The sequence below is a fragment of the Leucopleurus acutus genome (genome assembly GCF_964270905.1).
Source record: "Leucopleurus acutus genome assembly, chromosome: 3".
Lineage (NCBI taxonomy): Eukaryota > Metazoa > Chordata > Mammalia > Artiodactyla > Delphinidae > Leucopleurus > Leucopleurus acutus.
In genome coordinates, this window is record NC_139145.1 from 160,907,976 (window position 1) to 160,980,064 (window position 72,089).

Genomic DNA, 72,089 nt, shown 5'->3' on the forward strand with positions numbered 1-72,089 from the left:
AAATCTAGAATTAAGTACGATTATGGGCTGAATCGTGTCCCCCTAAAATTCATGTCTTGAAGTCCCAACTCCCAGTACCTCAGAATACAGCCATATTGGAGATAAGATCTTTAAAGAGGTGCTTATGCTAAAATGAGGTCTTTAGGTTGGTCCCTAATCCAATACAATTAATGTCCTTTCAAGAAGAGGAAGAGACATCAGGAATGTACACATGCAGAGAGAGGCCATGTGAGGACACAGTGAAGGGGGCCATCTACAAGCTAAAGAGACCGGCTTCAGGAGAAACCAAACCTGCTGATATCTTGATCTTGGACTTCTAGCCTCCAGAACTCTGAGAAAATAAATTGCTGCTGTTTAAGCCACCCTGTGGTATTTTGTTATGGCAACCCTAGCAAACTAATACAAATACCTAAGTTGACAGCCTTGTCATAAAATATATGGTTTGGATTGTTGTCAACTAAATAAAAAATGTGCTCTTTATTATGCATTTTCCCAATTCTTTACTTGCATCACTCTCCATGAATTTATATTTTACATTGTTAAATATAGTTGTAATTCAGAGACATGCACACCAGGGGGCAAACCTGCTCTGAATTTCTATTTCTTACTTGTAAAGGATGGACTCTGTTCTAAATCCAAATGACCATAAATGCTTATGTTTGTATGTTCTACCAAACAAAGCATAGGCAGAAGCTTAGATTGCTGGACAAAAATGTGGACATGTCATTCAAGAATGAGATTCTCCCTCAAATGAATCTTCTCATTCTACTTCATGTCAGACATAAGAGAATCCTTGGTCTCTTTGTTCTCTCAAGGATCCATTTACTCTATGTGATTTAAAGTCAGCTTTTAAAAATGAATCTGCAGCCACAGCACCATCTAGTGCTCTTCACTCTTGGTATTTTGCCACGTACCATTAAAACACATTAAAATGTATTTTTATAAATAGAAATATAAACTTTGTTATACTCATTAACATAATAGTTAATATTCCAAGGGTATTCTTTGGTAGTAGTAGTTGGAAATGGCAGCAGAATACCCAAAAACTCCCCTATCATCTGACACACATTTCATAACATTAAAAAAAACCCTGAGCTTCCCTGGTGGCGCAGTGGTTGAGAGTCCACCTGCCGATGCAGGGGACACGGGTTCGTGCCCCGGTCCGGGAAGATCCCACATGCCACAGAGCGGCTGGGCCCGTGAGCCATGGCCGCTGAGCCTGTATGTCCGGAGCCTGTGCTCCGCAACAGGAGAGGCCACAGCAGTGAGAAGCCCACGTACAGCAAAAAAAAAACCAAAAAACCCCCTAATTTTAACATTCATGAAACCCATATTTTAAAGTATATGTACTGATTTTGCTGTCTACTTTTTCTTCATCAACAAAATGAAATTTATTGACAGCTACAAAATCAGCACTGTTCATGAATCAAGTTTTCAATAAGAATTATTTCTTTAGAAAGAAGTTTGTCTGTTGGCACAGATTTCTAGGTATTTTCATGATTTTCCAAGGCACAAATTCTCAGGGTTTTATACCAATGTGCATAAAGCTATTCTAGACAGTAATCGTCTGTGTTTTCAACTGTGGGTGAGTATATGTGGGTATGTGTCCATGTACATGTAGTAAGCTTAGGAGTGTTAAGATAGTAGGTGGGCAATAAAGTGTTCCTGGAAATAACAGGAAATGTAGCCGAGGAGAAAACGAAACAACACACTGCATACTGGCCCTGGGAGTCTCCACTGATAAAGAAAGACAGAGCTTATTAAAGCTCACTACAGGAGCCGAGAAAGTCCAGCTACAGTTAGAAATTATTATTTCATTGCTTGTTCACCTTTAAGACACTAAAGGCAATCTCCTTAGAAGCAGGTGTTTCTGTTGGGATTAGTAAAGTGACCTATGGAAGGGGGACTATAGCAGTTAATGTACCTTGCTTATGAGTGGGTGCAGAGCTGGAGCACCATTTACCAAGGGAAAGGATCAGCTCTGTTTATTCAAGGAGAAATGATTGGCCACTGAGTCTGCTCTCCCTAAATGCAAACTCCAAGTCCAGGAGTCACCTGCAGGATAGGAGGTACTGAGTTCTTTACACCAGGGAGCACAGATGACTCATTGATGTCAGTAACAGTGGCCACTGCAACACTAAATACTGGGAGCTGACTCCACTAGAATGTCATTCTCTGGTTGATTCTCTGACTGTTTCTATACTTCAGATGAGCAAATGGCTAACATATATGATGCTTCAGAGGAACTCACTGTAATTAATTCTCAGGTGTACCTGAATCCTTCTGTTGTAGTGGAACTATGTTAAATCAAGAGCTTTTTGTGAATCTTGCTACCCAAGATTCTTTAGAGCTGAGAATCTCTTTCCATTCTAGTGAATTTTCAGCTGAACAAAACTTTACAAAGTTTTGTATATGTATCTGTAAGAAAAAGAGGAAATTGTGACGTTCAGTCTGTTATTTACTTGATGCCTGGAAAGGGTCGAGGAGCATTTGCTCTGTGCAAAGGACTTAGCTAATGCTCCCCACACACCCAAATTCCTGGAGTTTCTCTCTCTCTTTCTTGTTTGTTTGCTGTGTCATTTGATAATTTAGTGGGGTTTTTTGAGTGGATTATTTTTGTTTTATCATGGGAATTTTTATACTGAAGGGAGAAATTATGGATAAATTGTAAATTAACTGTTTAAAAGGAAAGATCTTAGGTACACATCTGTTCTGACTTTTCCTGTTCTACCTCTACTGCCAAAAGAATACAATGTCACATTCTCAACAAGAAAGGCTACTGTCAAAGACAATGAAAAACTTGTACATCCTTATCATCCAGAATTATCCAATATTGGAATGTTTACTGAATAAAAGAATTGAGATTATAATACTGGGTCAGAAGCTACTATGTTTTTCATGGTCCTCTGAGAATTTCTAGGCATATTCAAATTCAGTTCTCGTCACAACCTGATGAAGTAGGTACTGTCATCCCTATTTTACAAACAAGGCAGAAAAGTTAAATATATCCAAGGTCATGGAGATTACATAGTTGCAGAGCCAGGTTTCAATAAACCCATGCCCCTTCCCTGGTTAAACCAAGTGGTTTTTCAAGGCAATGGACAATATTTGCAAACCAAATGTTGCAGTTTATCCCACAGATTACTGTATCTGTTTACGGTTTCAAATTGTATCTGAACATCCTGCATTATAAACGTAACTTACCATAACTGTAGATACTACTTCATATATACATGGTTATGTGCTTTATTGATAGCACCAGCTCTAAAACACAATCTGTTTTTGAAAATGTAAGTGGGAAAGGGATTAGAATTTCTTATGTTAACTGACAACAGTCATCTTAAACATAAATCAAATACTTCATTTATGAAATTCTAGTTAAGTATTAATCTATAATGCTTCAGGAAGAGGCTAGAAATTTAAAACAGATTTACAATTTTATAATAAAGCCATAAAAACTAATATGCACAAACTATTTTACCAATAAAATAAAATTACCATTTTATTCAAAGGGCAATACCACATGTGATTCTCAAATAAATATTTTTCAGTAACCTTAATATTTGAATCAAGATGATTATTCAAAAAATTCCCAATTTCACTCCATGCCTACTTTTTTGTTTTATGGATGGAAATATACTTCAAAGCTTCAAATCATTTCAAATCATTTCAAGGAGAACAATGTTAGTTAGTACAATGATAAAATTCTTTATTGTAGTTGTTACTTCACTATTTTCAATAATGTAATAGTTAGAAATGAAAGCTATAAACATAAAGTAGTATATGCTTCAACCTCGAACTACGTCATATGTTTATAACAAGACACAAAAATAAAAATCTAGTCCAAATGCCCAGCCTACAAGACATCATAAAATAAGAGAAAATACGAACAGGTATAATTCAAAAGTTTTTATACTTACTCCAATATCCCCCTTTTAGGAATCTCAACATTACAACATTAAGTTGTATTTTTTTTTTTATATCAGAGTTCTTCTAAAGATATGACAAAAAGAAAAAGTCTGCTATAGCTATCCAAAGCAGGAATGAGCAACATTCAAAAATATACCTGTTGGGCTTCCCTGGTGGCTCAGTGGTTGAGAGTCCGCCTGCCGATGCAGGGGACACGGGTTCGTGTCCCGGTCCGGGAAGATCCCACATGCCGCAGAGCGGCTGGGCCCGTGAGTCATGGCTGCTGAGCCTGCGCGTCCGGAGCCTGTGCTCCGCAACGGGAGAGGCCACAACAGTGAGATGCCCGCGTACCGCAAAAAGTATATATATATATGTACTTGTAAATGACAGTGAAACATATTTTAACAGGAAAAATATAACTTCTTTTAAGGAAATTTCCATTCTATCCTGTAAATCCCGCTTCTGTGAGCTATTGACTATTTTAAACCATTGAGAAACTGCCCCATTTATATTTTAATAAAGCAGTAATTGTTTACCTTAATTTGGGTCAACATTCTATCCAATGTGTCATCACTTTCAAGAAGGAATATATTGCAATAACTCCAAGAGCAATAATTTCAAATCTTCAACAAATGAAAAACAGAAATAAAAGAAAAATTGTCATCTCTGAACGTGAAGATTAATTTAAAGTTTCACACCTGAGGTCAACAGATCTTCCCTTCCTTCAATACAAGCAATACAAAGTATTTTATGAGTTAAAAAATACACTTCCCCAAAAGCCAACCAACCTGATCAAATTAAGACTGGGTATAATCAGGCTACACCTGGGCAGACACAAGAGCTTTCAACTGGTGCTTAAGATACTGATTTGGGGATACATATTCATAAGGACACAGAGATTTTTATAAGAAAATCCAGAGTCAAAGTAAATGATACACATTGAAATTTGTAAACGGATGCTCAGATGTAAACTCTTTTGAAACTGAAACTAAATAAGTTACAAAGATGATAAAGGCCAGAGTTTCCTTTTAGTTGCTTTGCCAACTACACGCTTAGTCTTAAAGGGACCTTGCTGAGAGACAGGGGGATCGTTTAAGGACTCAGCGCCACCCATGTAAGTGATATCAAGTGATGGAAACTTTCTTACAAGTTGAAGGTGGGTTGTGTGAAATGGGGGCTTCAGAACAATATGCCTACAAATTTATTACCACCTAGAACTGCCTAAAAGGGAACTGGAATCCCTTAATTTCATCATGCCCTTCCCTTCTGTTGGGGATACAGACATGAGTGTGATGTTGCTAATGACAATGTGTTTATCAAGAAGGAGAGAATGATGGCATTAAAGTAGGATATGGAAAGTACAGAGCAGGTATAGTTTATATTCTTCAGAGATAACTATCTTAATTGAGAAAAAAGCTATGAAATGACTACCTAATTTCCTGACTCTCAGTCATGACTACACATTAAATTTACTTTGAATGAATGAAATCCATATATGAGCCCTAGTACTAAAGATTCTGATTCATCTAGTCTTGGATGGAACCTGGGATTCAATAGGTAAATTATCTCACCAGGTGTTTTTAATGTGCTTCCAAAAAGAAGAATTGTGTTTCAAAGTTCTCAATAAACTCTTGAAACTGTGACATGACTACAGTTTGCAGGAGAAATCTACAAGGTTTTGTTTCATCTTCCCAATTGTCTGAATATACTTTTCCCTCTTCTAGATCAACTATGTATCAATTTGACCTGCTCCAAATGTGTAGAAACTGTATAACACCCAACAGGAAGGAAGAACGATTAGGAATGTAAATGATGGCTTACAGATTGGGAACTAGCAGCTGATTGGCTCATTTATCTTTGTGGAGAGTGTTGTAACAACAGAGGCATTACTTCCCCTAAATAGAGACACAATTGTGTCTACTTATGAGTTGAGGGTCTCATGGATGCAGTAAATGGACTTTTACCAGGAAGGTTACAAGTTTTGGCCAGAATTGAAATTCAGTTGAAGAGTTAGTTATGAGGTAACCTGGCCAAAGAATTCAGGAAAATTGCAAAGTTTTTGGAAAAATGTCAGAATGTCCTCAGTTATTATGAGTGTCCTTTGATATGGTAAGAGAAAGTACTGACCATCATGAAGACAACACTATAACATTAAGGGTTCAGGGACCAAAAAAGCCCTTCTCAACATTGCCCATGTGGTTTTGGTGATTTTTGAAATTATAGGATATTTTGCTCCCTAACAGCATTTGAGCTAAGAAAGTATGCTGTACAAGAATAAGTAGTATTTTTCATTCTCTAAGAATACACAGCTACCCTTTTTTTAGTCTCTTTTTTTCTTCAATGTTTTGAATACCTAAAGAGACAGAGGAAAGGAACAGCACTGGAAATGTAGGAATTCAAAGAAGTCATCCTTGATGAGAAGGGAATATTAAACAGTAGATGTAATGTGTGTGTCATTTTGGACAATTACTCTTTTTCACCATTGATAGAGGGAATCTCCCAAGGTTCCCTGAACAGAATTTGAATTTAACATCAGATTGCTATTTTCCCTGATGACAATCTAGATCTAGTCAAGTTGAATTTCAGAAATAAAAGCTTTTTTTCTTTTTTCGGTGTGTTTATCACATGCCTTACAAATAACTTCTGCACATTTTTTGAAGTTATTTTTATTTCTAAAGATAACACAACAATGAGAATAATTGCTCTAATTATTGATAAACTGTTGAAGTCACAGCTTTGCTCCAAAAAAGCTTTAACTTTGCTTGTAGTATTTTTTGCTACATACAAATGTTTAGGTTACAAAATCACCAAAGTGTGTGTGTGTGTGTGTGTGTGTGTGTGTGTGGTTTCTAGACTTACAATTCTTCTAAAAAAGCTTTCCATGCACCTAATCATCCATTTTTTTTCTTAAAGTATCTTTATGAATTTATTTTTAAGTATTTATTTTGTATTAAGAGGCAGGTAGAAATTTAACCTATATTTCCCCACTGATAAGACACCACAACATTTCACAAACTAAATTTCCTATGATGATTTCTTCCTAGCTTCTAAATGACCATTAAGCTGTGTGTCTATTTATGTTTTAGTGACCAAGATGTTTAACCACAAAAATTTCTCATTTAATATTTTCTACTACTAATATAATATTTTACTACTCTTTCTCAGGATTGTGTGATTTTTTAGTATTTAATGTCTACAAATGAACTTTAGAGTCACATGGAAGATAGAGATTAACTGAGGAGAATTGATAATGCAATCATTAATTTCATTACCTAAAAACAAGTTATTTCCTATTTATTTCATTAGCTATTCAAATCTGCTTTAGGTTTAATGTAGGTTTTGCCCATATCTTGTTAGACTTATTCTCATTTATATATTTTTCTCCTTATTACAGATAAAATTTTGATTCCATTATAGTTTTTGTTTGGTATTTCTAGAAATAGTAAAATTGATATTTATATTTATCTGTATCCATTTGTCTTGCTGGCTTTTCTTATCGGTTCTAATGATATTTTATTGTTCTGGTACTCTCCTGCTTCTCAGCAGTGCTATTTTTTTAAGGAGTTTTCAGGTATAAAGTAAAATCAGATGCAGTCAAATAATTTGACTCCTTTTTTTCCTAATATTTAACTTCTGATTTTACTTTAGCTGCCTTGCATTGACTTCTTCTTCCAGTAAATATTAAATAATAGTGATGCTAGTGAGCATTGTTTTATTCATCCTGATTTTATATGTGAATGCATGTAGGTGTATGTATGTGTGTGTGTGTGTGTGTGTGTGTGTGTGTGAGAGAGAGAGAGAGAGAGAGAGAAATTGTGTAGAAAATGAGAGAAAAAGGGCTCATGCTGAATATTATTAAATGCATTTTCTTTTTTCCTCTTCTTTTCTTTTTACTTTTTAACTCCATAAACACCTGTTGAAGAAGCAGGCACTCCTTTGTGTCATTGTGTATCTTCCATTAGTTAGAAGATTCTGAGAGTTAAGAGTGATAATCTAGGGCTTCCCTGGTGGCGCAGTGGTTGAGAGTCTGCCTGCCGATGCAGGGGACACGGGTTCATGCCCCGGTCCGGGAGGATCCCACATGCCGCGGAGAGGCTGGGCCCGTGAGCCATGGCCGCTGAGCCTGCACATCCGGAGCCTGTGCTCCGCAACAGGAGGGGCCAAAACAGTGAGAGGCCTGCGTACAGAAAAAAAAAAAAAATGATAATCTAATTTTCCGTCATACAGAACAGAGCTCTGAGCAAAATAAATGTTTGTTATTTGAGGATATAATCCAATTCCCTTTATGTCACAAATAGAAAATACTTCTTTGGTGGTAGCCTTGAATAAGCAGCTTTTGCAAAAATGTAGATCCTGTTAGAAGAGAATAACAGATTCCAGAGGCTTAAGGTATCTGCAAGGATCATATGCAATCCAGGGAAAAAAAAATTATTGTAATACCAGCATGATCTTAAACTTCAGTTCTGAAATTAGATATATATGTTTTCCACATTCTTTTCAAACATTTCATGTTGCCACAGGCTATCAGGAATCACCTCACACCAAGCTGTTTATAAACCCACCATGCTATTCAAAGGTTTAGAACAGCCTACTAGAAATGTGCTTTGTTAAGCTACCTCTATATGATAATGGTAGTCAAACAGAGTATAACTGTACAAACTGATAGTGAACCCATAGTTGGAATAATGTTGGCCATTTATAATAGTCATAGTCATGACTATGTCATGACTATGCCATGACATAGTCACATAGTCATCATTAGAGTGAATATTCTTTGTTTATCTTGACAATAATAATCCCAAATGTCACACCAGAGCATTAATTCAAAGAGACAGCACAATGTTACCCCTGTGAGCTTTCCCAACTTCCTCAGGTGTTCTTTCAAACCTTCCATAATCTATTAATGGCACAACCTTAATGGGGAGCTTTCCAAATCTGCCATAGCGCTAGCCAATAGTAACAACACCCTACCTACCTTACTATGGGGCTGCCAGTATAATATAAGAATTCCAGAACATGAAGAGAGTTGCTTGGGGCATATTAATTGATGCCTACAAAAATAACTCACATTACATTCCCTTTGGCTGAATTTTTATAGTCTGTGTGATTAACTCTTACTGAAACACTCTTTCTAGAGGCAAAATAAATGAAGGTGAGAATGGGGAGGAACAGCACAAAGAAACAAGAAGAAAATAAAGTCTTAGTATGACTTTTAAATCCAAGTAACTTTGCTTTAACTCAAGTGCATTGCCATGAAGGCACTGAGCCCAGCAAGCTTCAGAACTTTATTTTTTTAATTTTTATTTTATATTGGAGTATAGTTGATTAACAATGTTGTGTTAGTACTTTCAGGTGTACACCAAAGTGATTAACTTATACATATACATGTATCTATTCTTTTTCAAATTCTTTTCCCATTTAGGTTATTACAGAATATTGAGCAGCATTCCCTGTGCTATACAGTAGGTCCTTGTTGGTTACCTATTTTAAATATAGCAGTGTGTACATGTCAGAATTCTTATTTGTATAGATTTCTTTCAACACCCAAGGAGAGACCCCAGCAGTGTATGCTATGATATCACCATGAGCTTTTTGTAAACTTGTAAAGGTACAATTTTTTTTTAACTAGACTTGACTAAGTCTGCTGTCTCCTGCCATTTAACTATCCCCACTTGCTTTCTTGCTTCTTCTCTTGTTCACTGCTGATGAATGACCATGAGTATAACTGAAATGCAACAAAGGAAAGGCTGACTTGGGGATATACGTAGTTTGGGTTTAGTGGGGTGTATTTACAAAGTTCACATTCACTCTGAGCAGAGTGAATTTATTGCTTGTCTCCAGCATGTAAGGGCTGCCATGGACATGCCTATACTCCCTGTGCCAACTCACTGTGCATATGGGAAAGCAAGCCCTGGCCTGGAGGATGCTCTGGGAAGTAAGACATGCCCTGCAGCCCCTGGCACCAGGTGTGTGAGGGCAGTGAGGGAGCAACAAGACTTGGAATGAATGGAGCCAGAGGCAGCCTGCAGAAAATTTTTCCAGTTGTCAGCAATGGAAAAATATAATGGTGGATTCATTTATCCAAGAAACTTATTCAAAATGGAAATTCTTGTCTTAGAAATATATTTTAAAATAAGGTATATAAAAGAATGTGCTAGACGTTTTGAAAAAAAGTCCTTTTTGTTGGAAATATTGCACAATACAATTAATTGGAATTCCTGGAAGGAATTGCATAACCTGCCACCAACATCAAAACAGCTTGCTTGGAGCAGAAGCAAGAAGAACTACAATCCTGCTGCCTGTGGAACAAAACCCACATTCACAGAAAGGTAGACAGGATGAAAAGGCAGAAGGTTATGTACCAGATGAAGGAACAAGATAAAACCCCAGATAAACAACTAAATGAAGTGGAGATAGGCAGCCTTCCAGAAAGAGAATTCACAATAATGATAGTGAAGATGATACAGGACCTCGGAAAAAGAATGGAGGCAAAGATCAAGAAGATTCAATAAATGTTTAACAAAGACCTATAAAAAATTAAAGAGCAAACAAACAGAGATGAACAATACAATATTGAAATGAATACTACGCTAGAAGGAATCAATAGCAGAATAACTGAGGCAGAACAGATAAGTGACCTGGAAGACAGAATGGTGGAATTCACTGCTGCGGAACAGGAAAAAGAATGAAAAGAAATAAAGACAGCCTAAGAGAACTCTGTGACACATTAAATGCAACAACATTCACATTATAGGTGTCCCAGAAGGAGAAGAGAGAGAGAAAGGACCTGAATAAATATTTGAAGAGATTATAGTCAAAAACTTCCCTAACATGGGAAAGTAAATAGCCACCCAAGTCCAGAAAGCACAGAGAGTCTCATACAGGACAAACCCAAGGAGAAACACGCTGAAACACATAGTAATCAAATTGGCAAAACTTAAATACAAAGAAAAATTATTGAAAGCAACAAGGGAAAAATGACAAATAACATACAAGGGAACTCCCATAAGGTTAAGAGCTGATTTCTCAGCAGAAACTCTACACACCAGAAGGGAGTGGCATGATATACCTAAAGTGAGGAAAGGGAAGAACCCACAACCAAGATTACTCTACCCAGCAAGGATCACATTCAGATTCGATGGAGAAATTGAAAGCTTTACAGACAAGCAAAAGCTAAGAGAATTCAGCACCACCGAACCAGCTCTACAACAAATACTAAAGGAACTTCTCTAACTGGGAAACACAAGAGAAGAAAAGGACCTACAAAAACAAACCCAAAACAATTAAGAAAATGGTCATAGGAACATACGTATCGATAATTACCTTAAACATGAATGGATTAAATGCTCCAAGCAAAAGACACAGGCTCACTGAATGGATACAGAAACAAGATCCATATATATGCTGTCTACAAGAGACCCACTTCAGACCTAAGGACACATACAGACTGAAAGTGAGGGGATGGATAAAGGTATTACATGCAAATGGAAATCAAAAGAAAGCTGGAGTAGCAATACTCATATCAGATAAAATAGACTTTAAAATAAAGAATATTACAAGGGACAAGGAAGGACACTACATAATGATCAAGGGATCAATCCAAGAGAAGATATAACAATTATAAACATATATGCACCCAACATAGGAGCACCACAATACATAAGGCAACTGCTAACAGCTCTAAAAGAGGAAATCAACAGTAACACAATAAGAGTGGGGGACTTTAACACCTCACTTACACCAATGGACAGATCATCCAAAATGAAAATAAATAAGGAAACAGGAGCTTTAAATGACACAATAGACCAGATAGATTTAATTGATATTTATAGGACATTCTATCTAAAAACAGCAGATTACACTTTCTTCTCAAGTGTGCACAGAAGATTCTCCAGGATAGATCACATCTTGGGTCACAAATCAAGCCTCAGTAAATTTAAGAAAATTGAAATCATATCAAGCATCTTTTCTGACCACAACGCTATGAGATTAGAAATGAATTACAGGGAAAAAAAACACAAACACATGGAGCCTAAACAATACCTTACTAAATAACCAAGAGATCACTGAAGAAATCAAAGAGGAAATCAAGGGATGCCTGGAGACAAATGCCAATGGGGATATGATGATCCAGAACCTGTGGGATGCAGCAGGGTTAGTTCTAAGCAGGAGGTTTATAGCAATACAATCCTATCTCAAGAAACAAGAAAAATCTGAAATAAACAATCTAGAGTAGAAGGAATTAGAGAAAGGAACAAACAATACCCAAAGTTAGTAGAGAAAGAAATCATAAAGATCAGAGCAGAAATAAATGAAATAAAAACAAAGAAAACAGTAGCAAAGATCAATAAAATTAAAAGCTCTTTCTTTGAAAAGATAAACAAAACTGATAAACCATTAGCCAGACTCATCAAGAAAAAGAGGGAGAGGACTCAAATCAATAAAATTGGAAATGAGAAAGGAGAAGTTACAGTGGACACCGCAGAAATACAAAGCATCCTAAGAGACTACTACAAGCAACTCTATGCCAATAAAATGGACAACCTGGAAGAAATGGACAAATTCTTAGAAAGGAATAGCCTTCAAAGACTGAACTGGGAAGAGATGGAAAATATGAGCAGACCAATCACAAGTAATGAAGTTGAAACTGTGATTAAAATTCTCCCACAAAGGTCCAGGACCAGATGGTTTCACAGGTGAATTCTGTCAAACATTTAAAGAAAAGTTAACACCCATCCTTGTCAAATTCTTCCAAAGAATTGCAGAGGAAGAAACACTCCCAAATGCATTCTATGAGGCCACTATCACCCTGATGCCAAAATCAGAAAAAGACACTACAAAAAAAGAAAATTACAGACCATATCACTGATGAATATAGATTTAAAACTCCTCAACATAATACTAGCAAACAGAATAAAAGAACACATTAAATGGATCATACACCATGATCAAGTGGGATTTATTCTAGGGATGCAAGGATTCTTCAATATAAGCAAATCAATCAATGTGATACACCATATTAACAAATTGAAGAATAAAAGCCATATGATCGTCTCAATAGATGCAAAAAAAGCTTTTGACAAAATTCAGCACCCATTTATAATGAAAAGTCTCCAGAGGGTGGGTACAGAGGGAACCTACCTCAACATAATAAAGGTCATATACAACAAACATTTAGACAGCAAACATCATTCTCAGCGGTAAAGAACTGAGGCATTTCCTCTAGGATTGGGAATAAGACAAGGTTGTCCACTCTCACCACTATTGTTTTGGTTTTGGAAGTCCTAGGCACAGCAATCAGAAAGGAAAAGGAAATAAGGGTAATACAAATTGGAAAAGAAGTAAAACTGTCCCTGTTTGCAGATGACATGATACTATACATAGATAATCCTAAAGATGCCACCAGAAAACTACTAGAGCTAATCAATGTATTTGGTATTGTTGCAGGATACAAAATTAATAGACAGAAATCTCTTGCATCCCTATACACTAACAGCAAAATATCAGAAAGAGAAATTAAGGAAAAAAATCCCATTCACCATTGCAACAAAAAGAATAAAATACCTAGGAATAAACCTACCTAAGGAGATAAAAGACCTGTACTCATAAAACTATAAGACACTGATGAAAGAAATCAAAGATGACGTGAAACAAACAGATGGAGAGATATACCATGTTCTTGGATTGGAAAAATCAATATTGTGAAAATGACTATACTACCCAAAGCAATCTACAGATTCACTGCAATCCCTATCAAATTACCAATGGCAGGGCTTCCCTGGTGGCGCAGTGGTTGAGAGTCCGCCTGCCGATGCAGGGGACATGGGTTCGTGTCCCGGTCCGGGAAGATCCCACATGCCGTGGAGCGGCTGTGCCCGTGAGCCATGGCCGCTGAGCCTGCGCGTCCGGAGACTGTGCTCTGCAACGGGAGAGGCCACAACAGTGAGAGGCCCACATACCACAAAAACAAACAAACAAACAAAAAATTACCAATGGCATGTTTTACAGAACTAGAACAAAAAAATCTTAAAATTTGTATGGAGACAGAAAAGACCCGAAATAGTCAAAACAATCTTGAGGGAAAAAAACGCAGCTGGAGGAATCAGACTCCCTGACTTCAGACTATACTACAAGGCTACAGTAATCAAGACATTATGGTACTGGCACAAAAACAGAAATGTAGATCAATGGAACAGGATAGAAAGCCCAGAGGTAAACCAGCACACCTATGGTCAACTAATCTATGGCAAAGGAGGCAAGGATATGCAGTGGAGAGAAGACAGTCTCTTCAATAAGTAGTGCTGGAAAAACTGGACAGCTACATGTAAAAGAATGAAATTAGAGCACTCCCTAACACCATACATAAAAATAAACTCAAAATGGATTAGACCTAACTGTAAGACCGGACACTATAAAGCTCTTAGAGGAAAACATAGGAAGAACACTCTTTAAAAAAAATCACAGCAAGTTCTTTTTTGACCCACCTCCTAGAGTGATGGAAGTGAAAACAAAGGTAAACAAATGGGACCTAATGAAATGTGGGAGCTTTTGCACAGCAAAGCAAACTATGAACAGGATGAAGGGACAACCCTCAGAATGGGAGAAAATATTTGCAAGTGAATGAATGGACAGAGGATTAATCTCCAAAATATATAAACAGCTCATGCAGCTCAATATTAAAAAAAACAAACAACCAATCAAAAAATGAGCAGAAGACCCAAATAGACATTTCTCCAAAAAAGACATACAGATGGCCAAGAGACACATGAAAAGCTTCTCAACATCACTTATTGTTAGAGAAATGCAAATCAAAACTACAATGAGGTATCACCTTACACCGGTTAGAATGGGTATCGTCAGAAAATCTATGATTTTCAACAACAAAGTCTGGAGAGGGTGGAAAAAGGGAACCCTCTTGTGCTGTTGGTGGGAATGTAGGTTGATACAGCCACTATGGAGAACAGTATGGAGGTTCCTTAAAAAACTAAAAATAGAATTACCATATGACCCAGCAATCCCACTACTGGGCATATACCCAGAGAAAACCATAATTCAAAAAGACATGTGCACCCTAGGGTTCATTGCAGCACTATCTTCAGTGGCAGGTCATGGAGGCAACCTAGATGCCCATTGATGGACAAATGGACAGGGACGATGTGGTACATATATACAATGGAATATTAGTCAGCCATAAAAAGGAACAAAACTGGGTCATTTGTAGAGATGTGGATGGACCTAGAGACTGTCATGAGGAGTGGGGTGAGTCAGAAAGAGAATGACAAATATCATATGTTAGCGCATATGGGTGGAGTCTAGAAAGATGGTACAGATGAACTGGTTTGCAGCGCAGGGGTGGAGACACAGATTAGAGAACAAATGTATAGACACCATGTGGGGAAAGTGGGGGTGGGGGGTTGTTGGTGGTGGGATGAACTGGGAGATTGGGACTGACATGTATACACTAATATGTATGAAGTGGATGACTGATAAGAAGCTGCTGTATTAAAAATAAAATAAAATAAAATTCAGAAAATAAATACTGACTAATAAAATTTTGATTAATAAAAATATTGAAATAATTTTCTGGATTTAGTGATTTTTTTGTCTGTCAGTTTTTGACAATTGTAATTCTTATTCCTTTTCTCATTGTAAATAAATATTCTCATTTTTAATCTAACTTTGTGGTTGTCATTTTCTTTATTTTCCTTGAGGAAAACCCCTAATATTGTATAAGCTTCAAGCTTCCACAGTTTCTGAATCTACCTTCATTGTATTAGTAGTAGTATTGTTATTGTTATTTTATAATCAGAAAATCCACTTCTGACAATGAAAACTGTAAGCCTGGAGCTCTGAGTCTCAAAACCATTTTCTACTGGAAAAATAAGTGACTTTTATGAGGCAATTAAAAATTACAAATTAAAATGTTCTGTTAAATAATTAATTTCTCCATTTCTTGAATGATTTTATTTACTCTTCAACAGGTGCCAACTGAGATAAAAGCAAATGCTAGCAATAACCCCAAGAAAATGTTATCAGAAATGTACTCTTCAAGGCTACAAGTTGTACACAATGATGTGACTATACTATTTTCAGTTATTTAACAGTCCAGTCTTGAAGCCAGAGCCTCTGCATCTTCTGAGCTGAGGGAGGAATAAGCACTACTAGGCTTGATCTTCCCAGGCTCCAGTGTTTCATGTCTTTCACTAGATACAGAGAAATGGAAGGATATTGTCAGAAAGCAGAAGTGAGTGAGCCAAGACTCAGTGAAAAATATGTACCCTCTTGTCTCAAGTTCCCTGTATGTGGGAATGGAGTGCCAGGTATGTGTGAGGTGGGACTCTTCCGAGGGCGGGGGGTATGTGCTGGGAAAATTTCCCCAAATTGAGCTTCTCAAATGGGAAGACATATGAGCCTGGAGTCCAAGGCTATAGGAGGAAGAGGCCAAGAGCCTCTAAGATCCTTGTACGTGCAAGACAACAAACCTGATAGGAAGTGACAGAGGAATTATCTTTGGTTGGGACAACCCAGAATTTTTGCAAGTTGAGATAGTGGCAACTTTCCTGCCTTAGTGCATAATTAATGCAGCCACAGAACATCCCATGAAAAATCAGATTCCTTAGTATATATAGCCCCAAGAAATTTGGTAAACTGAAGCAGATATACTGCTGAAGATGTCCTGGATTGAAACATGTATAACCTCCCACAGTCAGATACCACACCCAGGTGCAAGCAGTAATCCCACCCCTATGCAATTTGCTCTCATTTTGGAGAAACCATATTCCAAATGTCAAGATCTAACAGAGCCACATTTTTGAAGACACCTGGAAGGAATTGATATTGAGTTTCTTTGCTGTGCTTTTTTGAGAACTTATTCTGCTAAAAGATCAAATAACCACTTCAGAAAATAAAACAGTGGGTAATACTCAATGACAGCACTCCTTTTCACTACATAAAAATGCCTGAAGCAAGGCATTCCTACCATACACAAAATCTATGTTATAAGTAGGGTGTGATTAACAAATTTTTGCCTAGCACCGTATGAAATCGCTCCCATTCATTTATTTTTGACCTACAACATGGCAAGCTCTAAAGAAAAATGGCATATAAAAGTATGGCTCTACTCAAAAAAAAAAAAACTATGATTTGCTTAAAAATGATGTCAAACATATTCCTCAACTTTACCATTCCTAGAAAATCTGTGGCAAAGACAGTAAATTATAAAACCACCTCTATACAACCTCTCATGGATATGTTCATGGAGAGCCAGACTAGCAAACAAGAAGTCAAATTTGGCATGTGAGAGAGAATACAGGAGAGGAAAATTGACGGCTGAGTACAGCCACTAAGAGTGGGCACAGCAGCAAAGGTATTCAATTTGTAGAAGAGATGGATGCAGAAAACCAGAGAATCCCCAGGGTCAGGCAACAGTGTGATTGATAGCTTCTGCCCTTGGTCCAGGAAGAAGGAGCAAGTGATCTGCGTGCAGCAGGAGCAAAGGGAAAAAAAACCATGTCAGAAAGATAGGACATTGTCCCTGATATGAGGTGAACCATGGAAATAACTAGAGCACTCACATGCAGAAAAATAGGTACTGAGGTATGTAATTCTTGGTATGCTCTCAAACCATCACACCCCAGGTGGGGATGTTAAAAATAACAGTGGCTCCCAAACATTTCCACAGGCTGTACACAAGAGATGGCAGAGACAATGTCACTACTAACATAAGGGCATGGTCAAGAATCAACAAATATTTAGACAAAGCCAAAAATGGCAAATAAGGATAAGAAGCCCAATAAGCAGGAGAAACTGTACCTGTAAAAAAATCAATAGAACCAACAAAATATGACATTAGGTTGAGAATAATTAATATATTCAGGAAAACTATTAAGGATGTCACATTCAAGAAACAAGATAAAGCTGCCAACTAAAAATATTGTAGGTATTGTATAGCAGTATCTGTATATACACTTGCTTTGCTGATAACTTTTAAAGTTTAATAGATGGTCTGAATAAGTGGATAAGAATAAAAAAAAATTATCAGCTAGAAGATTAAGCTGAGTAATTTTCCCAGAATGCAATTCAAAAATGATAGGACTTCCCTGGTGGTGCAGTGGTTGAGAGTCCGCCTGCCGATGCAGGGGACACGGGTTCATGCCCCGGTCTGGGAAGATCCTACATGCTGCGGAGCGGCTGGGCCCGTGGGCCATGGCTGCTGAGCCTGCACGTCCGGAGCGGGAGAGGCCACAACAGTGAGAGGCCCGCGTACCGCCAAAAAAAAAAAAAAATGATAGAGAAGGAAAGGCAAAAAGAAGAATTGAGTCGGACAAAGCATGCTCAGAAGTCCTAGCATCTGCCTAATTGTAGTATTAGAGAAAAGAAATGAAGAGAGATAGGTATTTTTAAAAAAGAATCATCAGCAAAAATTCTGAAGAACTAATACTTGAGTATTTAGATTGAAAGAGTCCACTGAAGGCCAAGAAAGATATAAAAATAAAAACAACCAGCACCTTGACAAATACCAGATTCTCAAGAAGCATAGCACAGGGATATCAGTTCAGTGCTTTGTGTCCACCTAGCGTGATGGGATAGGGAGGGTGGGAGGGAGACTCAAGAGGGAGGGGATATGGGGATATATGTATACGTATAGCTGATTCGCTTTGTTATATGGCAGAAACTAACACACCACTGTAAAGCAATTATACTCCAATAAAGATGTTAAAAAAAAGAAAGAATAAAGGATAAGGGAGGAAAACAAAATCTAGGAGCTTCTAAGGAAGAAAACAATTTTTTTAAAGTTCCTAGAGTGAAACAAACACCAGATTTACATGACTTCTTATCAGCAACATTGTGTGGAAAAAGACTATAGCATAATACATACAAAAACTTGAGGACTGAATGTGGCTTGAAAATCTTATCCAGAATTCTATACTCAGACAATTTTTGTCAACTCGTTTCTGGAAAACAAACAAAGCAAAACCATCAAGAAACTCTGAGAGTCACAGGCTTGTACATCTAAAACATAACATAGCCTCAAAAGATGAAAGTCAGAACTAATAAAACTAGAAGTGGAAGCTGATGAATTAGTAATAATTGTGAATGTCTTTAAATATAGCTCTTAGAGAAGAAAATTCAGGTACAAAACTATAAAGAATGTAATAAACACATCTAAAAAGCATTATATGTGTATTAACAATACAAAAGAAATACAAAAGAAAAGTGCCCATGTAATTGGTGAAAAGAAAATCTTAGTATATCTCTCAAAATGATACATTTAACCCATGTTCACTAACCACAGTACCATAAATTTAGGAATCAAAACAGTATTTATAAAAATAATAACGAAAAGGCCAAATACTTGGGAATTTCAAAAATATACTCCTAAATTATATCTGATTTAAAGATTAGCTAAAAATGGAAATTATAAACTATTTAGAACAGAACAGTATAGACACTACATCAAACACTGGGGACTACAAAAATAAATGATTTATAGGAATATTTATTGTTTAATTTGTGAAAGGATTTCAATCTAAAATGGAACCAGAGGAAATGACATGGAAAATCTCATGCAGGCACCCACAGAACAGAAACTAAGATCTGTGAGACAGATTTCGGGTAAAAGCCTGATTTACAGTAGACAGATTTATCTCCTGACCAAGGAATATCCCAAGAATCTCTTCCCATCCTCAAGGCAACGAACTTACGGCTCAGACTCTGGACTTCTTCCTCTTTCAGCTCTGTGCCCACAAGTCCAGCCAGCTCCAAATGCTCAACCGACTTGCCTGTAGCTGGTTATAGCATGCGTTTCACAAATTGCAGTTCTTCTGTTGTTCCCAAATAAACTCAGTTTCTGGTAATTTGAGCTTACCTTGGTTTACCTCTTTAGTTAGGTTGACAAATTTAGGAGGATAGAGAAAAAAAAAAAGGAAAACCTAAAGTTAGTGGTATATAGCACATCCAATAAATATGTAAAAATGTATTAAGGAGATGAAAAACAAAACCAATTCACCAACAAAATGGAAAGTTTGTTCCAAAAAGCTGATATGACAGATTGACCTTTGCAAATAATAAAGAAAAGTTGAGAGAAGTTTAAAAAGTAACATTTGAATGAAAAATAAAGTACAATGACAAAAATATTTTAAGTAAAAGAGAAAACCAAATATGGCAACATGCAAAAGTAAAAAAAATTGAGATGAAATGTCCAAAAAATTCTCATTTCTAAACTTGAAATAAACACACACACACACACAAACCTTGAAAGATAAATATTAAGATAGTTACCTTAAAAAAAGTAGTTTACAATATTTTAAAAATTTATTTTGAAATAATTTAGATTTAAAGAAAAATTATAAAACTAATACAGTAAGTTCCCATATGCCTTTCATTCAGTTTCTCCTAATATTAGCATCTTGCATAATATAATAATTTTATTACAATGAAATCATCCACATGGATATAATATTATAAACTTACCTGAAGACTTACTTGGATTTCCCCTTTTTGGAAATTTTCACTTATGGTATTTCCACTTTTTTCTTTCAGTTCCAGGATCTTAACACTGCCTTTAGTTGTATGTTTGCTCAGTCTCCTCCAAGTTACGAAAGTGCTCTGTCTTACCTTGTTTTTCATGACGTTGACACTTTTGAAGAGTTCAAGTACATTATTTTATAGAATGCCCCTCAATTTGGGTTAATCTTATTTTTCTAATGCTTAGACTGTGATTATGTATTTGGAGCAAGAATACCACAGAAATGATTCATCCTTCTGAGTGCTTCAATCCAGGAGTTTCTGATTCTGATATGGATGGCGTGACCTTGATCACTTAATGTGGTGTCTGCTGGGTTTCTCCCCTGGTAATTATTATTTCTCCTTTTGTAATTAATAAAGAACCTGATTTTTCTCACCATCTTGCCCGTCAATTTTAGCACTCATTTGTAGAACTTGATTACAACAATTCTATGTTGTGTTATTGGTGATTTTCTTATTTCCTTTATTTTTTTCTACACTTATTAACTGAAGTTATTCGTGAGGGAGGGCTGTCCCTTCTCCCTCATTTAATTATTTAAATATTTACTTTTATCAGTATGAACTTATACATACTTTTTTCTGTGGATTTTACTCAATATTATTGTTATTTATTTTATTGCTTAAATCATTCCATCTTTGGTTATTAGGAGCTTTTTCAGGTTGGCTCCTATACCTTTTCAACATTCCCCTTTCCTCTTTTTTTTCCCTTACTTTATTGATGATAATTGACAAATATTATTGTATTTTTTTAAGTATATAGAATGATGATTTGATATACATATGTAGAGTGATATGATTACCAAGATCAAGACAATTAACACATCCATCACCTCACATAGTTAACACCTTATTATTTTGAGTAATTCTTTAGTTTCCAGGACTACATCTTACTCCAGGTTCATCTTGTATTTACCCTGTCCCGGACCTGGAATCAACAAATTTTTCCAAGCCATCCTGCCCTTAATTGGAGAATAATATTTAGAAACAAAGACCTGGGCTCCAAATACACTCGTAGTTACTAGAGTGTCACTGAATCTAGACCTCAGAAGATAGAGCAAGGACATGTATATATCTATATCAACCGATGCACACACAGACATTATCTATCTATCTATCTATCTATTATTAACAACATAGGCTTTGAATACTTCTTATTACATTCCTACATAGGGTTAACGCTAGCCTTTCTCCTTTCCTTATTTCTATCTGTCTTAACTATCAGTAAGAAATCTGGCTCTCATTACCTACAAAATATTTACTTGTTAGATCCTAGTATATGCAAAACACATTTTCAGAATTCCTATACCCATACTCCTGGAAAAAAAAAATTTATTAACACAAATATAGACTTGATGTACAGTGCTTTTTATTTTCTTCAGTCTTAGATTATTATCTCATCAAAATACTGGTTTCCAAAGTTACTTAGGTTACTTCTTTCCCACCCTCAATATGCTTTTATAAATATGTCATGTATTGCATTCCATTTAGCATTCTTCGTATATCCTGGTTGATATTTTAGAATTTACATATAGTATAAATCACTCTTTGTGGAGTTCAGTTAGTTTTTACAAATGTATAGAATCTTATCCACCATAGTTTTGTCACAGAAAAGTATTACCACCCCAAGTATTACCTTCTGCCGTTCATATTTAATCAAGCCCTCCCTCCATCCCGGGCAAGCACTGATCTTTTTTCTGTTCCCATAGCTTTGCTTCTTCCAGAAGGTTATATAAATGGAATCAAACAATCTTTAGTTCTTGAGTCTGCTTCTTTCACATAGCAAAATAATTTTAGATTAATTATTTGATGAATCGATAATTCATTCCTTTTTATTGATGAATAATATTTTGTTGTATGGATGTATTAAATTTTATTCATACACAAAATGAAAACGATATGGGTTTTATTCAGGATTTTTTGATTATGAATAGTGTTGTTATAAAAACGTGCATATAGTTTTTGTGTGAACACCAGTTTTCATTTCTCTTGGGAAAATAACCGATAAGTGAGATTGCTAGGCCATATGAAAATGTATGTTTAACTATGTGATAAATTACCATACTGTTTTCCACAAAACAGCTGTGCCATTTGGTATTCACAGCATCTATATACGACAAAAGTGAAGGCGGCCCATAGCCTCATCATCACTTTGTTATTGCCAGAATTTTTTTCTACTTAAACATTCTACTAAGTGTTTACTGGAATATCATTGTGGTTTTAACTTGCATTTACCCAATGACTAATTATTTTGAACAACTTCCACATGTTTTTTGCCATCCCTAGGCCTTCTTTGATGAAGTGTCTATTTAGATAGTTTATTTACTCTTTTTACTTAGGGTGATTGTTTTCTCACTGTTAAGTTTTGTTGTTCTCTATTCTAGATACAAGTAATTTGAGAGAAAGATGATTTGAAAACCTCAGTCTATGGATTATCTTTTCATTCTTTTAACAATGTCTTTCACATAGCAAAGACATATAATATATATGTCTCCGTATCCATATTGCCGTTATCTAAAACAACATTACATGAGGTTTAGAATACCTGGTCTAAATTTCTTTTTATTAAACTTCAGTGAATAAAGACCCAGAAAAAGATTATTATTATTGTTATTATTGAGTTGGTGGAAAGGAGCTTTTTGTTTGTTTGTTTTTGCAGTACGCGGGCCTCTCACTGTTGTGGCCTCTCCCGTTGCGGAGCACAGGCTCCGGACGCGCAGGCTCAGCGGCCATGGCTCACGGGCCCAGCCGCTCCGCGGCATGTGGGATCTTCCCGGACCGGGGCACGAACCCGTGTCCCCTGCATCGACAGGCAGACTCTCAACCACTGCGCCACCAGGGAAGCCCCAGGAGCTTTTTTTTGTAGAAAATAGACGAAAAGATAGATATTAGACTGGAAATCTGCAAACTGCAAGAATATAACTGATGCTTATATAGCCATAAAAATCATGTATATGAGTTACAAGCAGATTTTGTTTAATCATAATAAACATGTTGACCTCTTTGTAACAAAAAGCGATGGAAGTTAAAAGATACATGACTTCATGGGTAACTGTTTCAACATGGACAAGAACCAAATAACAAATAATAATTTAACATTAATCCAGGTATATACCTACTTTTACAAATGATAGGATGATGGGTCTATGCCATCCCATAATATCTAGTTCCACTGCACAAAGACAAAGCAGAGCTGTACACCCAAAATTAATATCAAGGTGTCATTTCTCAAATTTTCAGAGAACTTGAAGGATGTCTCAGTTCTGTGAATACAAATCAAAATAGCCTACATTTAGGAAATTTTGAAAGACATCTGGGTATTTGAAAATGCATTTTCCTAAAATTTCCAGTAGATGGCATAAATACTCCTATTTTCCAGGTGTTGGCTATCATTAGTAATCATGAGAAGGATGCTGTAGCTCTCCAGACAGAAGGAGGAGGTAGGGGGAATGTTCTCAGATCATGCGGAAAAGACTGATATACCTCTTGATTTGGAAAAAGGCATGGACGTATATACACTACCAAATGTAAAATAGAGAGCTAGTGGGAAGAAGCCACATAGCACAGGGAGATCAGCTCGGTGCTTTGTGACCACCTAGAGGGCTGGGATGGGGGGGTGGGAGGGAGACGTAAGAGGGAGGAGATATGGGGATATATGAATATGTATAGCTGATTCACTGTGTTATAAAGCAAAAACTAACACAACATTGTAAAGCAGTTATATTCCAATAAAGATGTTAAAAGAAAAAAAAAAAACTTTTGTAAACAGAAATGACTGTCCTGATCTGTTTGTAATTGGTGACTTCAGAGATTTTATCGGAATGGAATTAAGAGTTACTGGTGTTCCTCTAGCATATATCTTAAACAAAATTAATTATTTTTAAATGCACATATATTTTAAAGAAATAGAATTATGAATACAACATAGTCCCAGTAAACTCATGGAAATTAATTACTGAAGTTTGCAAATAACCATTAATTAAGTAATCTAGCTGATATGGGGATAGAATCCCTGTTTGGCCCAAAGAAGTTGTCCAGATTCACAACAGTTTCTTACATAAGAAACTATAAGCCAGATCACCTAATTTTACCTGTCCTCAACTACTAATGTTTTCCTTAGTCATGTAGCTTCTGTCACTCCGCATCATTTAAATGTTCTAATCCCTCTTTAATATTCCTCTAATTCTGACTGTCTCTCATACCATGTTGTCTATCTATCCTAAGAAATGTTTACACTCAATAGATAATAGAGTAACGGCCCCCATGAGGGACACCACTCTCCACGTGCTCATAAAATTGCACACACACACTCACATCTCATTGCATCACTTCTGTATCAGTTAGGGTGTTTCAGACCACACAGTTTTGAGCAAGAAGTAGGTTGTTTCTTCTATAGCAGAAAGTTCAGACAAAGACTCTTCTTGGATTGATTCAGTGCCTAATGATGTTCAAGACTGGTGTTTTTATCTTTGTCCACTGTTCCATCCAGTCTGGAAGCAACCCCTCTCATGGTCACAGACAGATGTAGCTTCTCCAGACATGGCCACTTCTGGTAATGAAAATTTTCTGAAAAAACCCTCAAGAGATGCCCCTTCACATCTTTGTCTAAGGTTAAATATGGTATGTGAGAATGCCGAAATTGTCAGGAGTTGCTTAAACTAAATAATATGTATCCCCTGGTGATAGGGTGGACCCCTGTGGCATGTGATCTCCTGGCACGTAAACACAAGTAGGGCGTGGAAGGAGAGAAGCATAGCAGTTGGACCGAAAACTACAGGTAGCAACTTCTTTCATATTCAGGTCTCAAGTCAAAAAGGGCAACATTAATGAGACCTTCTCTGAGGACCCATATGTATCCCCTTCCCATTCCCATCACTCCTGCCATTGTGCTCTTGTCCTTCACCTGACTACTTCAAGAACATATTTTCTTTCAAAGATCTTCTTATTGTTTCCCTATCCTTCCCCTTCCCCTACTATAAAGTCAGCCCCTTTAGAGCAGAAATGCTGTCTGTCTGTTCTTCACCATTCATCCAATTCCTGGAACAGTTTCTCCTGTATACTAGATTTAGTTATTCGAGAAATAATGGTTGGATGTAAATATTAATAGAAGCATCCTGATCTTTACTGGCTCATTGTTTTAACAGTATAGAGGAAGTTAATTAGGAAGTATCTTTTTCTCCTAGACATGATTCTGGCATGAGACGAAAATGCTTATGGAATTTAATAAGCACCAGAGAACATCAGAACTGGAAGGAGGAGCTGGGAGGTGGTGGTTGACTATAGAATTAATATCCATCAGGAGGATAGAGTGGGCTGGACCACAGCTCAATAAACAGGAAGATTGGACCCTTAGCTAAGGAAAAAGTACACCCGGAAATGATGGGGGTTTGAGTTTTAGTTGAAAAAGCACTTTTCTGTGTAGTTGTTTCTAGTGTTGTTACTTAGTAGCTGTGTTTTGTTAGGCAAATTACAGATTTTCTGAAAACCTTAGTAGCATCATCTCTAAACTATGGTTGCATGATTTGCAGGATCTATTGGAAAGAACACAGGAGTTGAGTTCAAATATCTCAATTGGAATACTGACTCCAGCAGTAAGGACTTTTGTTTGTTTGTTTCTTCCTCTATAACCACACATAAGTTTCTTGACTTCTCTGAATCTTGGCTTCTTTAAGTGTTAAGTAGATATTTAGAATACCATATAATTCAGTTGACTGTGTTCCAGCTAGTTGTAGCATTTTCCTATGTGGATCCAATTTTCTCAAATTTTAAAAGTTGGCAACTAATTCGTTACACACACACACATACACACACACACATCAGCAGTGTGCCAATGGGGGAAATTAAAAAGAAAAAAAAATCTCTGGGATTTTTCTAGCCCATAGCTTTCTCATTCCAGCCGGGCTGCTAAGATGCTCAAGAGACCATCCATTAGTGAGGAAAATGGAATAATCATAAATATTTGTAGAATGAATACAATGGAAATTGGTGAATGAACTTGTAAAAGAAAATATGGCTATTAAAACTTAATCCAAGTTTAGTTCTGTAAATAAGTTGCAACAGTGAACTAAAGTGAAAATTTCAGACCTCTTTTGGTCAGCAGTGTTTGAAGATAGGTGATGTTCTGGAGGTTTATAGTTGACCAATGCCATTTCTCACCCATATAGGCAAAAACAGTGATTACACAAATGATGAATTTAACCCAGCAAAATACTAGGGAAAACAATTTTATATATGGTCTGTTTGCTGAAAAATATAACTAATTGGTTTTCATCAGACTCATTATAAACTTAATAAGAAAACGTAAAATGGTTTCTTGGTTTATGTGATTGCGATGTTAGTAAGCAATGAACACACTGTAAGCACAGTCTACACAGATGACAGAAAAGTATTTAAAATGGTTTTTCATAATACCCTGGTTAAAATTAAGAAAATGGGTTATTTTTAAAGAAAATTAGGTGGATTAGTCACTGCTGGTTTAATGTTTTACTGTTTGATCAATGAAGAGATTAAAGTAACCTCAAGAGAGATCTCTTCGAAGGCTTTGTGTCAAGTGAGAGCTTTGATCTTTGTTTCCTTAATGTTTTTGTAAAAGAAGATTTTAAAAAATGTTTCTCATATTTGAGTTATGTAGCATTATTTTTACATATAAGAATAAGGTTGAATGGAACTTCAGGATCTAAAGAAATGGAATAAATCTAATGACCAAAGACAAGATTCAAGCAATGCTCTTGATTCTAGAAATCAATTGCTTTCATGTAGGAATAGAGATGGTGAGAGATGGCCTAGTATCAGCCTATGATGAACTGCCTTCTGCATCTACTGTATGATTACCCTCCAAGCTGTGAAGTGGCTAGGGAAAAAAAAGAGATATTATTCTGTACCCATTAAGAATAAAATCTAAGAGGTAATGGCTGAGTTCTACTCTGTTCAGATCACAGCATACATGGAAATTTTAAAAAGTGATAAAGATCAACTAGATCATTTGACAGCCAGGTTATTTTGTAGAGAACACAATTAGTATTTCTTTCACAGATGGCCTCACAAATGGATATCTCATCCCACTGGCTCTCCTTAAAATGGGACATATTCCCTCCTCCACCAAAGGGTAAGATTTATGTTGCCTCCCGTTGACCTTTGCAAGTGCCTTGACTCATAGTGTGAGGTGAAATGATGCTTTATGACTTCGGAGACTAGATCACAAAGAGTGATATGTCTTCTACTTCTCTCTGTCTCTTTCTCTGTCTCTCTGCCTGCCAGCCCCCCAAATGTGTGGATGTAGCAAGAAGATCATCATCTGCAAGCCAAGAAGAGAGCCCTCACTGGGAGCCAAGTTGTTTGGCACCTTGATCTTGGACTTCCCAGCCTTCAGAACTATGATAACTAAATGTCTGTTGTTTAAGCCACCCAGGCTATGGCATTTTTTTATAGCAGCCTGAGCAGACTAAGACAGGGATTAGAGTTATTTGAATGTATACCACATGTCAAATACCCTAGTTTAATTGTTATAACAAGCCTATAACATAAATGTTATTGCAACCTTTTCACATAGGAAGAAAATAAAATTCATAAAGATTAATCCATTGACCTTTATAGCTGCCAAATGATATAGATAAAATGTAAATCTAGGTCAAAACTCCAAATTCATTTTTTTTTTCCTATATGAGCTGCCTCTAGGCACTTTAAAACATTTCTTTAGGATATAAACCTGTGGCTTTCCTCTGCTGGTTGATAGGTAGAAAGTTGCAAGAGCCAATTACTTCCACCCAAACAACCAAAACAATCCAGATAAGTGACAAATCATAGATTTTTAAACTTAACAGAGATCGGAGAACCCAAAGAAATCGAAATGAAGCAAACTCCAGGAAAGAAGGAGACACTTACCACCACTGCTTTCATCCCAGGCAGGATTGAAGGAGGAGGAGGAATCTTTCCCAGATGGAGACTAGGGGAAACTAGACAAATGTTTACAGAACAATGAATAGCTAGTGTGTCAGGTCAGAATTCCAAAGTACCAAGCTACAAAGCAAGGGCACCCACCCACCAACTTTTTCCCATGGGTTTTCCCTGAGGTCTGGAGGGAGTGAGCCAAACCTTGGGACTGGGGAAAATTGTTGAAATGGAGTCACCTTGAGCAGTGCAGGGGGAGATTGTATGCAAGGCCATCACCTTCAGAAAGTAAGGGGTAAGTCAGGATACAATGTAAAAACAAAGAAAAGGAAAGGTGGCGACCTCCAGAGTGAGCCTCTGAGAGGCAGAGGGAGAAGATGGAGGGGGCAAGACTAAAAAAATAAGTAATAAAAAGAAAAGAAAGACAAGTCCCGTGAGAGAGGAATCAGAGTTCAGAGGATATTAATCTATAGGAGAAAAAACATTCTAAGATTTCATAGAGAAGTGTTCATGTAGGTAAAGGGGAAGTCAGCATATTATAAGAACTGAAAGCAGATTTATACAGTTTATAAATATACTCCTTCCCTGCAGTCACACTGCAGGGAAGGAGTATATTTACTAAGTATATCTAGACTGGTAACTGCATTATCTTGGTTTGAAGCCCAACACCAGCCCTTAGTTCCATAACATGAATTTGCCAATGTAACTCAACTTCTCTGCTTCAGGGTCTTCATCTGTAAAATGGGAGCAATGGGAGGGTCTCTCTTATAGAGTCATTGTGACAATCACATGGTTCAGTTCACAGGAAACAATTAGAACAGTACCTGGGACACAGTGAACTAGAAATTTACTAAGATTGGTGGAGGGAAGACATCAAGGTACTTATATTGCCTTACCTATAAATTTCTTTCTACAACCATGCAGCCTTTGTTCTTCACATCCAGTATCCTCTCTCTGACCACCAGGCTTTCACACATGGCCTGGTGAAGTTCTCTCCTCCTGATAGCCTTTCTAACCCTAGTCTTCTCTGGCTAGTAGGGCCAGGTTCATGAGTCACACAGGACCACGTAATTGGTTCAATGCTCTGCTGTTGCTTTCTTGAAATCCACAATGATTTTTGAATAAGAGGATCCACATTTTCATTTTACACTGGGACTCACAAATTATATAGCTGCTTCTGTTGGCTAGCTCCATCCTAAGTCTTGGCTTAGAAGACACACCACCCAGGTAGACTTTTCTGGAACATGGGAAATTGCCACCACTCTATTTCCTTTTATTACTTTTTATTTCTCCTATTATATTATTATGGAACTCTAGAACATTTATCTCTGTGAGATATTGAAAGCTACAGAAAGTCAGGGGTATTGTCAATCTTGCTGAATATTTTTCTTTTCACCAGCATCGTTGATAGGCCATGGCAATGTGTACTCAACAACTATGTGCTGAGTGAATGAATGAAGAAAACGTTTGCCATGAAAATAGGGAAGTTTCTGCAAACCACTGCCCCATGACCCTATACTACATGAAAATCATACAAATTTCCCCAGAAGGGATAAATCCATGACAAATAGAAGAGTAGAAGGCAAGGGATACAATTCCCATTAAGAAGCAATGGATTTCTCCCAAACTGAGTGCAGAGACTGGCAGCAAGTTGCCAACTGTGAAAGGAAAGAGTGAGTTATTTGAACATTTGACTCAGAAGTTGTAATATTTGCTGAAAGAGGCTGGAAGTGCTACCAGGTAGGTACTAATTATTGGTAATTACTGATGCTCTTAGAAAATGAATAGAGATGAACACAGAGAGAGAGACAATGATTGTAAGCAGGTTTTCCAAGAACACCCCCCCCCAAGGGGGGTTCAAAAGGGTCCATTGAGCAGGTACAGGCCCACGTAATGTTCCACATTAGTGGTTTAGGAGGAAGTCTACAGTTATTACAGTTTTTCTCTAGGTTGAAGAAATATACTGTGAGCAAATTTTCTTCTGTCCATGAGATTATTATCATTTGTTGTTGTCATTTTGTTTTCCAAACTAGCCAGTAATTTTGAGTCGCTCTAAGATGAGAAGCTTTTATGATCACTTCTTTATCCTCTGTGAATTAGAAAGTAAAATGTTTGTAGAGTATTTTGGTAAAATAATCCATAAAGCATTATTTAATAGTTAAAGAATGCTGAGCCCTGAGTCAACATCACATGTGGGCTCTCATCAATTTCTACTAACCCCCTGGGTTACTTTTGGCAATTCATTTAACTTTCCTACTCTTCAGTTTCTTTAAAATGAGAAAGTTTGGATGATTTCTAGGTTTCATTTCAGCTCTACAGTGCCTAAGAGAGAGGAGGGAAAAAGAACAAATCCTTTGGAGGTATAGGTAGTCAAAAGTAGTTTGAGATGTTGTTTACAAGGAAAGGACAGAAAAGAAATAAAGTCAAAAGAACAGAATCTACTGGAGAGGGTGTGGAGAAAAGGGAACACTCTTGCACTGTTGGTGGGAATGTAAATTGATACAGCCACTATGGAGAACAGTATGGTGGTTCCTTAAAAAACTACAAATAGAACTACCATATGACCTAGCAATCCCACTACTGGGCATATACCCTGAGAAAAGCATAATTCAAAAATAGTCATGTACCAAAATGTTCATTGCAGCTCTATTTACAATAGCCAGCTTTATTTACAATAGCCATGTCCATCAGCAGATAGATGGATAAAGAAGATGTGGCACATATACAATGGAATATTACTCAGCCATAAAAAGAAACGAAATTGAGTTATTTGTAGTGAGGTGGATGGACCTAGAGTCTGTCATACAGAGTGAAGTAAGTCAGAAAGAGAAAGACAAATACCATATGCTAACACATATATGTGGAATCCAAAAAAAAAAATGGTAATGAAGAACCTAGGGGCAAGATGGGAATAATCACACAGACCTACTAGAGAATGGACTTGAGGATATGGGGAGGGGGAAGGGTAAGCTGGGACAAAGTGAGAGAGTGGCATGGACATATATACATTACCAAATGTAAAATAGGTAGCTAGTGGGAAGCAGCCGCATAGCACAGGGAGATCAGCTCAGTGCTTTGTGACCACCTAGAGGGGTAGGTTAGGGAGGGTGGGAGGGAGGGAGATGCAAGAGGGAAGAGATATGGGGACATATGTATATGTATAACTGATTCACTTTGTTATAAAGTAGAAACTAATACACCATTGTACAGCAGTTATATTCCAATAAAGAGTTTAAAAAAAAACAAAAACAAAATAAGAATAGAATCTGCACACATTGGAAACCATACAAATTGCACAAAGATTTTCCCAGGACAGTAAGTTTTATGTAGAGGTACGACTGTTAGTAAGAACATAGTCTAGATGGGGATGCATACTTGGACGAGGACATTCCAGTAAAAAATCTACACTCAACAAAACATAATAAAACAAAACAATCCAAAGAAACCCAAACAGCAGGAGGAATTAGAGGCAGGCTCTCACATCGAGGTGGGAGTGTATGGCGTGAGTGTGGACCAGCAGGAAAGTTTACAAGGAAAAAGAGGCACCTCTGACTTTTTTATGAATCTCAAGGTTTGACTGGTAATGTTTCCTTCACTTAATGAATAGGCAATTCTTTCAGAAGTCTTCCTTGAATGTTTTGTCACACTCTCAACAATTCTTTTTGTCCAGAAAATACCTTCAATGTTTATTGTAAAGCTACCGGTTTTGGAAAATGTGCCTAGAGAGAGCAAATCCACCTCTTTTTGCCACCTCCCAGCCCTGTGCTTTTGAGAGGAGGGTTTAATAATAACTGCTGAGGAGCATGGTGACAAGATTAAGGTGGCTTGACATGAGTAATGGGAAGGTTCTGCAGCATGTGCACAAGACATCATAAGAATTTTGATATGAGTCAGGAAGAGAAATATTAATAAATATGTTTTATTCTCCTCAATGATTTGGGATGAGGGATATTATATATTTTTCAAGATTATTATTCTCATAAAGCAGATGGCTAGAGATATAGCTAGAGCTTTCTTTTTTCTGGAAAGAGTTATAGGGAACATGTGGCTAAAGGTTTGTGTGTTTCATGGAACAGGATTTGATATTCCAGATTTGATATGTAACATCAGAGAGAGAACCTCTTGGGAAAGTGGACAGTGTTTCCTATAAAGATCAGGATAGAACTGTTTAAAGTATTTTTTGGTCTGATCAAAAAGGGTTTACACCCAAGACTAGGGGGCTAAAGAGAAATGCAAGATGTTACAATTGGAAAATCAGATACTCTCACTGTGAAATAGAAGCTACCAGGTCTTCTGAAGGCTAAGATCAGATCTAGCCCAGAGTCCCTTCTACCCATTTCTATTGGCTACAGCAAGTCACAGCCTGGTTCAGACTCAATTCCCATTTTTAGACAAGAAATGTATATTTTTTGGAAAAAATAATATTGTACTAAAATTCATATTGATAGTAAGTTCTGTAGCACAAATTTGTCTGATTCCATATTTCATTTCAGCTCAGCATGCTGCCTTTAAGTTCATCAAAACATTCAATAAGAAATTCTATAATATTATTGGAAGTACAATGAAAATGCAAGTTGGACAAATTACACAGTTATTCAATACATGTGGGCAATTTACAGTTGTCATAACTCAGAGATTTAGAAATAAATTTTTGTCCTGTTTTATTCAACCCTTTTATCAATGACTTTATTTAATGTTTTATTAATTACATTAAGTCAGTAGAAGTCTCAGTAAATGAAGCTAGATTCTCAAATGTATTTTATATTCCAGCACATAAGCTATCTTTGAAATTGTTAGCTATGTTTTTGGAAAAAGAGCTAAAATGGAGGATGTAAATCAAACAATAACACAGTTCATACACTTTTAATATATTTCCTGTTAATGTAGTACATGGTGACAGGGTATACTGCAGAAGTTCTTTATTTCTTTACTTCTATATAATTTCTCTCCTTTCCATCTCTGTAAATCTGATTGGGAACACAATCATCAGGGTTATATAATTTGTAATTGTTTATTTGAGGGATTTTTTTCAGATATAATTGTGGAGATTTTCCCCAAAGCTTGTATTTTTCCAAACTTATCCTGTAACTGCTGAGTTGTTGAGAAATAGACACAGTGACCTCAGATTCACTACCTTCAGTTTCTAACAGTAAATTGTAAACTGTCATGATTTGGCTTTATCAAGTAGGTTTAGTCTTACACATAGAATGCAACACAATTTGGTGTTTTTCTCTCCTTCCAGAAAGGCAATAGAATAAACACAGTAGAAACATCAAAGGGCATAAATAGAGGAGCATAGTCAGAATGACAAGACAGCAGCAGGTGACAGAGAGCAGTTCAGGTGGTACTGCAGGACCAACTATATTCAGTTTGCAACCAAGCAGAACCCTATGGGGACTTCCCAGGACAGACCCACACATCCTATGCCTGACTCTTATTTGTAGAAAAACTGTAGCCTCCTAGACCCTCCTTGAGTTCCAAAGAATACATTTAATCAGAGGAGTGAGAAAATGCAGAAACAAAGGAAAACAGTCAAGCAAGACAAAATAATAATCAAGGACCTTTAGTTCCTCCTCAAGGTCTATAGATGATATTCTGAGCCAAAACCTTTGAACTGTTTTACAGATACTGAAACCCCTACCAGGTGGAAGAAGTTAAGTGTATGTGGCTCACAAGCAAGTAGTACCTAGACCAGTTGGAACCAGAAGGTTGATGATGTTGACTCCTGATTACCTACCTCACCACCAACCAATCAGAATAAAGTCCACAAGCTGATCACACACCCAACAACCCCCCTCTCTCATCCTGTTTTTAAAAACTTTTCCCTGAAAGCCATCAGGAAGTTCAGGTCTTCTGAGCAATAACTGCCTGGACTCCTTGTTTGGCACCTGCAATAAACGTTGCACTTTCCTTCACCACAACCCAAAGTCAGTAGATTGGCTTTACTGCACATGGGCCAGGGGACCCAAATTTGGTTAGGTAACAAGTTGGGCACAGATGCTGGAAAACACGAAAGAGGAAGAAGCTTTTCCTTGATGGTGAACCAGCATCAAAGGCTCTCCAGACTGGGAGTGAGCAAGAAGTGGGGAGTGAAAATGTTGCCTGTGTAACATCTGCTCCAGCTCAGGTCCATGTCCCAACTCAGGCAGCAAGAGGTCCCCCAGGACAAAACTAGATAATCCATCACAAATTCTCCAGACACTGAAAAATCTTTCTGGGAAAGCTTAAGATGCTTGGAAGACATTTTGTAAGTACTTTCAATCTTAAACATGAGTCACTTTTACACTAGAGAATTTTTATATAGTTATTTGATTATTGTTTTCTGTCTTCCCTCTTTGTTCTCCCTTTCTGGAATTAATTTTAAACAAATATTGCAACTTCTGGATACATCCTCTAGCCTCTCTCCCTCTCCCTTGTCCTCTCACTCTCCCTTTTTTCTTATGTGTTTTCTTTTTGAATTTGCTTGCTTTCCCTTTTTTTAAATTGATTTCTAGGCAAATCACTCTACTCCACCTTCATGATGATTAATCTGAGAGTTGGCAGGGATCTGGCTCTCAGTGCAAAGATGCTCCTTGTTTACTGTGGCAGGAAATTACCTGGTGCCTTCTATTTCTCTGTCTGGACTCAATTTCTATGTTGTAAGTAGCAGGTGATGTGCATCAATTATAAACCTGTTTATGGCTTTACTTAGGACAGACACTGGTGCTTGACTTCTTGAAACTGGACTCTGGAATAGCCATTCTGAAACCTTGTGTCACAATCCCTCTACCTGGCCCATGGGATACTTTATCCTAGGTCATGCTGTATCTGACTTAAGGGTTTTCCTGTATACATACACATATATTTGTCAGCAATCAAATTTATTTTTCTATATTTTAGACATCTTCTTGTTTCACATCCATTAATGATAGCCATAGATGTTTCTTAGTAGTTATGGATTATCTCTTATTCTTATAGTTCTTTCATCTTAATTGGATTTTGGTAGTGAAGAAAGATATACTCATCAGCTTTTCTGAACCTGAATCCAAAATCCATTTCTAAAATTTACACTCAAATGCCTCTACTTTAATGGGAAATCAATCAAAGTGATAATGATGGGGAAAAAAAAAACAAATCTACTGATGGATATGAGAATTATGATAGACATGCTCTTGGTTTTTGACTAGAGGATTGGACTATATGTCGAATGGAAAACGAACATTAGCTTACACCATTGTAGCTCAATACTAGGGCCTTAAGGGAAGTAAAAAAAATAATATCACATCACAACATCCCCTATCATGCCAGAAAGTCATATGATGATTCTGTTCCACTTTTCAACATGTAAATCAATTTACATGAGATTTAAAAAAATCCATTTTACAATTAATTGTGGATTATAGAATTTCAAAATAGAGTGAGGGGTTAATGTCTTACTTTTATCTTTTCAAACTAAGTTATTTATCAGATTATTTCCTTATGAATCATGCTAACCCAATGCTACTCTTTAATGTTCCTCTCTTTTTCTTAATGCTGAGATATTGTGGTCTCTCTATCTCATTGCTTTCCACTGTCGACCAAACTACTAGTGTTTTACTTCAGAAAGTTGACGTGAACTGGATGTAGAGTTTTATATTATTTTTGGTAAAAGCCAAATATCTTTTATCAATAAAAATTTCCAAAAATCATGTTTTCAAGTCTTTGGACTTTGTTTTTGAATGTTCCTGCTAGATTATTTTTAACTGGAATTCTCAGAGTGGATACATTCTGAATATAATACTCATAACTACCTCTACTTTCAGCATTCCGTATTTTACTTCTTCATCTTCCAACATAGTGATAATTCTGGTACTGTTTTCAAATTTATAATCTCATCTATATTTTTATTGGTGTTCGATATTCGTGATGCTGCTATTTTATCTTCTCCACTGCTTCTTTCTCACACTAACAAAGGGAACATCCAGAGAAGGCACAATAGTATTATCCAGACCCAAAGGTGCCATTCTAAACCACAGGATTATCACCCTTAAAACACTTACAACTCTGCCCACTGAGCCAGTTCTCTCAGGTTATAACTTTTTGGTGACCTTAATAATTAAAAAAAACCTTTACACTTTTATTACCCAATACACTAAGAGGTCTTATACTATTGTCACTTTGTTCCAAATGTAAACCATCTTTTCTTTACTGGCTCACAATAGACAGTGTGGTATTCCATAACGCCTTCTGCTCTCAGACTCTGCACTCATGGTAATTATCTTTGCCAACAATTTCATTTTCTGCATTTTCCCTTGTGTAATTTCCTAGCAATTGTGTGTGGTTGGTTGCTCTATCCAAATGGCTTTCAAGCTGAACACATGCTTCAAATTCACTTAAGCACTTAGACAGCATGGGAATTATCTATTACTTGAGGTACTCTCACAGGCCACATTTCTATTAGTGAGATAACCATGTCCTTCCTAATCAAAGGGGAAAAAATAGTGTAAGGTCACTATGTGTGTGAGTTCAAAACAAATAGCATTTGAAGTCTGCAAATATATCAATGTATCCTGAACATATAAATCATTCAGTTTCTGCCAATGTATTCAGAGCTGTAAAAATTGAATTAAGGTCTCTCTAATTTAGATATATTTATTTCACTTTGATCTTCATGCATCTCTCCCATTTCCCTTTCTCATTTTATTATTTTATTATTTATTTTTGGCCAGTACATAGGATATGTACATTTTAGTGAGATTTTTTAAAGTGTCATATAATTGCTATAATGTCCAAAATTATAGATGTCAAGTTATCAGGCAGGGAAGCTATTCCATATGTAAAAATTGCCCCTAAAATTGACATGCATTATTCATGTTTTACTACTTCTGAGGCAAAGAATGAAAAAATAGGATGATAAAGACATGCTAAAATAAGCTTGCATTTCCATTTAAAAATGTTATCTGTTGAACAAATATATGGAGGAAAGGCAGAGGGCAGAAGATTTAAAGAAACATTCATTGATCATCTTCAGTATAAAAGAAACATTTTTATTCTCACAAAAAAAAGAAGAATTTAGCATTATGTACATCTAGAGATCCACTATCCAGTTTTAACAACCAATTACATTTCTCTTTCTCTCTCTCCCTCTCTCTCTCTTTTTCTCTGCCTTCCCCTCCCCTCTTTCTCCAGCATTCTAGTTGAGTTTTTATTTTGAATAATGCTATTTTATCTTATATTTATTCCATTAACCATAAAATTTAAATTTTTGTCATGGTATTATTCTTTTATAGATGGGTACAGACTATTTTATTCTACTGAATGGATATTAATTTATTTTTCTCTTTTTTATTGCTGGATATTTACGTTTACAGAGGAGATTTCTAGTTGTGCCTGAATATCTTTCCCTCATTTTCCACAATCAAAAAAATGTAGCTGCGTATGCTCATAGCTCCTCCCTGATTCCTGTGAGATGAATGTGGACTTGACTGTGTAACTGGACACAACCCTCCAGAGATGGCAGCATGATAGGCATTCTGGACAGAATTTGAAACCCTGGCAAATTTAGAGGCAGAGTAATTACATGAGGACTAAATTCCCCAGCTCAGATCTTTTTAAAGAAACCTCTATCAAGTCATAAGACATTAATCCAATCTAAAGTGGATGATAGTTTGGAGGGTCCAGCTTCTTCTCTTGCCCTTGTTTCTACAGACAGCTCTGTACCACTGGGCTTATAATTCAGTCAGTAATTCTCACATAAAACAAGTGACTCATCTTTGCTTTCTGATGGTCCAGGACATTTGCTTTCTACTATCAGTCGTGGGAACCTCTCATATCATCTGTCTCTTTACACCCTATACTCACCTCTCTCTCTGACTAGGAAGAACAGATATTCCTCTGTAAGGATCCAACCCTTTCACAGAGGATTTTTCAGTCTGAAAAGGAGCAATGGAAATTAAACAGAGCATCCTGAGCTGTTGGGTAGTAGAGGTTTTTTTTTTTTTTTTCATGGAGCTCCAGGACTTGGGTTTGATCAGGTTCAAGTACAGATTCTACACTTGAAACAATCGTCCTTTTCAACACTCAGAGACTATGGCTTTGCCTAGCTAAGCTACAAGACTAGTACTGATATTATCCTTGGAAGGCTTCAAGGCTTCTCTTCTATTCCACTTAACCCCTTCCCCTTCCCCAGTCCATTCGCAATGCCATTATATTTTTGGACCTCATTTGTGGACACGTTCAGATTCTTTCCAGTGGCCTTCTATGACTCTGTAAGAACTGTAGCTGGATACCTGTTTAGGTGACCTCAGGAATTCTATAAAAATAATAGAAATTTATCTTTCCCTCCCCGAAAGAGAAACTTCAGAGATGCACCAGTGTTAACCTGTCACACCCCGGACAAGATTATATATCCTCTTAAAGCAGTATCTAGGACTGTATCTCACAAATATTACCTAGGTGTGCAAAAATGTTTTTTAGGGCTTCCCTGGTGGCGCAGTGGTTGAGAGTCCGCCTGCCGATGCAGGGGACATGGGTTCGTTCCCCGGTCCGGGAAGATCTCACATGCCGCGGAGTGGCTGGGCCCATGAGCCATGGCCGCTGAGCCTGCACGTCTGGAGCCTGTGCTCTGCAAAGGGAGAGGTCACAAGAGTGAGAGGTCCGCGTACCGCAAAAAAAAAAAAATGTTATTTAATTTCTTCTTAAACTAAACATAACTTGTGATTCTGAGTTAACAACTTGATCTGAGTTAAACCATGTAAATAAGTGCAGTCCAGATATACCAGGTTCTCTCTGCCTAATCCTGTCTATGGGGGAACGTGGCTAAAATTCCCATTAGTATCTACTGTCCTCTTATCCCTTATGAAATAGGACTCAGGAGTTTACTTGGTATGTCAACTGTCCATCTAGAAATTTCATTTCATAGCCTCTTTGTAGCTGAGATTGCATAAAGGTAGACAGGCATTTGAATAAGCTTTGGCTTCAGGAGCTAAAGTGACATGTGTGATTCCTGGGCCACCTACTTTCAGAGAAGTTCTAAATTGACATCAATCCACAATACAAGCCACATCCCTTCATAGTGAATTTCACTTTTCTCCTCCTCTTGTTGGGACACTGGCTTCTTCTTCCCTTTCTGCAGACTGTTCATAAAGCTGTTCTCACCATCTCCTCTGTAGGAAAACACTGCTACATTTTTCTCAGGTCTTATCATGAAATACTTCACATTGCTCCATGCTTTCAAAATTTTGTCAGAGAAAAGTAAGATCCTCTATTGAAGACCCCTGCCTTCAAAAACAGTCATCTCATGTTTCTTAAAATATTTGTCCTCCCTAAAATTTGTCCTGAGAGGGTCTACAGGGCAAAGATGCAACCCTACTCCCTCTTGTTCTTATGCTAAAACTATCCCCCCATCTTGGAGCTTGTTGAAAAGACATTTAATATAAGGCTGGTAGGAGCAGAATGACAGGACAACAAGAATGTCATTACATTAGAGCTACATATATTCCCTAATGTTTTTAAACTCGCATTTCATACAATGTCTTTGGTCTAGCATTTCAGAATGTCATTTTTTCCCCAGAAGTCCATATATGAGGTGGTTTTGAGGGAACAAAAGTGGCTTTTGATTTCTTAAGTTGTTAGACTGTCACAAATCATTCCATCATGCCACATAGAAAGACTATGATGGGATACATGAAAAAGGAAAGGAAAAAGGGATATGATTAATATGTAATGCTCCTACTGTATCTCCAGCCACCGGATAAAGAAAAGTAGGGTTTTGATCATTTGCTTCCTATCATGTTCCTCTGTGCACCTCTTCCCCTCTCCCCTACCTCCAAATGTGAACGCTGCCTGAGTGTGCATTCTCTTTTCTGCTGCAGAAAAGCAAAATCAGCAGATAGAGAAGTCCATAAGGGAAAAAGACTAGAGAGAAAGGGAAAGCACTTGATGAAAGAAGCTATATCTATTTTGTAACAAAGAGTTGACAAAGAAAAAGAGAGAACCTGCTTGAGTTGGGAATGGAGAAAAAGCTTTTTGAGAGTTGGAAAATGAGAGGCTTCTGAGCATTGTAGATATGATAACATTTGAGAAAAAAGAAAAAAAAAATATGAGAAGAGTTTCTGGGATAGTTATTCATTTATCTTTTAAACTTATTCTGAACGATGAAAGGTAAAAGTAACAATTATTATTCTTTTTTATTTTGGAGTACTTCAAATGGACATCAAAACAAGGACTGGGAATTATGTGTCTGGCATTCATATGGACCGCTTGAAGATTTCCACATGGGATTTGCATATAAAGACACAACACTCAACGATGGTTTCTCAGATCAAGGTCACCATCTTAAACTTGTTACCTTCAAATATATCTAGATTCTCATCACTTGTTACCATCTTTTCTAGTTCCCATTCCACCCTCAGTCAAGCTTTATAACCCCTGTCCTAGAATATTGCTATGGATTTATAACTAGTCTCTGCTTTACATTGCTTCTGCCTTTGCTTTCCTAAGTGTATTCTCCCTAAAACTGATAATCCTTTTTTTTTAAATATATCAACCAAATCATGGTATTAATCTGCACAAAACTCTATAATAGCTTCCCATATCACTCAAAATAGAATCCAAAATCCTTGTAAGGGCCTGTGAGACTCTGCGGGATTTGCACGTTGACATCTATGACTTTTTTCCTACACTCAACCCTCACATACTCCTCTTCATGCATACTGAATATTTCACTGTTTTACTGTTCTTCAGGAATGCACTAGCCTCAGGGAATTTTGGATTACTATTTCCTCTGTTTGAAATTTTCATTCACTGTGCATCCGGGGAACAACAAATCTCATTCTCTCACGTTTTTCAAGTCTCTGTTTAAATGTAAAACTCTCCTGGAGATCTGTTCTGCCTCCCTACTTAAAATAAAGAGTTTCCTTTCTCCCTGTGCTTTTAATTCTGCATATCCAATTTTATTTATTTTTCTTCATAACACTTATTGTTCTCTGACTAATTATTATGCAGAGGTTTATTTTCTTGTTTTTTTATCTCCCACAATTACAATGTAAGATTTATGAGTTTTGCTCTCTACTAAATCTCCTGTGTCCCCAAAATGCCTGGCACCCAATAAATATTTGTTGAAAGAGTGAATGAATAAATGCCATATACTGAGAAAAGAGTGCAATGTAGTGAGAGAGTGATACAGTTTGAGCCACGTAGCATTAAGAGAATATTACATAGTCTATGAATGAATTCTGGGGAGATGGTGGCAAGAGTAGCATAGTTTCTGAAACCCCTTAATCCTCCAATAAAAATAAGCAAAGCAAGTAGGATATCAATATTAAAAACCCAAAGATGATGTCTAAAATAAAATTTGGTGGCAGCATATAGGTAGGTAAGAGCAAAGCAAGGCAGCTAAAAGACCCATGTGTTGTGAGTCTACGTGTACTAGGAAGCAGGAAAATGCAAAGACATATCTGATGGACAAGAGAAGAGAAGCCCTCTTCTAGTGAGCAGACATCTCTGAGAACAGGAGCTGAAAATAAGAGGGGTTTCTGGAGAATCCAGTTGGCAAATAAAATGCAAGGGAATCCTAGTAAATTCTGAAAGCAGTCTGAGTTCCAGGTATTTTTAGAAACTAGTAATCTTTCTTCCAGAATAAAGTCTAATTTAAAGGAAAAATTATATGTAAAATATCCAGGACAAAAAGAACAGAAGATACAGATAAAAGTGAGGGAAGAAGCAGATAAGGCAGATCTCAGAAAGTAACAAGTATTTTTTTCCCCTTTTTTGATCACTTAATGAAAACAATACAAGAGAGTTCTAGAACACTAGAAATGGAAAAGTTATCTTGCCCCTGTCCTCCCTTCTAATGGTACAGAAAAATTTATTTCATTAAAACCCATAACAAAAGTGACTGCAGTCAAATTCTATATACAGATATTAAGCAAAATAAAGTATATATAGAGAATGAAACACTTTAAAAAGATGAAACCACAAAATAAAATTATGACCTAAATTTCAAAATGAGTTAAATGCATTAAAAATAGAAACTATGAAAGAATAATGTAAATCAGATATTTTTAAAAACTCAAAATGAGGAAGTTGATCTAAAGAATGAGTTGAGAAGAGGGGATACAAAACTCAGAAAAACATTAAAAAGAAAAAAATTTGAGAAATCAAGGCAAAAATTAGAAAAAGCACAAGAGAAAATATAATGGATATTGTTGTAGTTATATAAGATAGAAATAATCATTTTTGAAATTTAAAAATAAATGAAGGGAGAAATACAAGTGAATCTGAGACAAAGTAATAAATATAGAAGGTAGAAAAAAGGGCCAACATACATTAACTAGCAGTCCAAAAAGATAAAACAAAACAATGGAATGGACTCATACTAAAAACTATTATTCAATACAATATTCATAAAATAATAAAAATAACTAAATAGTTAAAAGACAGATCATATGCCTAAGATAATTCTGAAATGTATTTTAGTAAAACTATTAGATTTTTTTTAGAAAAATCAATTTTAGATACAAATAAATGGAAACACATTCCATTTACATGTATAGGAAGACTCAATATTGTCAAGATGTCAGTTTTTCCCAAATTAGTCTACAAATTTAACACAATTCCAAATAAAATCCCAGCAAGTTATTTTGTGAATGTCAACAAAGTGCTTTTAAAGTTTACATGGAGAGGTAAAAGACCCACAATAGTTAATTCAATATTCAAGGAGAAGAATAAAATGGGAGGACTGATATTATAAAGCTATAGTAGTCAAGACACTGTGGTATTGGTGAAAGAATAGACAAGTGGATCTATGGAACAGAATAGTGTCCAAAAATAGACCCACACAAATATAGTCAACTGATCTTTGATGAAGGAGCAAAGGCAGTTCAATGGAAAAAACAGTGCCTTTTCAACAAGTGGTGCTGGATAACTAGACATGCACATGCAAAAAAAAAAAAATCTGGACATAGACTTTACACCTTTCACAAAAATGAACTCAAAAAACTCAAAATAGATCACAGACCTAAATATGAAATGCAAACCTATAAAACTCCTGGGAGATGCTGTAGGAGAAAATCTAGATGAGCTTGGATTTGAGGATGACTTTTCAATACATAAAGCAAAAAGCACAAAAAGAAAAAAAAATGAAAGGTTAAATTTCTTTAAAAGTAAAAACTCCTGCTCTGCAAAAGACACTGCTAAGAGAATGAAAAAACAACCCACAGACTCAGAGAAAATCTTTGCAGAACACATATCTGTTAAAGGACTTGTATCCAAGTATACAAGTAACTCTTAAAAAGTTAACAATAAGAAAACAAACAAACCAATTAAAAAATTAAAAAATGGGCAAAAGATCTAAACAGATACTAATTCAAAGAAGACATACAGATGGAAAACAAGCTTATTTAAAGGTATTCAATATCATGTGTCATTAGGGAAGTGAAAATTAAAACAACAGTGTGATACCACTACACATCTATTGGCATGGCTAAAATCCAGAACACTAACAACACCAAATGCTAACAAGGATGTGGGGCAACAGGAACTCTGATTCATTGTTGGTGGGAATGCAAAATGTCACAGCCACTTTGGAAGACAGTTTGGTGCTTTCTTACAAAACAAAACATCCTCATATCATGTGATCCAGTAATCTCACTTCTTGGTATTTACCCAAAAGAGTTGAAAATTTATGTCCATGCATACACCTGCACACGAATGTTTATAGTAGCTTTATTCATAATTGCCAAAAATTTGGAAGCAACCAAGATGTCCTTGGATCGGTGAATTGATAAACCGTGGTACATTCAGACAATGGAATATTATTCAGTGGTAAAAAGATATGTGAGTTATCAAGCCATGCAAATACATAGGGGAATATTAAAGACATTACTAAGTGAAAGAAGCCATTCCAAAACAACTACATACAGGCGAAACTATGGAGACAGTAAAAACATCAGTGGTGGGAGAGAAGGGAAGATTGAACAGACACAATAAAAGAGAAGTTTTAGGGCAGTAAAACTATTCTGTGTGATACCGAAATGATGAATACCTGTTATACATATGTCAATACCCAGAGAATGTACAATACAAAAAGTAAGCCTCATGTAAGCTATGGACATTAACATAATAATAATCCATCAATATTCACTCATCAATTATAGTAAATGGCACACACTAGTGCAAGATGTTAATAATCGGGGAAAACAGGAGAAGGGGAAGAGTGAGTGGGGAGATGGAAATTGTTCTTTCCTTTCAATTTTCTTATAAGCCTAAAACTGCTCAAAAATAATCTTCTAATTGAAAAATATAAAGATTACCCACTTTCCAAAAATAAAAATCAATTGGATATCCAAGCAATAATGACTAAGTCCAGATTGGTGTCAGGCTCTAAGAGTACCTCTCTATTCCAGAAAGCAGTGAATTGACACAACTAATTTGGTATAGGAAATAAAATGTGACTAAAGGCTCTGCATCTAGTCAATCTTATCTTTAGTTATGAAGTATGTGAAAACAAACAAACATGTTTGAAAGTGGAAGAACTCAGAGAATATTATTCCCAGGAGCTTTCCTAATGAATCTATTTTAAGCTCCAAATAGCCAAAGTGATTGAAGTAATATCAATTATTTCTCAGCCAGTGGTGCATTGACGGGTGTGCAGATGATGGGAGCTGTCCACCCTGGCACAGAGGTGTATTTCATTATTGTAATTGTTCCAAATTGCCAGTTCATGGTGTTAATTAAAATCAGACAGATTATAATCAGTTTCATTACTGTTTACATTCTCTGCATTCTGTCATTGCCTTCTTACCTACACCCAGGGCTCACCACTACCATCAGCCCAAATTTATATGCCACGTAAATCACTAAATCACACGATCAATTGTAGAGTGGAAAAGCAAACAGAGAGAAATATAAAATATACACGCTATTCTGGGCATGAAATTCTCCATGTTTTATGGGCTGCTCCCCAAAATTGTTTCCTATTTTGAATTGTTCATGGGAAATTCTTAAAAAATGGAGGCAAAAGACATTCTATGTCTGAAAGCTATTACCTTCAGGACCTGTTACTTTTTTATTCGAGTGAAGCCTGCAAAACTACTGAAACTTCTAACAAATTCGACTACTTCTGATAGGAAAAAATAAGTTTCTTTTTCAAAACATAAAGAACAAGAGATTGAATGGGAAAAGCAGAAAGTTGAGAATGGAGGAGAAACTATTCCTTGCCTTTACATTTCAAGAAATGTTTTTTATATCTTCTACAGAACATTCCCACAATTAAGTAAATACTATTTCATTTCATTCTCTTCCCACCTGTTTCCCCACTACCCAGGATTAAAACACACACACACACACACACACACACACACACACACACACACACACACATCTTTGTGAACAAGACATCTGGTGACTCCTGTGTTTTCCTCAACTCTATGACTAATTGGCTCTGTACCCTTAGTCCAGTAAGTACCATATTGGAGCTCAATTTTATCATTTGTAACATAAACAATGTTTGGGATAGATGACTTCTAGTGTCTGTATGGGAGTTAAGCAGATGGGGGAGCATGGTTAACAGAAGATTAGGTAAAGTAGTAAGGTGTAATAACAAGGGGTTGGGTATTTGGTCACAAGATCAGAGTTTAAGATGCAAAGTCTAGGACTACCCATTTATCTATACATCTTTGAGCTTAGTTACATAACAGAAAAAAAGATTTTTTACAGTTATTATGCAATGTTATGACATTTACCTATAAAATGCTATACACTGATGTCATTAAACCATATATATATATGTGTGTGTGTATGTGTGTATATATATATATATATATATATATATATATATATATACAAATGTCTGAGCTATATTGGGGAATATGTGGAAGTTGGAGCTGTAAAGTTTTGAAGTATGCAGTTTCAATCTTGAGGGTCTAGTTAGATAAACAAATGTCTTCAGCATGGTGTGATTTCACTCAGTTAAGAAATTCTTATTACCTTCCTGCCTTACCCCTGCCTTCCTTTCACCAGACTAGAAAATTATTTTTTCCCTCCAAAGCAAAGCTGGTTTCTTAAGGAATTGATGTCTTTTGGAGATAAAGTTCTCACCTACCCAGATTATTTCAAAGCTCCCCCTCAGGCTTCAATAAATACACACAGAAATTATATTCTTATTCTGATAAACTGGAATGCACCATGCAAAATTTTTAAGCTCCCTTTTGCCTGATTTTTCTCCATGTACAGAAAAAAAAAATCCTGGTCCAAGTGGACATTTAACCATTTCTTACGAATACAAATAGTAACTTACAAGTAGTAACTCACAAATAGAAAACACAACTACCTCAGTGTTTTGCCACTAAGAAAACAGAGAAAAGCTGGTGGACCAGTAATCTAAGGGAGGTGAGCAGGGAAATGAAGGTCATGGCCAATCATTTATCTTGGTTATCAACCTTTGAGCCTTGCTGCATATCAATTATCCTAACTGAAGAGGTTGATGTGTGCAGTGAGGAGGTGGTGGGGTAGATATTAGAAAAGTAAGAAAAAATACTGTCATTAAGTGACTCAACAAGCCAAGCTTTACTAGGGACTACCACATTTAAATTCTTTTCAACAGAACTACAGTTAACCAAAAATCTGGCTCCAGTTCCAGTAGTTGAACTTAAGTTATATTTAATAGGCTGGCAAATGGACTCCATGTTAATCACCATGGAAATAAGATGAATCCAATCACCAGGCAAAAGTTATGACCCAGTCATTGCTATATCTTTCAAATCCCATGAATAAAAACAAATTTAAGTTTGAAATATATCTTCAATGGGATATATGTTTCAGAGGGAATATGTGAATATGCAAATATGGAAAGAAGAAAAAGTTAAAAGTTATTAAAAGACGTAAAGCATGTTAGTGCATATATTTTTAAATATCTTCAAATTATGCTGATTTTGTTTATGGCAATTAGAATTTATATTAGCCTATCAATTATTCCCACATAGGGGCTTTGAAGCAGGGACTCTCAGATATATTTCTCTTAACGGCCTGCTTTATGAAGTGATGCCTACAGGCTTTCTACCTCATTATGTCTCCCACAGCCCCCATCTTCAAATATTTCTGAAACAGAAAACAAGTCTTCCAAAACAATTGGCATTCAGTAGCTGTTCTGGAACATGACAACACAAATGGATGTATATGCATGCTCCCTGGTGGTCTAGTAGTTAAGATTCAGTACTCTCTCAAATGGATGTATATGTATGGTGGGGACTTTAAAAGCAAAAGGAAAAACTGCCATAACTTTACAGTAACAGTCTATAGTCAATCCTTAAATAAGCCTGAGAAAAATAGTGCAATACAAGAAGACAATGTGCAATCTTTATAACTGAGGTAGAAGGGCTCTGGATTTTGGACTTCAGATATAGTAGTAAACTCAGTTCTGTAAATTGCTGGGATTTTATTGCCACTTAATTCAGTGATTGGAAACTTTTTCCAAAAAGCATATGATGAGAAGTCAAAAGGTGAAAAAGCCAGTGAAAATACAATGAGGAGTTCCAAGTACTTTTGAGATTACAGTCATCCCTCTGTATCCTTGGGGGATCAGTTCCAGGATGCCCCTGTGGATATCAAAATCCATGGATGCTCAAATCTGCAAATGTTCATCAGGTCCATGGATGTTCATCAGATTCTCAGCTGGTTGAATATGTGAATGCAGAACCCATGTGTCTGCAGTACCTAAAAATGTATACATTTTATCAGGTTGTTTATTTTGTAATATAACAAAATAAATAAACTCACATGTTGATAAACATTTTAAAAGAGATAATTCTAATATGCACATGAATGTTCAGTCAACATTTCCCCCTCATCCTTTTGGAAATTTAGGAAAAACAAAAAAAAATGCAAATTTAAACGTTGGCAGGACTTCCCCGGTGGTGCAGAAGTTAAGAATCTGTGCTCCTGGGCTTCCCTGGTGGCGTAGTAGTTGAGAGTCTGCCTGCCGATGTAGGGAACATGGGTTTGTGCCCCGGTCTGGGAAGATCCCACATGCTGCGGAGCAGCTGGGCCCATGAGCCATGGCTGCTGATCCTGCACATCCGGAGCCTGTGCTCTACAATGGAAGAGACCACAGAAGTGAGAGTCCCGCGTACTGCAAAAAAAAAAAAAAAAAAAAAAGAATCTGTGCTCCTAATGCAGGGGGCCCAGGTTCAATCCCTGGTCAGGGAACTAGATCCCACATTCATGCCACAAATAAGAGTTTGCATGCCACAACTAAGGAGCCCACTGGCTGCAACTAAGACCTAGCACAACCAAATAAATATTTAAAAAAATGTTGGCAAGACTATAGATAGATTCCAAATTAATTGCAGGAAGACAAAAGCCAATTGAGCCTCTATAGAAGACACATAGTTGTAAGTGGAGAGGAAACCCAGCCTCTTCAATAGTGAATATTAAAAGGAGTTGATAAAATGTCTATAAAAATATTTTATAAATAAGGGAAATAGAAGACTATGACTTAGTAACAGATAAATACTTGCAAGATAAATGTTGCCATGTAGAAAAGGACATTTGAAATTACATTTTTGTGTGTGAAATTTAATCAATCATCTCTAAAAAGTAAGAACATAAAGTAGAAATGCAAGGATTCAAGGAATTGTTGAAAGACAGAAAAAGTAGTTCAATTTGAGGTAGCAGAACTCAAGAAAGATGTATGAGAAAAAGTATGATTTATTTCAAAGAAATACAATAAAATTTAAGCAAGCATGGATGAAAAGGCATTAGGAAAGCACAATAAGATATAGAAGCCAAAAATAAGAAAATTAAACAAAATGTGTTGGAATTTTTTTTTAATTTGAAATGAAATTATAAGTATAAAACACAAAATTGATTCAATATATGTAAAATTGGAATCCCTGAAATTAAATTCAACTATTAAAATAAAATGTGTATTTATAATTCAGAAACATTTTCTAAAATACAAGATGCCTAGAAACTCCACCAAAAAGCATCCATTATGTCATAAAAAAATTGACCCACACTTGTGAACACTAAGATACACATTACTTAAATTACTAAGCTTCAAAATTAAAGAATCCTGTTGGCAATAAGGTGAAAATATTAAGGCACATTTAAAGGGGGAGAAAATTAGGCCCTGGCACTTCCATAGCAAAATTCAAGAACAGATGACAATGTTGTGATAGTTATAAGATCTTTTTAAAACTAATGTGTGAACCAAGGACAAGCTTAATAGTCCTCAAAAACAAATGCAATAGTTGAATAGTTTTGAACATGCAAGGTTTTTTAGGGGAGGAGACTACTAAAGAACAACCTTAGCCAATCCAAACAGTTTTGGTGAGACTATAAGAAAATTTAGTGCCGACAAATCTACATTATGGAAAATGTTAAAGGAAGTTCTTCATGAAGAGAAAAATAACACCAGATGGAGTCCTAGAAAAAAATAGCTCCAAAATAGCAAGTTTGTGGGGGAGGAACAAGAAAAATTTTTTTTTAATTTTAAAATTTATTTAAAACTCAAATGACAGTTTAAAGCAAAATAATAACAATGTATTATTGTACTTATGTGCAATGTGTAGAACTAAAAGTAGAACTAAAATGTAAGATAAAAATTACACAAGGATGGGAGGAGATAAATGAATGTACAAAGTTGTATGGTACTTACATTATATGTGAAAAGCTATGTTATTATTTGAAGGTAGATTATGATATGATAAAATACATATTATGAATCTGAGAGCAACCACTAAAATTTAAAACAAAGAGGGGCTTTTATTATGTAATATTGGAGATAAAATACACTATTAAAATACACCCAGTTAGTCATGAAGAACCTAGGGGTAAGGCAGGAATAAAGACGCAGACCTCCTAGAGAACAGACTTGAGGTTATGGGGAGGGGGAAGGGTGAGCTGTGACAGGGCGAGAGAGAGTCATGGACATATACACACTAACAAATGTAGTAAGGTAGATAGATAGTGGGAAGCAGCCGCATGGCACAGGGATATTGGCTCGGTGCTTTGTGACAGCCTGGAGGGGTGGGATAGGGAGGGTGGGAGGGAGGGAGACGCAAGAGGGAAGAGATATGGGAACATGTGTATATGTATAACTGATTCACTTTGTTATAAAGCAGAAACTAACACACCATTGTAAAGCAATTATACCCCAATAAAGATGTTAAAAAAAAATACACCCAGTTATAAATCTAAAGAAGATGAGTAAAGAGAGGAATAAAGAAAACTCAATCAGGTAAAAAACTAAATAACCAAATAGTATATTGCAATCTAACCATATGATACTTATATTAAGTGTAAATGGACTAAACTCTCCAACTAGAAGACAGACGTTTTCAAACTGGATTAAAAAGCAAACTCCAGCTACATGTTGTCTAAAAGAATCCCATTTTAATTAAAGGCCAAGATAGGTTAAAGTAAAAAGAAAAATGATGTGACAGTAAAAATTAATCATAATAAATCTGGATAGCTATATAAATATCAGAAAAAACAGACTCAAATCATATTATTATAAGTATGGAGAGGAATTTCTCAATAATAAGGGATTAATTATTAATCAAGAAGATATAACAATCCAAAATGTTTATTTATAAACTTAATAACAGAGTTCCAAAGTACATAAAGTAAAAAAATAACAGTTCAGAAAATACAACAAACAAATTCACAATTTTTGGTGGAGATTTCAACATTTCTCAATAAATGAGATAGACAGCAAGCATGTGGAAGACTTAGCACTGTCAACCAACTTGAGTTGGTGAATATATATAGAACATTCCACTCAACAACTGCAGATGGGCTTCCCTGGTGGCGCAGTGGTTGAGAGTCCGCCTGCCATTGCAGGGGACACGGGTTCGTGCCCCAGTCCCGGAAGATCCCACATGCCGCGGAGCAGCTAGGCTTGTGAGCCATGGCCGCTGAGCCTGAGCGTCCGGAGCCTGTGCTCCGCAACGGGAGAGGCCACAACAGTGAGAGGCCCGCGTACCGAAAGAAAAAAAAAAAAACAACTGCAGAATATATACTTTTTTCAAGTGCAGATAGTATGTTCACCAAGATAGATAAAAATCAACATCAAAAAATGTCTCAATTAAATTAAAGTTATTACACAGAACATCTTCTCTGAAAATAATGAAATAAAATTAATTAAATAAAGATATTTGAAAATCAATGAGTATTTGGATATTAAATAACACTCCTGTGTCATTAGCTGTACACCTAAATCTTATTCAATGCTTGTTTGTCAATTATACCTCAAAACTGAGCAAAAGTAAATAATACTTTTAAATAAATTAGAAAAAAAAATGGCATGGGAAATTTTAAAATATTTTGAATCAAATAAAAATTAAAATGCAACTTATTAAAAATTATGGGTTGCAATACTTTGCAACAAATTTAAGTTTATGTTAGAAGTTCAATCGTCTAAGTTGCCATCCTAAAAAATTAGAAATAGAAGACCAAATTATGTCCAATGTAAGTAGATGGGAAGAAAAAATTAATAAAAATAAGATTAAAGTAAAAAAAAAAGAGAGAATAGAAAAGGTAATGAAACCAAAAGCTGTTTCTTTGAAATGAATAAGAAAATCAATAAATATCTACATATTGATCAAGATAAAAAGAGAGAAATATACATTACTGATACCAGAAATGATAGAGGGAATATGCTAATAGACACTAAATGGATTTGTTGATAAAAAATTAGTCAATAGTTAATCTAAGAAAGAAATGGAAAACTTTCATTGAGGTAATCTGAGAACTAAAACCTGGGAGACAGTCTTCATAAAGCTCTGAGGATTGTTTCGAATAGGTAAGGGGGGAGGCCCGTACATATGTCATTTTGGCAGAGCAGTACATGAAATCTAGCATACATCGTGGTAGGTTACTGCTATTTCCAAGGAACAAATATTTTAGTGTTTTTCTAAGTATGGGAAGATGTAAGAAACTGGGTTCTCAACATTTTCTCCAGAAAATACCTAACTATCCGAGAACAGTTTTGACAGTTTTCCCAGAGCACAAAATATCTCATACTGATCTTTGTCCTGCAATCCTTTCAGGGTGTATTGTAGGTCAGCAACTACAATAGCTAATGACTTGATTCTTGTAAACTGGACGGTGGGCTGCATTCTTTATTTTACAATCCCCTCCATTTTGGTCGTAATTTTGATCAAGATTTGGGAGGCACTTTGTGACCAATTTGTCCCAGGGCACTAGGAATGCTCATTACTAGGTTGGGCGAGGATTTTGTTGATAAGCCACTCAATGTGCTGTTACTGGATTAGGCCTGGTTAACAGTAGTCAAAAGCCTCTGGACTGCCTGTCTTATTAGCCAATAATGGTAGAGGAAAATGCTCATTGCTTATTCTCATAACTAGAGTTACACTATTATGATCATTTGATCTTATAGAACTATATATTCCATCCATCGTTTCAAGTCACCTAGTCATCATTTTTTTTTATTGGAGGCTTGGTCACACATTTGATAATGTAAGAAACAATAGTCTTATAAAATAGGCAGAATACAAGTAATATAGCTAGTAACATTAATAAGGTCATAAGTAAGTATTTAAGTTAAGAATTTCCATTAGATGCAGCCCAGTGTCCCACCCAGGTCATCTAACCCAGTCTGTTCTGTACTAATCACTGTCTTTAAGGGAAATGATATATTGGCATCGTACATAAAGTTCCCCAAAGATGTCTGCATGTACAAGGCAAGTGGTGGGTCATTGTGAAACCTTACAGGATTGAGAAAAGTATGTTATCTCTTAAAGAGTAACATGGCTGGTGCCAGAAGATGAAAAATTGATCTTTATGGTTGAGCAGGTATTTCTGCCATTGGGGATGTCTGGTTAATGCATAATGCAGATGTTCAATGCACACTAGAGGGGAGGGAGGAGGCTCAAATGGACAGAGAAAATTTTTGTTTAAATTTTTCTTGTCTTGCCTTAAAATATGAATTTTATTTCATCAGATTATAAAGATCTATTATGAACAATTTTATGCCAATAAATTAAATGGACAGATCCTTTGCTGTTCAGCTTGTAAGAGGTAAAGATGTAAAACAACATTAGATGTTCCATTACATAGCTCATGCTCTTAATCATTGTACTAATTCTTGCCAAATCCATTGCTTTCTTTTAAAAGTTTTTGGAAAGCTTTATAATTTATAGAATTACCAGTATGGTAGGAAACTTAGATATTGCCTTTTCCAATTCTTTATTTTACTTATATATAAACACAGCTTTTATTTAATTATTGGCATTTCCTTTAAATAATAAAATTATTAGTAAATCATACAGATCTCATAACATTTTATTACCATCCCAAGTTTAGATCTTTCTGTCAAAATGCAAAAAAATATTGTTAAAAAAAATTCAACTGAGTAAATTTAAAAAATCTATTTGGTTTTATTGAATTGGAAAGTTTCCCATATAGCATGTAGAGGGGAGATCCAAAGAGCTACAGAAAGGGAAAGTTGTTTACAGGAAGACCAAGGAAGTAAAGAACAAATAAAGGTTATTTCAGGTTTAGATAACCTACTTATGGGGGAAGGAAGGGGTCTATGTGGCAGATTATCTCATCTTTGGGGGATGAAGGAGGCCCATGTGACAGATTACTTTATTAGTGCTGACCAGAAAATTCCTGACTGACAGGTTAAGACTACATTTCTGGGAAAGGTTGAAGTTTTAATTAGGTTAAGCATCAAGCCCTAAGCCCAGGTCTGTTGATGTGGCCTAGCAGAAATGACTCCAATTTGGGCCTGTGGTTTTCTTTTTAACAACATGAAGTCAGTGGGATATAGGAAGAGGCAAAGAGAGCAGAAGCCACAGAATATAAAAACTGTCTTATATTAGAAATAAACCCTTTTTTATCTGAACAATTTATCATTAATATTTATAGCTTCTCAATTAGAAGAGGACTCTGAAGCTAACTGAAGCCAAATCTGGCCTCTGTACCCCAACACTGAATTAAATCTTGGAGACAGAGTTTTGGGTGAAGTAGAAAAGAATAGCTTTATTGTGTGCAAAGCAAAGGGGGCCACAGCAGGCTAATTCCCTCAGAACTGTGTGTCCCAACCTGGAGGGAGTAGTGAGAAGTGTTATAGTAATAGTTCAAAAAGGGTGTGGTCAGTGCATGGACATTCTTCTGATTGGTTTGTGGTGAGGTAAGTGAGGGTCAGCATCATCAACCTTCTGGTTCCAAGTAGTCTGGCGTCCTTGAGCTTGTGTGCAGCATACCTTTGTTAACTGTTATAACTGTTAACTTCTCCAGTATCTGCAAAACAGCTCGAAGATATTGTTGTGGTATCCTTTGATAGGGAACCAGGACCTTGCCCCAAGGCTGCACTATTGTTTCTCTTGACTGTTCCTCCCTTGTCCCCTCCTTTCCCCTGTTTGAACCTGCCTTTTGGAACTCAGGGTAGGTCATGGAGGTTGAATGAAGCCTATTTCCTGTAATCAAAGAAATGGGGGACACAGGAAGGTTTTTGTGCCCAGGACCCTCACAGAATCCTGCTCTGTATCGTAATCTGTGTTATCCATAACTATATCCAAAATGTAGTAACAAATTCACCCTAGTAAAGGCTGTCCAACTCATTTCAATGGCACCATTAAAATCATTGATTTTTAAGACATGAATGAATAGCTCATGCCAATTTAATCATGACCTAAATTTACTAATTATTGACTACCTTCCTCTTTTGGAAGAAAAAAATTGCTTTCTGTCCCTTATCTGTTCCCCAAGGAAGCAACTAGAACTAATAAATACTTCTCACATCAGAAGATTTAATCAGAAAAAGAATAAGTAACTGAGAAAGGAAGAGTTAATACACAGAGAGAGAAGTCAAGGCAGTTGTATTACCTACCTTCCTTCCACCATACAATGTGTTAGTTCTAAAACCAACTGAACATCTACCATGTGCTGTGATAAGTACCATGACCTAAATACTGCAAAAAATGAACTTGTAGGCAAGATGGTTTACCAATAAATATCCACTTCGTATTAGATACCACAAGTGTTCTAAAAATGTTACACATGTTGAAAGCAAGATTACTTTTCAACTGAGGAAACAATGTCTTCATGTAGGATTGTTGCTTACATGGAGCCTCTACTGAAGGTCAGATTCGTCCAACAAGGAGACATGGAGAAATGAAGCACCAGGTAAACCAGTATCATATAAAGAAAGGACTCAAAGCAAAGAAAGGTATGTGTTTCATGATTAGATGTTAACGTATTGGCAACATAGAAGGTGGTATAAATGGAGAGGTATTTTGAGGCCAAATGTAGAGCACATTTACCATTATGTTAATAAGTTTTCTCTTCAGACTAATCTTTCCAAAGGTTTTGTATTAGGTGTCTATGACTGTAATGAGAAAAAATATTATAGCTATATAAATTTGAGAAATGCTTGGTAAACTCATTTTTCTACTGCAAGACTTCTCAGAGCTTTTAATATGACTTGTGACTGTCTCAGGGAATGATCAAAATAAGAGCAGAGAACAGATATATTATACAATAATTCCTCAACCTATTTGACCATAAAACTCATTTAATTTTTCATTTAGTTTTTTGTGAGATGTTTCCCTAGCATTTTTGAAAAATAAATAAAGACATGTGGGGAGAAGCTACTGAAGAAAATGATAAGATATTCCATGAACATTGGTACATAAATGATATGACCATGTGAAAATCCATCTAAATAACAATGTATAAAATGTTTTACAAAGAAAAGATTAATTCAAAATGTTGACTGGGCTCTACAGCAATTGTCCAACTGAGAGTGAAGACCTTAAAAGTTATTTTCATGGATAGAAGAAACAGAAGATGACAGATAATGGTGAAAATTTTAGTTTGGAACATTGTAGGGAAATCAGTATTTGGTCATAATTTGTAATTATCCATATTAAACCTTGGAAATTTGAAATATTTATCCATTAATAAATTTGGAATATCTGTACAAAATACCATTAAAAAGTTAAATGATAAATAAAATATTGATAAATATATTTTAATACTAGTAATAATCTGAAGTATTAATATTATATATGTAAGCATGTATTATACACGTGTGTGTGTGCACATACATCTACGTTTAAAGAAGTGAACAAGCCAGTAAAGAAAAAAAAATTAATATGCAATTACAGAAAAAGAAATACAAATGACTGACATATTTATTAAAAAAAAAGTTCAACCTCACTAATAATGAATTGCAAAGGGAAAAGAACAGAAGCTATTATTTTGCTTTTTAATTGTTAAAAATTAAAACGTCTGAAGTAATCCAATGTTGATGAAGTAATGGGAAACCAGAGAAATTCCACTGCAGAAAGGAGTCTAAAATAGTACTTTTTAGAGACCAATTTAGAATCCACCATTTATCAACATCTTCTATCAGGTATTTGACCTGTTAAAATGAACACTTCTTCCAGAGTGAGATTTGTGACAAGCAACAAGGAGGAAGAATTTTTTTTACCTCTTACACCCTGCATATTTTACACTGAAAACATAATAGCATGCTGACTGTGAAATTGTGATTTATAAGAAAAATATATATTTGGTTATTCAGATGACCAAAATATTTTATATATATATATATATATATATATATATATATATTTATTTATTTATTTATTTTTTTTTTTGGTCTTCATCCATGGTTCCTGGCTTACAGCTCCCCAAATCCTTGGAATTGCCTAAATGTTGAGAAAAATAATTATGTCTTTTGTTATTTTAATGAGGTGACTTTAAGAAAGCACCTAAGATTGGGGGCTGGTTGCCTGAGTATCCAATTGGGATTTGGGGGTTGGAGCTTTCAGTCTCACCCCCTGACCCCCTGGGAGGAGAGAGAGCAGAAAATTGAGTTCTATCACTAATGGTCAATGATTTAATCAATCATACCTACATAATAAGGCCTCCATAAAACCCATAAAGGGTAAGGTTCAGAGAGCTTCCACATTGATGAACACATAAAGATGTGGGGAGAGTGGCACCCTGGAGAGGACAGGGCAGCTCTGAGGCCCTTCTCACCTGCCTTGCCTTATTCATATTTTCATCTGACTATTCCTGAGTTATATATATTTTTTATAATAAACCAGTGACCTAGTAAGTAAAATTGAAACAGGAAGGAATGGGGCAAGGCACAACCTTTAAAAGAATGACATAGCCACAGGACATGACAGAAACTGGTTAGAACCAATGAGGTCCAAGATGGCGGAAGATTCAACTTCCAGTAGACCTTGAGCCTCATTATGCACTCATTATAATACATTAGCATGCTAAATGACACAACCAGCAGCATCATGACAGTTCTGAGGCCAGCCATAAAAGGTCAAAAAGTGGGCTTCCCTGTTGGCGCAGTGGTTGAGAGTCCGCCTGCCAATGCAGGGGACACGGGTTCATGCCCCGGTCAGGGAAGATCCCACATGCCGCGGAGCGGCTGGGCCCGTGAGCCATGGCTGCTGAGCCTGCGCATCCGGAGCCTGTGCTCCGCAACGGGAGAGGCCACAACAGTGAGAGGCCAGCGTACTGCAAAAAACAAAACAAAACAAAAGTCAAAAAGTGGGAGTTGGCCCAATTCCTGGAAATCCCTGTGCTTTGCCCGAAATAATTAGAATAATCTTCCCACTCATTAGCCTATGAAATTATCCAGCCCATAAAAACTAACCATGCCATATTTTGAGGCCTCTTGCCTTCCAAGATGGCCCACACTCTGCCTGTCAGTGTGCTTCTCCTAAGGCTTTCTCACCTGAAATGGCCCACACTCTGTGGAGTGTGTTTCCCTCTAAATATATCCACTTCTTACCAATCACTTTGTCTCTCACTGAATTCTTTCTGCTACGAGACATCAAGAACCTCAGATTCACTGGGAACAAAGCTTCTCAGAGTTCTGTGAGCCTCCCTACCAAATTAAAGAAACCCAGGGAAAGGGTGGCTGAAACCTATGATCTAACAACCTGAACTTTGACTACATCTGAAGTCCAAGGAGGGTATTGTTGGAACCCTCAATCTATAGCCAGTTGGTCAGAAGTAGAGATGACAACCTGAAACTGCGATTGGTGTCTGAAGTGGGGAGGGTGGCAGTCTTGTAGGACTGAACCCTTAACCTGTGGAATCTGATGCTATATCTGGGTAGATAGTGCCAGAATTGAGATGAATTATAGGACACCTAGCTGATGTGTGAATTCTTGGAGGTGTGAGCAAACCCCACACACACACTTTGAAATTGGGTCCAGGAGCTCCATTAGTGACCAAAAATAAAGATAAATGCACTAAGGGAATGAATATTTTCTGAAAATTATAATTTAAGCAATCTTTTAAGATAAAAAGATGTGTTTTTTTTAAAATTTCAATAATCAAATACTGAAATTTCTTAGAGTAGAATGTAGCCATAGTATATAAATGCATAGGAACAGGAAATTACCATTTTAAACCATTTTCAAACATAGAATGCTCATTAGTAGAAATATATCAATAGATTTATAATAAGAATATAGCTAAATATACATTATATTACACTATATTAAAGCAAATCATACATTTTATTATAATATGTCTTCATAACATGCCATGCTTTAGTTCGTGTCTCTGAGAAGGCACTAAAATTCCAGAAGGTGCTATTGTGTAGCTGATAAGAACACAGGTGAGGAAAGGATTCAAGTCTTGGCCCCATTATTTACCAGTGGAGTCACTTTTGGTAATCTGCCAACAGGGGCTTTGTCCTTGGTATTTTTACTATCTGAAATGTTCTTACTTAATCATCACCATGATTCTTTGCCTCACTTGACTCAGATATCTACTCAGATACTAGCATATTAAAGCTGTCAAACAAATCACCTGTTTAAAAGAGTGACACCAACTTTTATGTTATTACCCACCATTCCATATTCTGCCTACATTTTCCTCTTAATCCTTATTGAGACCTAGAAATATGCCTGTTTTTAGTGCCTATTTTCCCTGCTAGATTGTAAACTCCTTGACCTTAGGGGATATGCATATCTTTGCTTACTGAAACATAGCAAGCATTCAGTGACTATTTGTTGAATAAATGAATGAATGAGGAATAAACAGCTTCGAGCCTCATTTTTCTTGTTTATAAAATCAGGGTAATAATAAAGGCTTCCTGTGGTGTTTTTGAAGATTTAAATGTGATTAAATGTTTAGCACAGTTTCTGGTACATAGTCATCACTACACATGTAACTGAAATTTTTATTTGTTGTCTCAGTTTTCTACAATTTTAGTGATTTTCCTTTTTGAAGAATCCAATTTGTGAAAATGGTTTTAATGCTTCCTTAGACTGCTCTCCTTTCCTTTTTTACCTAAATATCTTATTTATGCCTTTTGAATTTATATATCATTGTTTTCAAATTTTAATTGCAATAGGGCCTCATTAGGAAATTATGATAAAAATATTCTGAGGTGTATAGTTTAGAAAGCTATAAGATAAAGCTATTTACTCACTGTTGTCATGAGAATTAAAGACTGCAGTGACTGAAGGATAGAGAATGTTTATATGAACAATACGCACATTTTTTGCTAGAATCATTTTCTATCAAATGATAGAAAAAATTATTCAAAAGTATGTAAAGAAAAGGATTCACTTATTCCAAAGCAGAAAGAAAAGTAGGTTTTACAAAATGTAAGGTTTGGAATAGTTTGCTACATCTAATCTTGATACATTATTGGCTATCTTTCAATGTTCCTGGATAAAACAAAAACAAATTTTTTTTTTCTCTAAAAACTGCCATTTAAATTGTCAAAATACATGTATTTGCTGTTGCACCCAAGCTCTTGGGCAGTGCCCAAGAACAGCTGCATACTTCTACCCTTGTAATTCACTTCAGTAAAAATCAGATAGTGTAAAGGAAACTTAAGACATATAATCTCATACCTAAAGGATATTTGACTTTACATCGTTCTTATTTAAGTAAAAAAAAAAAAAAAAAATCCTGAGAATTAGGCCACCCTAGAGAAGATTTATAACCTCAGACTGACCTTGACTTTGGAAAGTTAATTCCTTCAGTCTCAGTCTCCTCATTTATGAAATGTCACCTAGTTAGCTAATCATCTTATATAGATTCTTGATCCATTCATTTACCACTTGCCATTCATGGTTCCATGAGTAGAACACTCAGTTCTATAAACCACCAGCAAACCCTCACTAAAACTTCGAAGATTTCCTTGAGTGATTGATAAACGTATGTAAACAGGGAAATAATCTTATAAAAGCAGTTTTTCTATTATTGAAAATTTTAAGTGGTAGTTTAGAGAAATATACTATATTTTTCCTCTAAGGAATATTTGAAATGTACTACATCTTCAGTATTTTCACATTGGTTTATATCATATTAGTCGGAATTATTCTCTCCTGTTAATCTCTATAGCATTTAAATGTATGCATCAGTCATATGGAACATTAGAAACACTGCTTCTGTTTATTTCTGATTATATTTATATCAATAAACCTTTGTTTATGAACAGACTGTATGCTAATGTGAAATATACATTCAAAAGATGAAAAGAATTTTCGGTGAAGCTAATATTGATCCAGTTTATAAATCTTATCACAATCTTTTATTTTTTTTCTTCTTCTTATTATTTTTTGCGGTACGTGGGCCTCTCACTATTGTGGCCTCTCCCGTTGCAGAGCACAGGCTCCGGGCACGCAGGCTCAGCGGCCACGGCTCACGGGCCTAGCCGCTCCGCGGTATGTGGGATCTTTCCGGACAGGGGCACGAACCCGTGTCCCCTGCATCGGCAGGCAGACTCTCAACCACTGCGCCACCAGGGAAGCCCTTATCACAATCTTAAAGATAATCATATCTCTTAAAGCTTGGAATTAAATGTCATTTTCAAAACTGTTTCTTATGAATCTGACAGGAAACATTTGCCTAAGCATATTAATTATTCTATTTACTCTTTGTAAAATTGTATGGTAAAAAGCAGCATAGGAAAGTTCTATGAGTGAATTTCCTCCAGTTGCAATGTTTGCAAAATATTTTTAGCCAAGAGATTTTGGCACCCAGAGCATATTTTCCCCATTTGCCATGAGGAATAAATTGATGTAAAATTGGACTCATTAGGAAGAACTGCAGCCTGCTAGACAAGAGGCTTTTGAGAACTACTACAGAGATGATGGGCAGAGTTTGAGTAAAATTTTGAAGAGAAAAAATGACTTGCAGTTTGGAGGAGAGATGGATTTTCCACATTGAGTAAGCAAGTTAACTGAGATGCATATGGATGAGTTCCCCTCTGGTGGGTTCCAGACTCAGAAAGGCACAGAGTTCCCTCAAATGACTTTCAAATGACTTTGTTGGGTGGGGGATGATGAGAAGGTTGTATTCCCAGGACACAGGAACTTTCCACTACCTGTTCTATTTCCTGAGAGGCGAGGTCTTTGATTTTATAGCAAAGAACGTAGATAAGTTTCTTCTATCACTGTGAAAGCAAAAGATTTAGCATTTCAGGAGTTTCTTACAGATTTGTAAGATCTGATTTGTAATATCAGATTACAGATCTGATATTTTACCATGAGCATTTAGTTTCACTTCATATCTTACAGAATGCTCTGTTTTTTCTTTAACTAAAGAGGATTACCCTTACTTTTTTTTCAAATCTTGATTCTGACTATATGTACATGAAAAGAGAAAGTAATTTGAGGAAAAACAGTTGCTCTTCTCAGTTAATAGACAGGGGTCCATAGTTGTGAACAGCCTCAAGCCCAGTTTCTGGTCTCTCTCATATATGTTCTCAATTCCTGGTTGTCTGACTACACAGAATCCATTTTCCATGATAAGCTGGAGTCAGTCACACTTCTTCCCTTGCCAGAAGTCACAAATGAGTGTCCTAAAATATTAGAACCCACATTTTCATTGCTTTGCTTGTCTTGTATTTTGTCTTACTTCCTACAATCACCAAGCAGGCAACCCTCTACCATGTATCCTTTCTTTTCCTTGTTGTATTACATTAATGTGACTTCTGCATCTGGCTTGTATTTTCTGAGTATTTCATGGGATATTGAGGGTACGGATTAATCACAACCATATACCAACAATCATAATGGAAAGGCTTTGTGTCTGCATCTGTTTTTCTTTTTCTTTTTTTTTTTTTGAATTCTGTTACTTATAAGATTCAAAGTTGTCCCTTCCAAAATCTAAGACTTCCTAACAGCCATCATAATCAAATCTTTCCAAAGTCTTAATGCACACAGGCAAGATATTCAAATTTAAAGATTCTAACAGATGTACTTATTTTCACATAATATAATACACTTTACAATTTAATTTTTAAGTCCTAAATTATTTTTCCAGCATGCATGATAAACATACTCAAGGGAGAGATTAAAGGGATCATTTTCAAGTCCAATACATTTTCTCTCTAATAATATTCATGTTCCTTCAAAAAAAAAAAAAAAAACACCAACTCTTCCTTCTTACATTTAGAAACTGACCTAGTTTTTTACAGTCTAGAAGACTTCCAGTTCCTTTTTGGGTACTTAAGAATATGTTTTAATTAGTTATTGTGGGTATATTATCTCGATTAAAGGCATCTTAACAAGACAAAATTTTCTAAACATATACATTAAGAAAGAAAATAAGGAAGTTATTCTTTAACGAAGTTATATAAGCTTCTGTTTTTTTCTGCATTGTAATTAACATAGCACAATACTTTTCTACTCCTGTTCATTCAGTCATAACACCTTACATCCATAGCCACAATGATTTAATCCAAGTGGTTAGGTCATATCCTAAACCAAGAATATCGACGGCCTTCTTTTCTCAGCATTATTTCAACCTGGATTAGAAGAGGTGTTGTTACTCTTTTCTCTTTTCTGGTGAAAAAACTTCCAAGCTTCTTATCCTGGGCTTACAAATAGCTATAACTTCTGTCATGGAAATAGATTCCAGAAGGAAAGGAAGAAGGGTCCTCTTCTGAGTTGAATTCTTGGACATCCCTGCCCCTTGAAATTACTTGAGATGAGAAGATTCATTTTATGCCCAAGCAAATTTGAACTTGTCTTTTGTCTCTTTTTACTAAATGCTGAACATTGTGGATGTTATCATTTGAATGTTTGGCTTTTATCTTTTAAACGCTATTGCATTTATTTTAACAGTTAAATTACTTGCAGATCATCATGATCTTTTCTAAGATTTTTTTCAGGTTGTTCTTGTTGTTTGGAGGGCCTAAAGTAACCTAGAACTGTTTTAACCCTACCGCTAAAGCATACCTATTCTGGTGCCTTTCATGAGCACCACCATGTGTTTCTGAGGTCTCTCAAACCCTGTCTGTTCAGAATGAAACATATCCAGCAGTTTGAGACTCTTGGGAATTGTTCAGCTTACAACTCCTTAGGAACTGTCCTTTGACTACCCACCCTTATAAAATTCTATGCTTGCTTCAGCTGATGCTCCTGTAATTTGACACAGCCTGGACCACTTTATTTTTCTGTTTGTTTTTGTTACAACCTCAGTTTGGCATTCTTCTTTTAGGTGTATAAAGTTTCATCCTGTACCCATACCTGGCAGCATGTCATAGGTTTTTCTTTTCTTCTTTTTATTTTTTGGTGCATTTTTCCTATGAGCAAATTGTTTTCTTTCATGGGTCATGCTTTTGGTATAAGAACTCTTTTCCTAGCCCTAGATCCTGAAGATAGTATCTTTTTATTTTTTTTCTAAAAATTGTTCAGTTTTATGTTTTACATTTTATTGTGTGATCCATTTCAAGTTTATTTTTGTATAATGTTTAAAACTTAAGTCATGTTTCATTTTTTTGCTTATTTTGATTCCTCCAGTACCGTTTGTTGAAAAGCTTTTCTTTCCTCCATTTAATTGCTTCTGCCTTTGTAAAAAATCAGCCTCACAGGCTAAAGTCTTTCTGCAAACAATAGACAGGAGGAGGGAGTCTGTCTTTGGATGGCTCCATAGGGTCCTGCTAGGTTACAGCTTCTTTAGGATTATATAAGGAAAAAGAAATCTCAAGAAACTCTCCATCAGGCCCTTTCTCAGCCCCAAAGTCCTTATCAGTCTGCTTTTTTCTGTCCAGGGTTTTCAGCCTTCTTACGTTTGTTATATAATGTCTACAGGATTTACTTATACTTAGTTGGGGGAATAGGGAAAAGTATATCTATTTGATTGCCTCATAAACAGAAGTCTTTAGCTCTTGTTCTGCCACCTTGGGTGCAATCACATAACTTTACAGAGTGAACTGAAACCGAGTCCCCCTAAAATCAAGTTCCCTTACCGAGTCTATAATTATTCTCTCTATCTAAAACTTTACTGTCTTTCTTGTCCCCTCTGACTTCAACTTTGTGCTAACTGAACACTAATTAACCAGAGTCAGATGACTAAAATTGCTGTTGTTGATAACACTGCTGATGTACTATAATTGCTGTTATCAATATCATCATTAACTTACAAACTCAGGTTGTTTCTCCAGGGCAAGATGAGCTAACCGAGCCATGGACCAGACCACCTGGCCAGAGAATTGTAAACCAGAGACATCCTGACTCCCAAAACTAAGATGAAGACATGTCACAGAAATGTCACAAGATGATGATTAACCCTAGCTTCTTTGTTCTTCCCCTTTCAGATACCTCCAACTCAAAGACCAAGTTGGAGTGGATCTGAGACTTGTTTCCCAGCCCTTTGCTGGATGCCCTGCAATGAATTCTTACTTTTGCAAACTCCCACTGTCAGAGTTTGGCTTTCTGCACTGCAGGCACATGAGCCTTTTGCTCGGTTATAGAACTGCCTAAGAATTTTTACCTTCTGTGTGTGTGTATGTCCAGCTATACATTTTCGCATGAGCATTTTGCAAATAACAATTCTGTCTGGCTTGTTACTGAGAACATCACAACAAATTTTCAGGTAAGTTTGCTTCTATATGTACAATTCATGACATAAGTCATCTGTTTCATTCCACACCTATCACAATTAACTAGCAAAGTGCCTGACTAACACTAGACATTTAGTAAATATTTCCTGAATAAGTAGTGAGAGAATAATGCTTACAACAAAACAGTGACACCTAGCTACATGCTTGCCTTCTAAAGTCAATTATTCATTGTATTAAGTAGATGATTGTTTCTTTTTACATCTTTCCAGATCATCTGGCATTCAGATGATGTGTGGTTAATAGTTAAGAGTAAGTAAATGTCTAATGAATATTTAGCATACATTTTATAGCTTGAGCTACCATGTCAGCATCTTGGAAGTGCCAGCGTTTGTCCATCTTCCTACTTGTTTCCATGCATATCTATCTACCTAGTTTCCACATAAATGGTTAATTAGATCAGTCTTACAGCTTCACTGCTCTGCCTTAAAAACCTTTATTTTTTTCATGTTACCTGCATAATGGCAGCCAAGCTCACTATCTGGCTTTTAAGGGGCTCCAAATGCTAGCTGCCATATACTTTTAACTCCTCTTATACTAATCTTTCATATAGGCTAATGCTAAGTAAGTTGCTTTCCAAATCAAATCGTACATTAATTCTAGGTCCCAGGTCTCAACAGCTTCTGACAAAAAACATAGTCCCAATTTCTCTTTCTGTCACAATTAGTAGGAGGTCTTACCACTTTGATTTTTATAAATTGGCCATCTCCTTCCTTAAATTATTCCCCAGAAACATAAGCATTCCCTAGGAAGCTGTTTCTCAAATACTTTGAGACAGTTATCTCAGCTTCTTCCACCTGCTACCTTGCCAAAACATCCATACTCATGATGCTGCTGCCATTCCCAAGACCCCGTTTTGCTGAGCACAGCTTTTCTCTGCATCCGACTTCCAGCATCAGCTCTTGCCTCACTAAGGTGTACGACGTCGGTGAAGAAAGATGGTTCTCTTTCTCAGTTATCTCCAAGCAAGTCATCCTTCATTTTAAAAATGACTACAATCCAACTGAAATCAAGTAGTACTTGTAATTCTATTCCACTAAATTATCATGGATTGAGGGTAAAGTATGCATCACAGAAGGATGCTTTATGTAGACAACGCTGGACTAAGATTTCTATGAGCTTATCCCTGTGCCTTATTTTGAGGCAGGCTCATCTCCACGAACGACTTTCTCATTTTCACACTTCAGATTAAGTCTAGTCTAACTCTTCTTGGACTCTGATAAAGGGATATTTGGAAGGGAGAGGATTTTAACAATAAAAAAGAAATAAGCTTTTTAAAATTATTTATAAATATAGCTCTATGTTTTATGCTTAAGTACAGGATTAAGATGTGTGAAGTTAGTGAATTCAAGGAACTTATTCCATGTGCCTTTCAGTCCGACATTGAAAGAAACAGGCAAGGACTTCCCTGGTGGCATAGTGGTTAAGAATCCACCTGCCAATGCAGGGGACACGGGTTTGAGCCCTGGTCTGGGAGGATCCCACATGCCGAGGAACAACTAAGCCCGTGTGCCATAACTACTGAAGCCCGCACGCCTAGAGCCCGTGCTCCGCAACAGGAGAAGCCATTGGAATGAGAAGCCCATGCACCGCAATGAAGAGTAGCCCCCACTCACTCATCGCAACTAGAGAAAGCTCACGTGCAACAACGAAGACCCAACGCCGCCAAAAATAAATAAATAAATTTATGAAAAAAGAAAGAAACAGGCAAGAAAAGAGGAAAGAGCTGTAGATTTTTTTTTAGTTTTTTGTTTTGTGGGTTTAAAAAAAATTTCCTACAAAAGCAAGATTTAAGTGAGTGCACAGTTGGAGGTAACCAAGGAGAGCAGAGGGTCTGGCAAAGATTAAAATGGCAGTCACCCAATCCAACTGTATCAATTAAAAGAAATCCTCCACAAGATCTCATGCATGGAAAAAAAAAACATATGAAAGTGAAGCAAATAATTACTTGAAGCAGAGTGAATTTGAATAGTTCTGTTTTGATGTAAGATCCAAATAAGTGTCTGGGAGTTGTTTCAATAGGGCACAGAAGGAGACCTTATGCAAAAGGGTACAGGTGGTCAACTAATGGTGTTTGCAGGTCCTGTGTCTTCAGTGCACCACGCTCCTGCTCTCTGCCTATCACGTCTCCTACTGGCACAGTTATGTCCAGCACAGGTAATCTAAGGGTCTGTGAATTTTTAATCACATTACCTTTTCTTCTAGTCAAAAAGACAGTGTGGTATGGGGGAGTAGGGGGGAACTAGAAGAGATAGGGAAAGGGAGCAATATATAATTATGGTGCTATCCTCATGTAGATTCTCCTTCTCTAGTCCTCACATCTTGCTCTGGAATCAAGCTTTTTAAGGAAGCCTGAGAAAAAAATTGACCAATTCCTTGAAGGATCACAACCCACTTCTACCCCTAATGGTGATTAAAAAAAAAAAAATTGTCTCCAAGAAAACTACCTAAAAATAGTCTGACATTAGTACATTTTCTGAAGTATAGCTTTCTGTTTCATCTTTAGTCAACTTGTTATACTTGCAGAGTTGGTATCTGCTTTTATTCACCGGTATGGATTTCTGGAAGGAAAAACAGGGTTTGAGTGAGAAACTATGGTTGAAACCTGACTTTGTGTTTAACAATGCTAAATTAATATAGACTTCCTCAACTTAGTCAATTTCAATTATTTGCTCTGCCAAAATTGAATTTGAAATGAATTGAAATGGATATATATGGAGTTGATATGCTGAAGGGTAACGATTCAATTATTTCTTTTGGCAATCTCCCAGCACGTTAGTCTCAAACCAAAATATCAGCCTTTCTTTCAAGACTTTATAGATTAGCATTTTAAGTTTTTTTTCTTTTCTAAAAAATATGCATTCCATCTGGTATAGAGTTGTCAAATGATGTATTTCATTCTACATTAAAGATATAGCAAGCTACATAATTATGACTACTATAATTTTTTCTCCTCACTTCGGAATGTAGTTAAGCCTTTTTCTGATCAGAAAAAGAAAATGTCATCATGAACCTTGACATTGTAACAAATTGATAAGTTGTATATCATTTATTAGCCATAACTTTTGTTTTGAGATCAGTATATTCACTTGTCACATTTTCTAATGACCTTTTAGGCTCTGGTTGGATTTTAGGCCACATAACTCATTTAAAAATTAGATTCTGAATCCATGCTTTGCACACACTTTCACTTACACAGAAAGCTCCTATAAACTAATTCATTATAAATGATTTTAGAGGCAAGGAACTCTTCCCATTCTCTTTTACCTATTCTTATAATTCACAATATGATTAATGGTTAAAGTTGCAAATTAAGTTCATCTGCAATGAGACGCAGGCTTTGATCACATTTAAATTTCAGAAATATTTTTACACTTTTATTCTGGACTAAAATTTTAGACTGATGAGTTGGCCTTGCAGACTAGAACATTTTCTAGTCATAAGTTTTCCTGAAATTATGTGGAGTCATGAATGTGAGGGCAAAAGCACTAAAATGACTGAATAAGACTGTAAATATGACTACAAGGTAAAGAGATTGTTCAATGTAATTTGATGGTGGAAATAGTTAGCTTTCTAACATGTGAAGGGTGCAGAATTTAACAAAAATTAGGTGAATGAGACTTGAAGTCACCCACTGACTTATTGACTGTTGGTAAGGAACACATTACCTGTATTCACATGTCTGGACGTGATAGAGAACTTCCACTCTGGACCAGAGGAGGAAACTAAAAAAGGACAAAAAATGTGTAGGAAGAACCTTCCCAGTTTTTCTCAGTCCCATACCCTCTCCTTTGTATGGGAAAAGTGATATCTGATTGGATTTGGGGAGAAAGCCTTGGGCATGTTTCTTCCAGATTCTATCTTTTCCAGTTGACCTGTCTCCAGCAAGAATGTGTCTTTTTAGGAGTGTGTGATGCTGTCTCCCTAGGGAAGCTTTCAGTCTGTCTAGTTTGCTAATAATTGGGCGGATAAATCTGTCTAATTCAGAGGAGAAGTACCAGCAACCAATTGCTTGTCGATATAGATCCAGAATATTTTTCCCAGTCAAGTTTATCTAAATAAATTATAAATTTTATCTCTATTTGCCTCTGCTGTTTCATCTCTCAAATAACCCCACAGTGGAGTAGGAATGGTCATATATTGCCTAGAGGAAACAGTTTTTTTTTAAATATTGAGGCTTGTCAAAATGTTATCTTAGGGAATTTCTGTCCCTACCCAGCTTGCCTTTTGATTGTTTTGAAAGCAATGTAAAACATATAAAATAAATGTATAGGTATATATTTTTGTAAAGAATTATGTAACATGTCAAATATCAACATTTTCCAGGCAATTATCACTTCTAGTTACAACATAGTTCTTGCTCTGGGCATATACTCGTTGTTCTATGAATTCCTTGGTTGGAGTTTTATGGAGACAATAAATTATTCTCCTCTCCCCAAAGTTCAAAACCTTTGAGAAATAAATAGGATCTGATAGAGATCAAAATGCTAGCTCTATTAATCATACATTCATCAAAGAATGTAGCTTTACTTCTGTAGACAAACGAGTTCACTAATACTTTACCACTGCACCACATGAAATTGTAGATCATTAGATACAGAGAAAAAAAAATCCTCCGGAATTTCCACTGATTCTGAAATGGGAAGGTCTGGGCAGAACATGCTCAGATATTTCTTCTGAATTAGGTTAAGTCATTGATCAGATAAGACAGTTTTCTTCTTTCCATGGTGAAGAAAGTGAGAAGGGTGTGATGAGAAGCCAGGAGTGTTTTGTAATAAAAGTCCTTCATATTTCCAGGAGCCTAGGGAAATGGAAATTATCCACACAGCTTGTAAATAATTTCCTGTTTTATTTTTGTTGCCAGTGCTTTGATACTATTACTCAGTCACTTGCCCTAATGCTGAATTCTTGGCCAGACCTTGTCTTTTCTTCCTGTCTTCTGATACCTCCATGTAATCACCTGACTTACAGAGGACAAGCCTCCCTTGGTGACTCTGATCACCCTGGTCTGATCTTGATTTTACTTTATTTTATTATTTTCTTGATTATGTAGATGCATAGAGTCTTCTTTATCACTTTGGGTTGTGATTCCTAAAGGTTGCCTTTAGGTCTCTTGACTGTAGAACTCAATTTCATAATTTTTATTAAGTATTTTTCCTCAACTACTCCTTGAATTTTGATCTGCCTCTTTGCAACCCTAGTCCTAGCATAATATGTATTGTGTGTGTGTGTATTTTCCAATTCCGTACTTTGCTCAAGTCCTTATTCTGCTTTTCTCAGAATACTCTATTTTCTTTATTCTACCTTTTCAAATTTTGCTACTTCTTCACAACCCAGGTGAGAAGGTATCAGGGTGGTAAAAGCTGGACATAGACTTTGAAATATTAGGACCCTGTATTTGTATGCTACCTCCACAACCTTCAAAGATTTGTGATCTTAAACAAGTCACGTATCTTAAACTTCAGTAACTTTATCAGAAGAAAGTTCCCAGAAAAAAGTCATAACTATCAACTATTAAATAAATTGGTATCAAAATGTCTTAACAAATTGTCAGGTTAAAAAAAAATGACTAGGATGCCCTTAAACATGTTACAGTTATATAATTTCCAATTAATTTATGTCATCTATATTTCTTCCATAAAAATAGACTTAGAAAGCCCAGTTTTTATGAATTAATAGTACATTTTACCTACACTATTTCACTTTTGACCTGTACCATTTCATTCATTCATTTATTTAATTACCTTTTGGCTTGGTTACTTCTCATATTGCTTAACATTTTATACATTCTTGCCTTATTTTCCTACATCCTCATTTCCTCCATTCTCTTGTGTAAAATCCTTACAGGTAGTTAACGATTGTGTACTTTATGTTCATAAATGTATTAAGCTTAGTGGATTTCACCTCATAAGAATTAATTTACATTATGGAGTAAGTAAATGATGCTTAACAATAAGTCAAAATGTGGGAAACGGAATGAATTAAAGTATTTTGCCAAATTTTTAGGATAATTTAGGCCAGCTACTTTTTTATCTATTTATTGGGCCGTGGCATTAACACTAAAAGCATGGCGATAGCAGAAAACGTTGTGATTACATAGTTTTCTCTATCTTTTGAGTATGAATTAAATTTCATACATGTAGAGAATAATTATGAGGAGGTGAATTAAGCAATTTAAAAACTAGAACTGTTTATGTAGTCCCTAAAGGATCTGAAGATAATATCAAAAGACTACTGAGAAGTGTAGGGGTAGGAGGAGACACACTAATCTCACAAGTAAGATTTCTAATCATGAAAATCCTGTTGGAGCATCTGAAACATGATTAACCTATTTTGTATAGTTATAAGATTATATAAGTAAATATTTGTGAGATTTACAATTTTTATTTAAATATCATTTCCTCACAAGGATTAAAATAGAAAAAGTATAAAATAGACAAGTAATACTTTAGTTATCTTTGTTTCACAACAATACAGCTTCATAAATGAACTACCATGGCACTCAACATCATTTTGGAACCAAGAAAGTTATTTTGGCAATTTTTCATCTCTCATAAAAGTAAAAACTATATGATGAGGAATGAGCAATTTGCATAAGGGTAATTGCTAACATTTATTAAGTCTATGACTCAGACCCTCTTCTAAACACTTCTTAGACCTCGACTCATTAATCCTCACCATCCCTTGGTCTTGCTATTCTCATTGACAAATGAAAACAAAACAAAACAAACAAACAAACAAAAATGACAGGGGGCACCTATTATGTCCATGGGATTTAAAAAAAAAGAAATAGAAGACATGGTTCCTGGATTTAACCAGCTCACAGTATAATCAAAGAAAAAATAAATAAACCTATGATTCCAACTCAGTGGAATAAATATTATGACTCACAATTATCTAAGGTACTCTATCAGCCCAGAAGACAAGGCAA